General features: G+C 40.0%; 1 protein-coding gene across 1 annotated transcript; it reads right to left on the bottom strand.

Moving 5' to 3' along the window:
• Positions 1 to 19,171: 19,171 nt before the first annotated feature.
• Positions 19,172 to 21,372, bottom strand: LOC147627164 (shikimate O-hydroxycinnamoyltransferase-like). The gene is made up of 2 exons (XM_086815250.1): positions 20,929 to 21,372; positions 19,172 to 20,438 (listed from the first exon to the last, which is right to left on the bottom strand). The coding sequence occupies exons 1-2, from the start codon at positions 21,370 to 21,372 to the stop codon at positions 19,527 to 19,529; spliced, it is 1,356 nt and encodes a 451-aa protein (XP_086671376.1). The 3' UTR covers positions 19,172 to 19,526.
• Between the last annotated feature and the right edge of the window lie 50,717 nt (positions 21,373 to 72,089).

The raw sequence follows: 72,089 nt of genomic DNA on the forward strand, positions 1-72,089 counted from the left end.
CTGTTTTATGTCAAGAATGCTGGGAAAGCATTTTGACCGTCTTGTGATTAAGGTCGTGGAGACCTAACTGATAAAGTTGCAACTGCTGACGGAGAGTCAATGGAGGACGTCTCGCGTAGCAAGGTCAGCCGAGGTCTTGACCAGCCTCGGTTCGATTAAAATGGTGAGCTTTCGGTACGGTGGATGAGGGACCAAGGAAGCGGCCTATGAGTGAAGCGCTAGGTCACCTGCGAAGGATCCTAGAGGGTGCTGACCATACGGTGCTCGGGCTCTGGGTCGCCTAGGATACCCACGCGTGCGTCGAGGAAGATATTGGAACAAGGAGTAAGAGTTGTTTTGTGAAACCGGGCATGGATCTGGTTGATTGACCTTGCTGGTCTTCAATGGATGAGTCCATGGCTCTTTATATGGATCTGTTGGTTGATCTTGCTGATCTTCAACGAGAGTCCATCTTGATTTTTATAAGTGATTATATTGCCGAGTATTATGGGCTAGGAACTATTGAAAAGGCCCCTGTGTGGACAGGTGGTGAGCGTTCTAGTTGCCAATGATGCCATAGATACTCTGATGAAGGAATGATGGGAAATTATGAATCAACTGGATAAATTGGAAGATTGTGATCAGTGGTACTATGGTTTCATTAAAGGATTGTTTTAAAGTTAGCTGATGCTAAGAAAAAGGCAATTTTCATATTGGGTGTGTGAGTGGTGTGGCTAGTTTTATGTTTACATGAACTTTCGGCTAGGGGGCCTTGGAACTCTTTCCCTTGGTACCCGGGACAAAACCTAACCAAATTCCAAATTGGATCCCATCACTACAGTGGTTGGGCGGTTGGCTAACCCATGGGATCGGATGGGGTTAGGCTGGACTGATGGATCCGTAAATCGAGATTTAATTTCTATTATTACGATAGATGAAGTAAATCTCGGATAGAAATTGTTCTATGGATAGGAATCAACGGCTGTGCCTCTTGATGGGGAAAAAAGCGTTGATCCCAATGATCCAAGTGCAAGTTTCTTCCTTGATTTGACCAAGTACCATTAAAGGTGCAGTCAGATCAGTTGATCTGTAATGATCTTGACTGCGTTAGAGTAAAGAGTTATCCTGGTGGAATCGCCCATGCTTTCCGGGTAAGGGAAGTTTTTTCGGGTTCGGTTTTGGAAAAACCGACGGATTAGTCTCTTGTCCGGATATCCGTGGATGAGGCCCCGAGTGTGGGTCCCTGCCCCGCGCATGAAGTGCTACTTCTGCTGCTAGTACCCCGAATCTGTTGCACGGTGGGAACAGGGATCTCACAGTTGGTATCAGAGCATTTGGTTAATAAAGATCAACTGAGAAGACAAATAGGTCAGAAATTTATCAAGAAACACAAAAAAGTTGTAATTGTGTGATATAATTCATACAATTTGATATTCAAACTGAAATTCGTAATTTGGTAATTGGGTCTTCAGATGGAAGTCTCGCAATTATATAGAATCCCTGACTTGCTTGAGGCCTAGACATGATGGTATTTACCTTATAATTCCAAGGGCCGTGACTATCCGTATATACCGAGAGTATAACTGCAGCTCTTTACTGACAGTATATACGAGTAAATCTAAGACTTGAAATTATAAGCGTTAATGCTATCCAGATGATGAATTTGAATGTGGTTGATATGATTTTTAATTCTGTTTGGGAACTGATGAATTGATTGGGATTCTTATTGAAAAATGATGATTTTTGAAATTTAGTTGAAATATAATAACCTGAGCAAAATCGCAATGAGGATGAATGGGACGAGTCCCTGTAATGATAAATGATGATAATGATTTCAGCAAATCACTATGAGATTAGTGGATTGTGCGTCAAAGTGCTACTGTTAACACTTGACTCGGTATATCAAGTTAAGGGATGACAAATTGAAAACTTGCTTGACTGAAATTCCCGTGGAGGAATGTTCAGAAAGAAAAATTTTCGATCTGATGGACCATTATCGTGTTAAAGATATGATCTGAAATGAATTTATTTAATGATGAGTTCTATATAAGGGATATTTATCCCTGTATTCTATTGGGTTGACCAGAATATAAGGAACCCTAGAATAAATTGGATCTTAAGAAAAAGAGTTGTCCTCTACTTGGCGAGATGAGGACATCTCGCACTTTTTTAAGTGGGGTAGAATGTAAGATTCCTCCCCTGCCTTCGAGGTATACAGGAGTAAGAATCTCCCTTTTTGATCTTATAATTAGTCCCTCTCTAAAATAAAAGAAAGATTCTGTTTAAAAAAAAGGAAGACCCTTTCCCTAGAATACTTCTCAGGAGTCATGCTGTTTTAAGGATTCAGAACAATGAGTTCAGAAGTGAAAATCGGTGTTTTGGATACCAAGGTTTTGGTTTTCATTCGAGTATGGCCCAAAAGAAGTTCTTTATCTCTTGGGGAGTATAAGAACTTATCCCCCAGATATTGTGAGCCTTATATCTGAATTCAATGAAAGTAGGTGACTTAGCCTACAAGCTTCTTTTACCTCCTCATCTCAAAGTTCTTAATGTACTTCATAGAAATATGTGCCAAACCCAAATCAAGGAAAGACAATAAAACTTCAGTGACAAGATACCGTTGGCTTCTAGGTTACGCTAACTCCTTCCTTTATATAAGTCGTAACTTTTTACCTGTCGCTCACAGCAGTAATCTTACTTCCATCGATCTCCTCTCTTTCTTAATCTCCTTCATGGCTTGGCAACAAGAACTAGTTTTATCCATAATGATTCCTCACCTTCAAGATGCAAGTGAGTCTGTGAAGAAGGATTTTATAGAACAGTATGAGCGCTCACTTTTCCCTCACTTGGGAACTTCTGTAGCGCAGACCAAATGGCGGACCTATCAAGACATAACTAGGGTAACACCCTGGGGTCAGCAACATTTTCGTAATAATGTCCGCTTGGCCATGGTTATTGAAGCTTTGGGTTTGGGTCCCCGATACTACTGCGTCATGAGATCAAGGCATCTTGGGTTTTCTGAGCGAGTCTTCTTACTGGCGTGTTTTCTTTCTCATGAGAAGATATGCCTTTACCCCGTTTTTGGCTTGCCTCTCAGAGGTCCTTTTGTTAGAACACCTCATACCACTGAGATAGGTGCGGCAATAACCAACAGAATTATTCCCATAGATGAGTTACCTTATACATGCGCAGCTTGTGAGTGCTGCTTTTGTGATCATATGATGGACGGGCTTATGGAAGTGTAAAGAGTTCTTCTATCTTTACTGTATAAGTTCTGAGAATGAATAAAGTTTAAATCTTGTTCTTATCTTGAATCTTACTCTCTTTGAGACTTTTTCTCGGGGGGTCCACCACTAAGAAATCATATGTATCACGTGCGTTCAAGGGGTAATAAAAAACCCCCTCTACCTACATGCTATCAACTAATAAAATTACCCCTCTTTCTTAAGGAACCTACGGGTTTTTTTCAAAAGTGTAATAAAAAACCCCCTCTTGTAGATGTAATCCTGTAGGTTTTGTCAATTAAAAAAACCCTCCTGATGAACTCACGTGCTACACTTACATTTTTTTAGGTGCACCCCCCGGGGACTTTTTCTTGGTGGTTAATCCTGATTTAAATTTTTCTCTAAGTCTCATAATTCGTGCATCTTGCGAAATTATCCCAGTTTGCGAGATGAGGACATCTCGCATTTTTTAAGTGGGGTAGAATGTAAGATTCCTCCCCCAAACCCCCTTTTGATGTCTAGTATCTTCTTCTATAATCAATCCCTCTTCAGAAATATAAAAGACTTGTTTCTAACTGTTTTAACCTAGAGAGAGAAAATATTCTAGAGAGAGAATATTCAGATTTTTAATATTTTTGGATAGAAAATTATCTCATCTTATTAAAATAAGTTCCCCTGAAACAGAAATTCAAAAAGAACTTTCCAATGTGCAATTGGAATTAATTGGAAATGTGTATAAAGGACCTTAGTCTAAGGGTCTAGATTTTCAGAAATTTTTGGATTATGGTCCAATTAAGGTTCCTATGGGCCAATAGCATCAATCCATGTGTAGGGAGGAGATAAATCCAATTTTTAAAAGAAGATACCCAAAAATGAGTAAATGCTCACATAAGATGAAGAGTTGAAAATGTACAAGGTTTATTAGTAAAAAAATTATGAGCAATATTAAAAGTATGACATATGTAAGGAAGGGGAGTTCTTTAAAGGAGGTGCATATTTCACATAAGATGAAGAGTTGAAAATGTACAAGGTTTATTAGTAAAAAATTATGAGCAATATTAAAAGTATGACATATGTAAGGAAGGGGAGTTCTTTAAAGGAGGTGCATATTTCACATAAGATGAAGAGTTGAAAATGTACAAGGTTTATTAGTAAAAAATTATGAGCAATATTAAAAGTATGACATATGTAAGGAAGGGGAGTTCTTTAAAGGAGGTGCATATTTCACATAAGATGAAGAGTTGAAAATGTACAAGGTTTATTAGTAAAAAACTATGAGCAATATTAAAAATATGACATATGTAAGGAAGGGGAGTTCTTTAAAGGAGGTGCATATTTCACATGCTTGAATGAGTTTTAAACTCATAAAAATTGAGATATTTCATCTCTCCTCTCTCCTCATTCAAGTCTAGTTCCAAAAAATTAGCTTAACTGACCTAAACATGGTCAAAATTTGACCAAACTGATTTGGAAAATTCTAGAATCAGTTTGTTTGGTTAGGAGCTCAATTTTTCCTATAAATAGAAGCCTCCCCCTTGTTGAAAAATATATAGTGTTTATGCATCGTTACTCTACTCCACCTAAGCCAAGAACTGTGAATTCATTTAATAATTCACTAGTTTTTGGAGCTTCCCTCTTTCTTCAATCCCCATTAGTGGCTCCATCAATATACTTAACCAATTGATTGGTTGGGGGCCTCTACCGTGAACAAAGAATCAAGCAATTTGTAAGGTAATTAGTGAATATTGCTCTTTTCTATAATTTCTCAATGTTTCTCTCTTCTCAACCCCTCTCAAGCTTGAGAAGCTTAATTGGTATGATTTTTAAATGCTATTGAAGTTAATTGGTGAATAGTAGTGAAGAGATACATAATTTAATAAATGCTATTGAAGTTAATTTCTATTTATGTTTAAATTCTAATGGTTTTTATGTAATTTCTCTCTCTCACTCAAGAAATGGTCATACTCATGACCCATTCTCAATCCAAAAGAAGCTTTTCATAAAGCTTTTCCTTAATCCAAGATTAAGCTATGCTTGAGGGCAAATTAATGGTTTTTTTTCTATGCTTTTAGTTTATGCATATTGATGATTCAATCCATGATCCAATTAGAGATCATTTTAATTATTTCCTTAATGATAAGCTTTATCCCTTAGAAAAATTGAGATTTATCAGTCATAGCAGCGGAGCTATGGCAAAATTTTTATAAAAATTATGCATAAAATAATTTTATTCAAAGCATAAAAAGAGGACTTCCTACCATATTCTAGGAATTATCATCCTAGACTAATTGAAAGAATTTCATTATAATCATGGAGAAATTGAATTTTTATATTACGCATAAAGAATAAGTTTTTATATCAAAAGTGTTACTTTTATCATTTTTATTTGCATGCATAGAAGTATGCATAATGGATAAATTTTTATATCAAAAGTGTTACTTTTATCATTTTTATTTACATGCATAGAAGTATGCATAATGGATAGATTTTTATATCAAAAGTGTTACTTTTATCATTTTTATTTACATGCATAGAAGTATGCATAATGGATAAAATTTTATATCAAAAGTGTTACTTTTATCATTTTTATTTACATGCATAGAAGTATGCATAATGGATAAATTTTTATATCAAAAGTGTTACTTTTATCATTTTTATTTTCATGCATAGAAGTATGCATAATGGATAAATTTTTATATCAAAAGTGTTACTTTTAGCATAATTGAATTTCATGCATAGAGGTATGCATAAGAGATGAATATTTTATTATAAAAGTGTTACTTCTAGCATAATTGAATTTCATGCATAGAAGTATGCACAAAAGATATGGGAAGTGATAAGATATGATAAGATGCATATAAGATGAGTTAAGATGTGATAAGATGTGTATGGGATGAGATAAGAAGTGTATGAGATGAGATAAGATGTATATGGGTTGTGATAGGGTGAGAATGGATGTGATATAAAAGATTAGATATGAACGCATATGGGGTTATATGAATGGGAATGTGAAAATGGATGTATGTATGTGGATGTGTGGATGTGGAGATGGGAGTGTGGATGTATGCATGTGAAAATGGATGTATGCATGAAGATGTATATGCATAGATGTGAATGTGGATGTAGACGTGGTTGTATAGAAGTGAATGTGGAATGTGGATATGGATGTATGTATGTATGTGGATGTAGATGTGGATGTATAGATGTGAATGGGAATATAGATGTGGATATAGATGTGAATGTGAATGTAGATGTGGATGTAGATGTGGTTATATAGATGTGAATATGGAACGTGGATGTGGATGTATGTATGTATGTGGATGTAGATGTGTATGTATAGATGTGAATGGGAATGTGGATGTGGATATATGTGAATATGGATGTAGACGTGGATGTATAGATGTGAATGTGGAATGTGGATGTGGATGTATGTATGTATATGGATGTAGATGTGGATGTATAGATGTGAATGTGGAATGTGGATGTGGATGTATGTATGTATGTGGATGTAGATGTGGATGTATAGATGTGAATGGGAATGTGGATATGGATGTATGTATGTATGTGGATATGGATGTATGAATGAGGACGTGATAGTGGATGTATGCATGAGGATGTGGATGTATGAATGAGGACGTGATAGTGGATGTATGCATGTGGATGTAGATGTGGATGTATAGATGTGGATGTATAGATGTGAATGGGAATGTGGATGTGGATGTATGTATGTATGTGGATGTGGATGTATGAATGAGGACGTGATAGTGGATGTATGCATATGGATGTGGATGTATGAATGAGGACGTGATAGTGGATGTATGCATGTGGATGTGGATGTATGGATGTGGATATGGATGTGTATGTATGAATGTGGATATGGGATGTGGATGTATAAATGAGGATGTGAAAATGGAGGTAAGCATGTAGATGTGGATGTGGATGTGGATGTATGGATGTGAATATATGATATGTGATGTGAAGGAATATGAAGTGAAGAGATGGAAGATGATGTGATTGGATGAGTAGACATATAAATGGAATGAGGAATAAGTAATGTGGATTATATGAGGGATATTGTGGAAAAATTAGAGTTAATATAGAAATTGTATTTGTAAACTGTTTGTAAATGCTGTTTGTAAATGGCTGTTTTATGTCAAGAATGCTGGGAAAGCATTTTGACCGTCTTGTGATTAAGGTCGTGGAGACCTAACTGATAAAGTTGCAACTGCTGACGGAGAGTCAATGGAGGACGTCTCGCGTAGCAAGGTCGGCCGAGGTCTTGACCAGCCTCGGTTCGATTAAAATGGTGAGCTTCCGGTACGGTGGATGAGGGACCAAGGAAGCGGCCTATGAGTGAAGCGCTAGGTCACCTGCGAAGGATCCTAGAGGGTGCTGACCATACGGTGCTCGGGCTCTGGGTCGCCTAGGATACCCACGCGTGCGTCGAGGAAGATATTGGAACAAGGAGTAAGAGTTGTTTTGTGAAACCGGGCATGGATCTGGTTGATTGACCTTGCTGGTCTTCAATGGATGAGTCCATGGCTCTTTATATGGATCTGTTGGTTGATCTTGCTGATCTTCAACGAGAGTCCATCTTGATTTTTATAAGTGATTATATTGCCGAGTATTATGGGCTAGGAACTATTGAAAAGGCCCCTGTGTGGACAGGTGGTGAGCGTTCTAGTTGCCAATGATGCCATAGATACTCTGATGAAGGAATGATGGGAAATTATGAATCAACTGGATAAATTGGAAGATTGTGATCAGTGGTACTATGGTTTCATTAAAGGATTGTTTTAAAGTTAGCTGATGCTAAGAAAAAGGCAATTTTCATATTGGGTGTGTGAGTGGTGTGGCTAGTTTTATGTTTGCATGAACTTCCGGCTAGGGGGCCTTGGAACTCTTTCCCTTGGTACCCGGGACAAAACCTAACCAAATTCCAAATTGGATCCCATCACTACAGTGGTTGGGCGGTTGGCTAACCCATGGGATCGGATGGGGTTAGGCTGGACTGATGGATCCGTAAATCGAGATTTAATTTCTATTATTACGATAGATGAAGTAAATCTCGGATAGAAATTGTTCTATGGATAGGAATCAACGGCTGTGCCTCTTGATGGGGAAAAAAGCGTTGATCCCAATGATCCAAGTGCAAGTTTCTTCCTTGATTTGACCAAGTACCATTAAAGGTGCAGTCAGATCAGTTGATCTGTAATGATCTTGACTGCGTTAGAGTAAAGAGTTATCCTGGTGGAATCGCCCATGCTTTCCGGGTAAGGGAAGTTTTTTCGGGTTCGGTTTTGGAAAAACCGACGGATTAGTCTCTTGTCCGGATATCCGTGGATGAGGCCCCGAGTGTGGGTCCCTGCCCCGCGCATGAAGTGCTACTTCTGCTGCTAGTACCCCGAATCTGTTGCACGGTGGGAACAGGGATCTCACAATTCAAAAGGAATATAGTGCAAAGTAACCAAAAGGAACATCTAAGTTTTTTAAACGTGAAGAAGAGAAGTTATATTAATAAAAGTCAAAGATTTACGATTGGTAAGTCAAAATCAACATAAATCTATGTATTTCTTGATCATATTAATAGAAAAAATATTCAAAATCTTACTCTCTCTCCTTTCTTCAACTCTAAGTAAGCAATCATGATCTTGGGCATGGGGTTGAATGGGAAAATGAAATGCCCTCCAAGATCCTCAACCACAAAACTTACAAGGAAATGCTTTGCAAAATCCTGTTGTGCACCTTGGGGGGACACGATACATAGATGTGTTTTACATGTATCATTGGAAATTCTATCATCACAACTACATCATCATGCATTATAGTAATTGGTGCATCCTTTAAAAGGACATAACTGCTTGTGTGTGAAAGGAGTTTTTCATAATAGACACCATATAGCACTTCATTACCGATGTTGAACACATCACCCTAGCCATATTTCACCTCCTTTGATAGCACTGTTTTTGGTTTCTTGTAGAGTACCACATAATAGTCGTTATATACATTTGTGGGTGCAGTGATAATAGTAAAGTGGTCCCCCATCTCAACCATGTCTCAGGACAAGCTACTCCTTATCCTCCTAGTACATTAGGGCATCTTTCTCAATGGCTATGCCATCTTGGCCACTCATCGGTTCTAGCTTGGTCAAGGACCACGAACCCGAATGAGAAAGAAAACTACACTTGTCCCATGCTTCTTCATCCATGTAGAATGAATAGAAACATGACAAGCTTCTCAACAATTCTAGTGTAGGATCTTTCTTACTCCTCCTTCCCAATTTCACAGATTTGGTGTCTATGTTGATTATAGAAGAGAAGAGCTTGGGTGAAGACCAACAGTCTTCACAAAACAAAAACAGTTCAGAGCAACAGGCCTTCTACACAAGTTCAGGAAGAGGACGAGGTAGAGGAGGCCATGGACGCGGCCAAGGAGGTGGCTGAATAGGTAATCAGAATTATGGCCAGCAGTAGCAGCCACAACAACAGTCTGAGAATTCACAACAACAACAACACGCAGGTGGAAGAGGCCAATTCAAAGGCACGGGGAGTCAAAGAGGTCGTTGAAATTGGCAAAGGCAGTATAATGATACACATGGATGCTTTTATTGTGGGGTAAGACTGGACATGTGTAGGCAGATTGTTATAAGAAGCAGGCTGACATGCAAAATGGAAAATTGCAGCAAAACATCTATGCATCCTCGAGCAGAAACAATGAGGATAATGAAAGGTTGTTTGTTATGCAGCATGTCGTTAATGCCATATCTGAAAATATTGAAGCAGCACATAAAGATGATGTATGGGTGGTATGTTGATTCAGGTGCTTCGCACCACATGACAAGTCATGGGGAGTGGTTCAAGGAGATGAAAAACCTTGAAAGACTAGGTTTTGTGGAAACAGGAGATGATACTGCTCATCCAATTGCCCATGTTGGAGATGTACCATTGTCTATGCAGGATGGCAAAGTGAAGTACCTTTGCAGATGTACTTCATGTTCCGAACATAACAAAGAATCTGGTTTCAGTAGGCCAGATCTGAGGTGTTCACTCATTTTCAGAATTTCAGAGTTATGGTTGAAAAGCAAATAGAGAAATATGTAAGTGTCTAAGGTCAGATGGAGGGGGAGAGTACTTCTTCAATGAGTTCTCTAAATTTTTGAAGAAGAATGGTATTCAGAGACAATTTACATGTAGATACACTCCGCAGCAAAAATGGAGTTGTTGAGCAGAAAAATAGGCACATTGCTGAGATTGTGCGAGCATTGATGGGAGAGAAGAATATGCCGCATAGCTATTGGGCTGAGGCTGTTTGGACAGTAGTTTACATTATGAACAGGACTCCAACTGTAGCCATACATGATGTAACTCCAGAGGAGAGGTTTACTGGTAGAAAACCTGATTTGTCTCATCTAAAAGTCTTTAGATGCATTGCATATGTGCATGTGCTAGATGAGCTGAGAACTAAGCTAGATCCAAAAGCTAAAAAATGTGTGTTTATTGGATATTCCCTTGAGCAAAAGGGATACAGGTGTTATAACCCTGCTACACATGAGTTGAGGGTAAGTAGGGATGTTGTTTTTGATGAGATGAGCAGCTGGTATGCTACTGAAAAAGAAGTTGTTGGGGTTGATGTGACTGGAAATGTGGTTGCATAGAATGCAAGTCAGCAATCACAGTCTTTGAGTGGACCAGGAGAGTCCTCATCTAGTGGTTCAGTTGCATAAGGCATCATGCATAGTTTTATGCTTAAGGCCTCATGCTTAAGGCCTTCTGCATAGTGCAAAGATGCATAAGCCTTATGCATAATTCTTTATGCATAAGGCCTCATGCATAAAGCATTATGCTTAAACCTTTTAGTATACATAAGGCCTCATGCATAAAGCATTATGCTTAAAGCTTTATGCATAAGCTTTAACATAGCTTGCATAAGGCTTGCATAGCGGCGCAGTTTGCATAAGGCTTACATAGCAACATAGCTTGCATAAGGCTTACATAGCAGCATAGCTTGCATAAGCTTTTGTATCTATGCATAGAGCTTAATGCATGCATAGAGTTTAATCTTTTCAATTTTGTATGTATGCATTAGGTTCTTAGGGCTTTTGTATGTATGCATTACTAATCTTTTCCTCACCCTTTTGTTGGTTTTGTAGGTCTTCTAATCTTCTCTTTCAACATCACCAAAAAGAGGTAAGTGCTTTCCTATCTTTTTATCCTCTCTTTCCTCTATTTTTATCTACCAAAAGAGGGGTTTTGTTTTATAGGTCCTCTATACATAGAGCTTAATCTATGAATAGAGCTCTAATCATAGAGCTTAATATATGCATTAAGCTGTATTCGTAGAGCTTAATGCATAGATTAAGCTCTATGCATGCATTCATAATGCATAGAGATCTATGCACAGATTAAGCTCTATGCATAGACCTCTATGTATGAATTAAGCTCTATGCATAGAGCTTTATGCATGCATTGAGATTTGTATTAAGCTCTATGCATACATGCTTAATGCATAGTGCCGGGGTACGGTTTAGTTTAGGCATATCTTTGCTCTATTATTATTGCACCCTTGGGTGCTGGGGATTTGTTTTGTAGGTTTGCGCATAAGCTTTCTACATAAGCTTTATGCATAATCTTTATGCATAAGCTTTATGCATGATTTATGCATAAGGCCTCATGCATAGCTTTATGCATAAGCCTTATGCTTTAAGCTTTATGCTCTATGCATAATCTTTATGCTTAAGGCCTTATGCATAAGCTTTATGCTTAAGGCATAGTACTTTAAACTTATGCATAGAACTTGAAACATAATGCCACATGGATCGCTTTATGCATAAGCTTTACTAATCTTTTGCTGACCCTTTTGTTGGTTTTGTAGGTCCTCTAATCCTCTCTTTCAACATCACGAAAAAGTGCCTCATGGATCGCTTTATGCATAAGCTTTACTAATCTTTTGCTGACCCTTTTGTTGGTTTTGTAGGTCCTCTAATCCTCTCTTTCAACATCACGAAAAAGAGGTAAGTGCTTTCATATCTTTTCTCTCTTTCCTCTATTATTATTACACCCTTGGGTGCTAGGGATTTGTTTTGTAAGTTTGCGCATAAGCTTTATGCATAATGGTCATGCATACTTAAGGTCTTATGCATAGTGCTTTATGCATAAGCCTCATGCATAAGCTTTATGCATAAGGCCTCATGCATAGTTTTATGCATAGCTTAAGCCTCATGCTTAAGGCCTCATGCAAAGCTTTATGCATAAGGTTTCATGCATAGTTTTATGCTTAAGGCCTCATGCATAGTGCTTTATGCATAAGCCTTATGCATAAGCTTTATGCATAAGGCCTCATGCATAGTTTTATGCATAAGCCTCATACATAGCTTTAAGGCCTCATGCGTAGCTTTATGCATAAGGCCTCATGCATAGCTTTATGCTTAAGGCCTCATGCTTAAGGCCTTATGCATAGTGCTTTATGCATAAGGCCTTATGCATAAGCTTTATGCATAAGGCCTAATGCATAATGCTTTATGCAAGGCTTACCTAAACGGCTTACATAAGGCTTGCATAATGCATAGTTCTAGGAATGAGATGATTCTTGGCTTGGATAACGCATAGTTCTAGGAATGAGATGATTCTTGGCTTGGATAAGGGCTTACATGCTTTCTTAATATTTGTTTTTTTTTTGTTTTGAAGAATGAGATGATTCCTGGGGTCAATTGACTTAAAGAGCAGGGAAGTCTTCATTTCATAATATTTTCTTTGTTTGTGTAGATGTGGCCTGGGTCCTCCTTTTCTTGTCCCATAGACCCACAGGTTGAGGCTCTCATTGAGTCTCAACGCAGTTTGCTAGGGAGGTAGAGGGCATCTTTGGCTATACTCCCATCCCCTAGTAGTTGGCAGCTTATGCACAACAGGCACCCCTTTACCACATCAGGTCCCACCCACAACCCAAGAGAGTCCCTTACCAGGCACTTTACCCTTGCTAGGCACTTCACCTACCTTTACATTCACCCCTTTTCTGTTAGCCCCAGTTAGTGCTACAACATCTCCTACACCTGCACCTTCAGGAGATGTGACACCTCACAGTCATCATGGCTCTCATGAGAGTGGTAGTCGTCTCGTCGTAGGGGAGGGTAGTCGTGAGATAGTGGCAGTCGTACCTCACGCCGCACTAGCACTGAGAGTGGAGGTAGAGGAGATAGAGGATGCCTAGGGCAGTGCTTTGGGGGTGGGGATAGTTCTTCAGAGTCACCACCACATCATGGTGATATATCATATTATGATATCACAGATGTGGGCAGCATAGTTGATGACTCTCGTGGGAAGGAGGTGGTAAACTACTTGCGCCAAGTAGTTTTTGCACACTATAAAGACTGCTTTATACATTTTAAGCAGTAAAGGAAGAGCCTAGTGGATGATTGCATTAAAGCTATCCACAAGAAGTATCCTAATCTTTCATAACCAAAGGTTTCATAGTAGATGGGAACAACACAAAATCAAAGACATACTTAAGAATAGGAGGTCTATAGTAAGGAGACATGCAAAGGAGGAGAACCAAATAGATGCCGGTCAAAATGGACACGGCAAGCCATCTACTACTCATAGGGGCAAGTGGAAGAAAGCCAAGAAGGAGCTCCTAGAAGGAGTAGTGAACCAGCAACAAAGAGAAGTGCGGTGAATACAAACGGAGTGACATGGATCGTTGCACTTCGGATCTAGAGATCGTGCATCATGGGAGGCCAAGTTTGTATGTATAGTGCAACTTCATGTCTTTTCTTTGTATTCTCTCCATTTGAGTTGTGTTATAATGTTTGTCTTGTGATGTAGCGTGACATTGTGGGTAGAGATCCTACCCTAGCAGAGACAGTCTACCATCGTCACACCACAGTAGAGGAGATACATGGGACTACCTTCACGATGAAGGGATCATCTCCGAAGAACAATACAATCGAGCAAGGAGAACACCATTGCAGGTAATACTTTTTATTTTTATTTACAAAACATGTTTTGACTTTCATAATACTTTCTATTTTTATTTATATATATCTTCACTTTGTGTAGGCACAAGAAGGTGGACAAGAAGGAGGACAAGATGACTCGGAGAGTGATGACTCCTCCAAGTAGTTTTCCTTGTAGTTTTTCTTCATGTATAGTTTTGGTTTATGCAACTATGTTTCTTTTTCAAGCATCATGTGGCTACCATCATGTATGGATAATTTCTTGGATATAAAATGAAATTTTTCATCTTCTTTATGTGTCTATGTTTTTATTCAATCTTTATGTGGCTACAATCATGTATGGAGAAATTTTTGGATATAAAATGTAATTTCTCATCTTCTTTAATCAACATTCGAAGTGTGTTCACAAATATTTTTGTGCATATCTATCTTTAATTTAAGTTTTTATGTTGATATCTTTGCTGATCTTGATTTGTTTATATACAAGTAAGCAAAAACTTCAATCAGAGAGCTGCTTGTGTAGAAAATGCAGCTGTACATCTGCACATGCAACTCTCTGGAAATATTTATTAATTCCAGAGCGTGTCTATAAGCGCGTCTATAACAAAGGCTATAAAGGTGTCTATTTACATGTATATATGCGCATCTATATGAGCATCTATTTATGCATCTATATGTGTGTCTATAAGTGCATCTATATTAGTATAGACGCATTTATAGACGTGCATATAGACCCATGTCTATAGATGCAATTTTAGACGCGTCCTTAAAATTTTAAAGCACGTTGTCAAAACGCGTCTATAAACACGCCTATGGTCGCTTTTCCTTGTAGTGCTTCCTATACATGCCAGTAGCAACCTTCGCATTGCCGGTACCTTCCTATGCATGCCAGGTGCTACCGATGCATGCCGGGTACTTCCTACACATGTCAATAGCTTCCTATACATGCCGAGTTCTTCCTATAAATACCGGTAGCTTCCTATACATGCAGGTAGCTTCCTAGGCATGCCAATAGCAACCAACACATGTCGGTAGCTTCCTATGCATGCTGATAACAACCAATGCATGCTTGTAGCTTCCTACGCATGCCACATGCTGCTAGCTTCTTATGCATGCCGGTAGCAACCAACACATACCAATAGGTTCCTATCCATGCTGGTAATTTCTTATGCATAAGAGTTTTAAGTATTTATGTTTTTTCTTGGATAGATGGCAAATCAGGCGTGATGTTACACATGAAGGAGGAGTCGATATATCAACAATATTTATAAGTATATATTAGCCTCACATTGTATCTTATCTTTTAATTAAAGAAGGTTATCTTAAATAACAACTTTCTAAAATGTTCACTTGTTTGTACAACTGCAGCTTGAAGTAGTGGACCGCCCCCCTACACAAGAGGAATATGATTTTGCATTATGTACAACGGGGTTTGCAAGCTCTATTTGATAGGGTGTAAGATGAAGGATAGATTGTTCTTATCGGAGGAGATGCTTAGCAAGCATGGCAAGTAAGTACATTTGTAAACCCTAAACCTCTTTGTTTTTGCAAAACTGATTCTCACTTGTGTTAGTTTTATTGTGTTTTAGGATCATATAACTCGAAACGCTGGTGCAAATTTCCATGCCGATAGCAATGGAAATGTGAGAAGCGAAGGGGATGAGATCTAGATAGCCTCTAGCTCTATTTTTATTACGCTTTATCTTGTATATGAGTTTTTTGGAAACATACACTTGTGTAATCTGCTAAGTATTATAATTGAATTTTGACATTCTTAAAACCATGATCGGCAAATGTCTTTTCTTTTTGGTATTTGTAAGTTTTACATTACACTTATCCATGATGATGTGAAGTTATGTTACTTTTATTGTGTCTACATTAGAAAAAAAAGAGCTAGGGCAGAGACTGGGGAGTCCTGTGCAGACTCCCCAGTCTGCCCCAACTTTTTTTTATTATGTAGTACATTCTCTACTGAGCAATGAAAAAGCACTGCTAGTTTCATTGCTGAGCAGTGCTTTTTCGTTGATCAGCAGCGCAATATTGCCGCTAGTTTTGTTGCTTAGTAGCGCAATATTGCTGCTAGTTTTGTTGCTATGAGCAACGAAAAAGCACTGCTAGTTTCGTTTACTAAGCAGCAAACCCATTGTAGTGAAAATAGCACCGTGTTTAATACCGATATAGGCTTGACATCTCCGCACCCTTCTAGTTATAAAAGCACAGCTATTTTTGCTGCTAAACCCTCATTCTATTGTAATGAACTATGTCCATATCTAGTAGTGTTGTAGATGGTGTGGTAGGCACATATACAATGTGGAAAATTATGCGAAATAAACATGGTCATCACCATCCTTAAAACAAGCCCAATCAACCATAGCCCACTAATAATGAGCCCATACCATTGGGCCAGGGGCTCCCATCCTCGGCTAGAGGGGCTAGCAACTAACGCTCAAACCCCTAACCATATCCTAACCAATAATGGTTATTTACAATGATGACCACATCAACGTTTAAGCCAGGGTTACCAACAAAGACATGTGCACCAAAACGGATTCTTCTCATAATGGGGGCCTTTACAAATGTGCACCAAAATGATTCATATGAGATACATGCTGAGAGGCAGTCATTAAGTATATACTAACACCCCCCTTAATGTCTGCCCAAAGGTAAATTATGCTCTTGGGCCAACACCAAGTTGATAAAGAGGCCAAGTGAGTTGGTCCTTCCCAAGAGTCTTGGTGAAGATTTTGGCATAGTTTTGGTCCATAGAACAATATAATTCTAGTTCCACTATCTCATCCTCAATTAACTCTTATACATAATGATATTAAATCTCAATGTGCTTCATTTGAGCATGAAACATAGGGTTCTTGGCAGTGACCATGCAAATTTGGTTGTCACATTGCAAGGTTGTGGCCCCACTAATCTAAACACCCACTCCACTAAAATCCTCCTTAGCCATAATACTTAAAAGCATCAAAACAAGATGCCTTGTACTCAACTTATGTAGGCTACTTCTTACTAGTCAAAGAGAAAGCATAGGAAGCCAAGCAAAAATTAATATCCAAAAATCCATTTCCTAGAATCACAATCTCCTTCCTAATTTGAGTCATAATAACCCATAAGAGTATCACCTGTATTGTAGTGATGTTGTTAATCAAGAGTATCTATGATGTACCTAAGTACTTGCATCCCTTGCTTCCAATGACTCTCATGTGGCTTGTTGGAAAACCTTCTCAAAACACTAAGTGGGAAGCTAATATTAAGTCTAATGTTAGTGAGAAAAATTAAACTCCCCCACTAGCTTCTTGTACTTCTTAATGTCTCCTAAATGGTGACGAATCTTGTACAAAAAGCTTCACGTTCATAGGTTTGTAGTCGGTCATCCTAAATGTTATGAGTAACTCCCAAGCATACTTTTATTGTGATATAAATTAAACTCCCCACTAGCTTCTTGTACTTCTTAATGTCTCCTAAATGGTGAAGAATCTTGTACAAAAAGCTTCACGTTCATAGGTTTGTAGTCGGTCATCCTAAATGTTATGAGTAACTCCCAAGCATACTTTTACTGTGATATAAAGATCTTGAGTAGCTCCTACCAGACCTCAATCCCCAAACAAAAATGTATAAAACCCAAGTCTATCATCTCAAACTCACGGCTCAACATATCCATTGTCTACTAGATCATTTCTTCATTGTCACCTATGATATTTAATTTACCTACCTACATGACAACAAAAGAAATCTTACTATGCATTTTTAAAACATACAAGTTAGCATTAGAAAAACTTCTACTAAACTTAATCTTTTTGAAAATTTTGTCTATCCTATGATACTATGTCCTTATGGCATGTTTCAACCCATATAATGCCTTCTTCAACCTGCAAACTTTGTTTTTAAATCTAGGCATATCAAAACTTGGTGACTCAGCTATATTTACCTCTGCCTTGACATGTCCGTTCATTTGACATCCATGTGAGCAACCAAGGTAAGTACCACCCTGATAGTGTCATGCAAGCTGTGGGAATATTAGCAAAGTCAAAGCCTTCCACTATTCATAAATGCTCATTTGACATCCATGTGAAAAACTAGCCAGCATCCAAGGCAAGTACCACTCTGATAGTGTCATGCAAGTTGTGAAGTATCAGCAAAGTCAAAACCCTCCACTTATGAAAATCCCTGTGTAACCAACCTAGCTTTTTATTTTTCAATTGAGCCATCAACTTATACTTAGCTTTCCATACCCGTTTGGTACCAATTACCTTTCTATTTATTGGTGGTCGATTAGCTAGCTCCCACGATTTATTCATATATAGTGCTATAGATGTTGTAGTATGTTGTATACAATGTGGGAAGCTATGTGGCATAAACACGATCACCATCCCCAAAACATGCCCAAGTCGACCATCGTGAACCCATACCATTGGGCCGGGGGTGAGGAGGTAAAATAAGGTCCTAATCATCAATGGTCATAATAATGACCCTATCAGCATCTAAGCCGATGTTCCCACCAAAGGCACATGCACCAATGGCTTCTCCTCATAATGGGGCCATTTATAACTATGTGCCAATCATCAATGTGAGATACACGCTAAGAGGCGGGCATTGAGTGTATACTAGCACCTCATAGCAATTTAAATTAGTGGAGATACCTATTTTGGTGGGATGTTATCTAGATCTATCTCCATATTGTACACATAATGGCAAGTATCAAGTTCAAGAGAACAAGAAGTGACGTTTCATGGGAACTTTGTGCATAGTGTTTTATCTTTTAGTATAGAAAGGAAGTACACATTTTAGCATTGTATATGGCGCAGCTGATAATATAGTTAATTAACAAGAATGAAAAGATAACATCTTTAACAACCCATTTGAGCTTATTAGGATTGAGCACTACATGATAGTATCTAGAAGGTAAACAAGCATGATACATTTGTTTGGAGCAAATTGTTTATAGGCTACCAAATTTGCTCGAGCACAAATACAAGCAATGGGGTTATTGTAATGACATCATCACAAATACAAGAAATGGCTTTATTATAAAATGAGATCAGTAGCTAAAAAGCTAAGTTGTTTAGGTTAGTAGCTTGGAGGCTTTACTTTTACATAGCCACATGGCTTAGTCTTCATAAAATTTCAATTTGGGGAAAGATTAGTTTCTTTTTGGGGTGGTGAGGAAGGAAGCTAGGATGGGGGGGGAGGAGAGAGTAGCTCATGTCTCTAATATGACGTGCAAATATCATTGAATATGATCTTGGCCTTTGTAAAGTTTCAAGGTGTAAGCTTAGAATCAATTTCATCCACTCAATTCTTCCAATTTGATGTTCTACTTGTACATAGTAAAATGCCTCTTATTAAACATTTTGATGTGTTTTGACTCAAAGGTCAATGGCCGGAGTAGATTGTTGAAGGAAAGCATTGAGGGCATGATTGTTGGGGAGGCAAATGCACACATCAATGCCTCCAGGGTCCTTGCTAGGGTAAACAAGCACAAAATTGTGAAAGATAAGAGCAGGGCGAGCTACTATAGGAGTCCCAAAACCCAAATCAATATCATATATTGGGAACTTGGAACCTTGGGCAACTACTGTGAACTTGATGCCATGGGAGGATGCTTCATGCAACAGGAGGCTCAACTTATTTATTGCTAAGAGTTTCTTGATGTGAGCATCCTTGGTGGCCTCTCTAATGGATTCATGGATATGGGCAACTATGGAGTGGAAGGTATGTGTGGCAAGAAGCTCACGAGGACTCAAGTGCACAAGGGCAGGTTTCAATGCATTGCCAAAGTAAGCAGGGGTTAGTCTCGGTCGAAGCCTGCTTCTAATGTCAACGGGTAAAAGAAGCCACACGTGTTGGTCAAGTGGTAGCGAGTCAGCCTCCGCATGTATCAATCGCTTCCACACGCATGCTATCACCACTTGGAAGCTACTAATGTGTACATTTCCAGATTCTTTAATTGCAGCTTGCTTGAGATGCTCTACGAGAGCTTTTGAGAAGTGCATCACTCTTTGCAACTCCTGTGGGGGCCTTGGTGGTGGGAGTGGAGGAGGAGAAACACTAGTTGTTGCCTCACTCACCATTTTGATGTTTTCATCACCTTCTGTAGGTTCCCTCCAACACTCTGGCCTCAACACTGCTCGCACATGAAAGGGTGCTAGCGACACACACTCACCTCTGCAACATTGACCCCATGACTTGAGAAAATGCCAATATGATTGTCCATCCATGACCACATGACCTACGGCACAACCAACTGCAATGCCGCCACCTCCTTGAAATCTAGTAACCTGCCAACAAGTAGCTAACATAGAGTTATGTAATTACTAACAATTGTATTCAAACAAAAAAACTTTATGTTGAAACAAGTAACAAACTCGCTCATGGAGATGGGCATGCATGAATGGGTTATATTCCTTTGGCTCACCACTAAGAAAACCATGGATATTTGTGATTCTATCCACGCAAAGTGATAAAGTGGACGTTATGCATTCAATGTAAAAAAGTCTAGAAAATAAGTCTCAAAAACAATTAGTACTCCCTTTCCCCCTTTTCTCTCCATCGCCCGCCCCTCACTCTCCCTGCGTGGGGAGTGGCTGTTATATCTCAATTCGTAGATTCTGGAAAGCTTTAATAAGGACGAAAGGTTCAGAGAAAACCTTAATGATGAGGACGCCGCCGTCTGCATTAATAATATAAGAGATCTTTATGCGTTTACTGTAATTAACGTGTGTGTGTGTGTGTGTGTGTGTTTTCTCTTTGCAGAAGGTCAGAGAAAACCTGAATGGAGAGGGCGACGTCGTCTGCATGGAGGCCGTAGAGTGATCGGGCCATGGGAACCAGGTCATCGAAGAAGCTTCGGATGGGGAAGTGTTGAGCCTCCAGCTCATCGAAGGGGGCATCGATGATGGCTTCTACGAACTGGACTCCGGCGTCGTTACAGTCGAGGCTGAGGCGTCCGTCCGGCTCCTGCACAAGGCGCCCGGCCACAGGATAGAACTCCACAAGGACCTTCGACAGCCCGCGCTTTAAGCTCTCGACCATCATCGTGGCCGCGGCCACAGCATCATGCGCTGCATCGACATGAGTGGTCTTGTAGAATAGCACCTCCCTTATGTAGGGAAAGCCGCGGAAGAATGTATCCTCCGCTGCCGCCACAATCCTATGCCTTTCCGTTTCATGCAGAGGCTTGATAGTACACACATCTAGGATTTGCACCGCCATTGTAAGAGTAGCAGAGTAATTAGACGTGCAGGTGCAACCAGCCTAGAAATTGGAATTCGGAAGTCGTCGGTTCATCGTACGCGAATCTAGCATACATTCTGTATATATTGTCGTCACTCTATGAGAGTGTCGTCAACAGATCCTACCCGTCTCTTGTCCTTGTCCTTGGTGAATGAAAAGATCCGATGCCACCCCCCGTGCAGTATGGCCAGCAGACGAGGGGCCTGTATGGTCAATGCGCAACCATTCCGCATTTTTTTAAAAAAACCGGTCAATATAAGGACATGCTTTTAAACTAACCCGTTTTCTAAGCATATTTTGCCGGTATTTTACCCATAAACAATCGGTATTCCTTACTCACCATAAACCATAAACAAATACACGAACCATGAACCATAAACCTAAAGCTTATTGCAAAAAAATGAGAGAGAAGGTTATCACCAGATGTGAAAATATTTTGGTCCAACACCCTAGTGTATAGCTCGGTCCAACATCCTAGCTCTAATATGCATGCATAGAGTATGCTATGTATGCATATTAGAGCTATGCATGCATATCGAGGCTACTATGCCTATGCATTGCCTCTAGTACATAGCTCTGATATACATGCGTAGAGATTACATACGTTCTATGTATACACATTACAACTATGCATGCATAGAGAATAAATATGCATTCTCTATGCATGCATATATTCTATGTATTTCCTATGCATGCATAGAGAATACATATGTTCTATGTATGTATATTAGAGCTATGCATGCATAAGGAGGCTTCTATGCTTATGCATTGCCTCTACTCTTTGGTGAACTTTTCAAAGTTACCCTCATTGCCATAAGGGGAGAAGTTGGATATAACAAGTCATAATTACTTACATGTACCTTGATTAATCATTTAACCAACAAAAATGAGGTTTTCGGTTATGTATGTGGCAAATGAAGCATGTCAACAAGGATACTTCATTTTTTCTATGACCTGTTGCTTAATCAACTTTATGGAACGAAAACGATTTTTTTCCAAGTATGGACTCTAAATTTTTAGTAGATTGTACTTAATCTAGCCTCTTAATCATGTCTTGCAATGTCAATGGCTAATTTCATATTGTGTTGCTACAGTGGTGCTGTCTCGCAGCAAGAGGATTGTGAGATGTTATTACTGAACTTCAAGTGTGTGCCTGGTGCTCCTCAAAACTTTTGGCAGAAGCCAGTGTTTTTGAAGAACGTATCGATCGACTGTTTGGCATAAGCTGCCATAATACGACAACAACAAAACCCTGTTGGTGGATGACAGTAGATACAAGAGTCTATGGAATCTGGACAGCACCTACATTTGTCTAGAGGAGTTTTCTCCTGAAGATGATGCACAAGATCTAAAGTACTTGACCAAAACCTTGTTGCCTTGGTTAAGTAGATGGGCGCAATCGTTGTTCCCAAAGATGTGGTTCTTTTTCAACCCCATACAGAACCATCGAGATCACATCAGTCAACTTGTAATTGACTACAGTAAAATCGGTAGATCTTAGTTACCGATAAATCCCCTTCTGTCCAAAAGTTTTGAGAATCCCCTTTTGTCCAAATTTTTTGTAAAAAAAGTATTATGTAAAAATAATCGATATTGTGACTCTCATGGGCAAGGATGTGCAAAATTTTTGATAATACAAAGGATATCTATATTTACATGTGAAAAATCTTTTTTTAATATTGATGTCTTTATATTGACCATGATGCTTTTAAGCACCTATTTGGTGCACCAAAGCACAGCAGGGTGGGTTTTTTTGAAGGGCTACAGCCTATGTAGTGGCAGCATATGGTGATTTAGACACATAACTACATAGTCACACACATGCATAGTTACACACAGTTATTGCATCCACACGATGGTCCATGGTGTCCATACGAGAATGTACAAATGCAATTGGCTACTCCTTGAGATATATCATCTGCATATACTTGATGCAACAACAAGTGTTTCTGTCTTTTAGATTGTACACAAAGAATGGCTTGAGATTTTCAAAACTACGCTGATAACCAACTGTGGGTTTGCAGCTTTGAATTTCAAAATCAAATATGTCTGCATACATAAGAAGTAACAAATTTATTACTTTTATGAATGCATCATTTAAAAAAAAGCATGAAATATGTATGCACATTCAGAATGAATCAACCACACATGCAAAGCTTCAAAGCACCATTCAGAATGAATCAAGCACATGTGCAGTCCTTCAAAGCACCATTCAGAATGAATGAAGCATATGTGTAGTCCTTTAAAGCATATATGCAGTGCTTCAAAGCACCATCCAAAATGAATCAACCGTGCACATTGAATTAAGCATTTTTGCAGCGCTTCAAAGCACCATCCAGATTGAGTCAAGCTTATCATTGAGCTTTTAAAATATTCAACTTCTTTCATGAGCACATATGTAGTGAGTAAAAGCATTATGCAAAAAGAACCAAGCATATGTGCACTGCTTTAAAGCACCTGTAGATTGAGTCAAGCACAACATTGAGCTCATGTGCAATAATTCAAAGCACCATGCATTTGTGTAGTGATTCAAATCACCATGCATATTGAGTCTAGCACATATTCTTGCATGTGCAAAGCTTCAAAGCACCACACATTGAATCAACCATATATGCAGTACTGCAAAGCACCATGCAGATTGAGTCAAGCTCATGCACAATGCTTCAAAGCACCTGTGTAGTGGTTTAACACCACCATTCAAATTTAATGTGAAGTGCTTTACATAAGCATACTTCTATTCTTTCAAGAGCAACATAAGCACAAATGCATGCTGAATTTTCAGGTCTAGAGAAGTATAACTCATGCAAACGCTGAAAATATTCACATAAGAAAAATTCGATACTAAAAAACAAACATTTTTGCATCTATATAGTTTGCATAGGCAACTTACCTATGTCTCATCTAGAAAGTGGATTGGGTGTTTTTCATAGGTGCATCTTCCGATCCGTTTAGATATCCTTCTTGTTTGGAGAAACACGTGTGTTCTCGGTCCAAAAGGCACGAACCAAATCTTTAATCTCATCAAACTTGCTTAAAGGGGTTGGCGCTTACACAAATCTTTCACCTTCATTGGAACAAAGCCTCTTTTGGGCTTCAAATAAATTTCTAGGATGTATATGTAGCTTTGCAGCACGTGTAAGGGTAATATCTTCATAACAATTTATTGCACTTGTCAAACAAGTCAACGCACTCGCTTTATGAAAAGTTCATCACTTGATTTTGGAGCCTTAATCAAGTACATAGACTCTTTGAATGCACAAATCATATCTGAGTTGGCATGCCATCCCTCAACGTATTTTGCAATATGTGCATCTCCTGTAAGACCTCATCCATAACTTCAGAGCCCATCTTCTTCCCAAAAGATGACAATTGATTAACCAAGTAAACACAGATTCTCTCGACGAGGAAAGATACGATGAGATGGAAATTGATGTGATTGGATGAGAATGGGAATACATATGAAATGGATGTGGATTAAGTAATAAGGAACAATGTAGAAAGATGAGAGTTCGTTATAGAAACTGTATTTATGACCTATTTTTAAATGACTGTTTTATGTCAAGAATGCTAGGGAAGCATTTTGACCATCTTGTGATTAAGGTCGTGGAGACCTAACTGATAAAGTTGTAACAACTGACAGAGAGCCAACAGAGGACGTCTCACATAGTAAGGTCAACCGAGGTCTTGACCAGCCTCGGTTTGATTTAAATGGTGAGCTTCCGGTACGATGGATGAGGGACCAAGGAAGCGGCCTATGCGTGAGGCGCTAGGTCACCTGCAAAGGATCCTAGAGGGTACGATGCTCGGGCTCTGGGTCGCCGAAGATACCCACACGTGCGTCGTGGAAGATATTGGAACAAGAAGTAAGAGTTATTTTCTGAAACCGAGCATGGATGTGGTTGATTGGCCTTTGCTGGTCCTTAATGGATGAGTCCATGGCTCTTTTATATGGATCTATTGGTTGATCTTGCTGATCTTCAACGGAGATTCCATCTTGATTTTTATAAGTGAATATATTGTCGGGTACTATGAGAGCTAGGAACTATCGAAAAGGCCCCTGAGGGACAGGTGGTGAGCGTTCTGGTTGCCAATGATGCCATAGATACACTGATGAAGGAATGATTGGAGATAAGGATTCAACCAGAGATTTGAGGATTATGATCAGTGACACTATGGTTTCATTAAATGATTGTTTTAAAGATAGCTACATCTATGAAAAAGGAAATTTCATATTGGGTGTGTAAGTGGTGTGACTGGCATTAAATTTGCATGAATATCTGGCTAGGGGACCTGATAACTCTTTTCCCTAGTACTCGGGACAAAACCTAACCAAATTCCTATTGGATCCCATCACTACAGTGGTTGGGTGGTTGGCTAACCCATGGGACTGGCTGGACTGATGGATCCATAGAATGAGACTCAATTCTGTTATAGTACGATAGATGAAGTAAATCCCGGATATTAATTATTCTATGGAAAAAGAATCAACGGTTGTGCCTCTCGATGGGGAAAAAAGCGTTGGTTTCTATGATCCAAGTGCAAGTTTCTTTCTTGATCTGACTAAGAGACTCACAGGTTCAGTCGGATCAGCTTGGTGAGTAATGACCCTGAATACATTAGAGTAAAAATATCCTAGAGGAATCACCTGTGCTTTCTGGGCAAGGGAAGTTTTTTCGGGTTCGGTTTTTAAAGAACAGAGGGATTAGTCTCGTCCGGATATCCATGGGCAAGGCCCCGAGTGAGGGATCCTGTCCTGTGCAAGGAGTGCTACTTCCGCTGCCAGCCTGCACCCCTGAATCCGTTGTGGGCAAAGGGGGCAGGGATCTTTCAGCTGGTATCAAAGCGAATTGACTAAAGTGAATCAACTAAGAAGCCAAAAATGTCAAAAATTTATGTAGTATCAGTAAAAGATTGGAATTGTGTGATTAAATTCATACAATTGATATTTAGACGAAAATTTATAAATTGGTAATTGGGTCTTTAGATGTAAATTCTGCAATTGTATGGAATCCCTGACTTACTTGAGGCCTAATCATGATGGTATTTACCTTAAAATTCCAAGTACCGTGAGACTACCCATATATACCGAGGGTATAACTGCAACTCTTTACTTGCAGTATATACGAGTAAATCCAAGACTTGAAATTATAAGCAAAAATGCTATCCAGATTCTGGTTGAGAACTGATGAGTTGATTTGGATTCTGATTAAAAAATGATGATTCCTGAATTTTCATTGAAATGTAATAAGATGAGCAAAACCACAATGAGGATGAATGGGACGAGTCCCTGTGATGATGTTCATAATTGGAATGACGTTAATGACTTCAGTAAATCACTATGAGATTAGTGGATTATGCTGACAGATTGCTGCTGTTAACACTTGACCCGGTGGATCAAGTTAATGGATGACAAATTGAGAACTTGCTTGACTAAAATTCCCGTGGAGGAATGTTCAAAAAGAAATTTTTTTAGGTCTAATGTGTTAAGGATATGAATGATATGATCTGAATGAATTGTTATTTGATGATGAGTTCTATATAAGGGATATTTATCCCAAGATTTTGTTGGGTTGCCCATAGCATAAGGAACCCCAGAATCAGTTGGATCTTAAGGGAAAGAGTTGTCCTCTAGTTTGCGAGATGAGGACATCTTGCGTTTTTTAAGTGGGGTAGGATGTAAGATTGCTCCCTCCAGCTTTTGAGGTGTACAGGTGTAAGAACCTCCCCTTCTGATCTTATAACTATTCCTCTCTGTGAAATAAAAGAAAGATTCTATTTTACTCTGTTTTGACCTAGAGAGATAAAATGTCTAGAGGGAGGTAGTCCAAAATTGAGATATTTTTGGATATAAAAATCCTCCTAGTGTCAAAAACGGTTTCCCTTGAAATGGAAATTCAAAAAGAACTTTGCAATTGGAATTAATTGAAAATAGGTAAAAAGGACCTTAACCTAAGGATCCAGATTTTCAAAATTTTTTGAATTTTGCTCCAATTAAGGTTCCTATGGACCAATAAGATTAATCCAAATGTAGGGAGGAGATAAATTGAAGAATGAAATAAAAACCCCCAAAAATGAGTAAATGCTCACATAAGATGAAGAGTTGACTAAGGAAAAGGTTTATTTAGTAAAAAACTATGAGTATTACTAAAACAAATGAGATATTTTGGGTATAATGATTCAATTTTGACACCTTGGTAAGGAGAAGGGGGCTCTTCAAGGAGGTGCCTATTTCACATGTGTGGTGGAGTTTTAAACTCAAAAATATTGTGATATTTTTATCTCTCCTCTCTCCTAGATGAAACCAAATCAAAAGGGAGCCAAACTAGGTCCAAATCTTGTCCAAATTCAGCCAAACTGAGTTACCTGAAAAATTCTAGAAACTAGTTGGACTTGGTTAGAGGCCTCCCTCACCTATAAAAAGATCCTTAGTCCTTTGTAAAAAATATGAGAACTATACCATGCCAGTATTATACTGAAATAATGATATTTTCTATTATCCTCTAAAAATCCTCTACAAATTGAAGAGATTGGACCTTTTCTCTCTCTTCAATCTTCTTTGGAGACTCCATCAACATACCAAACCAATTAATTGGTTGGGGGCCTCTACTCTGATTAAAGAATCAAGTAATTTAGGAGGTAAAGTGTCGATTATTGTCTTCTTTTTCTTAAATCTCCAAATGTTTCTCTTCTCAACCCCTCTCAAGCTTGAGAAGCATTAATTTGAATGGATTTTGAATACTATTGAAGTTCTTTAATGTATTGTAATGAAGAAATACATAAATTTCCATTTATGCTTAATTTATAATGGTTTTTAAGCATTTCTCTCTCTCCCCCAAAGAATGGTCATTCCTATGACCTATTCTCAATTCAAATGAAGCTTCTAATGAAGCATTTCTCTAATCTAAAAGTAATTTCTATGCTTATCTAATTGGAGGCCAAAATAATGGTTTTTTAGTACTTTTATGCTATTAAATTTATGGTAAAATTAAGAATCAATCCATAATTGGATAATGATCTAAGAAGTGGTGAATATAATCATAGGGATATTACTAAACTTTATGCTTTCAAATTATTTGAGAATTATCAGTAATAAAGCAGCGGATCTATGGAAAATTTTTGAAACAATTAACACATAAATCATTTTCATTCATAATATGAAAAGAGGACTTCCTACCATATTCTAAGATGAATCATCCTAGATTAATTGAATGATTCTCATTATAATCATGAAAATTTTAATTTTTATCTTTATGCATAAATAGTAATTAGCAAAAGCAGAATTTCTAGTGATTAATTTTTAATGTTAAAAGAGGAATTCCTATGACATTTGGAATTCCATCATTGAGAAGTGAAAAGAGAAATTCCTAGCATATTGGAATTAATGATGAGTATTTTAATTAAATCCAAAGATAAATTTTAGATAAATTTATTTTATCTATGAGAAATATTCAAATGTTAAAAGAGAAATTCCTATGACATTTGGAATTCCATCATTTAGAAGGGAAAAGAGAAATTCCTAGCATATTGGAATTATTGGATAATTCATTTAAATTCAAAGATAAATTTTAGATAAATTTATTTTATCTATGAGAAATATTTAAATGTTAAAAGAGGAATTCCTATGACATTTGGAATTTCATCATTTAGTTGGGAAAAGAGAAATTCTTGGCATACTGGATTTATCGGATAATTTATTTATATTCAAAGATATAATTTAGAAAAATTTATTTATCTATGATAAATATTTAAATGTTAAAAGAGAAATTCCTATGACATTTGAAATTCCATCATTTAGATAGGAAAAGAGAAATTCCTAGCATATTGAAATAATGGATATTTTATTTTAGATGAATTTATTTTATGAGAAATAATTGACAAAAGAAGAGAAATTCCCATGACATTGGAATGTAAATAATCAAATGTAAAAAGAGGAATTCCCATGGTAATTGAGATCCAAGAAATTAAATGGGAAGAAGAGAAAATTTTTGTATAATTCAATTTATGATTATTTACCAAAAGTGGAAATATGGGTAGAATTGATTTCTACAAATCCCATGAATTCTTTTATTCAAAAGAGGAATATTGAATATCATTCAATTGAGGAATTGAGAAGGAATATGAAAATAGTCGTCGAGAAAAAGAACCTTTGATTAGTCCAAACAATTGGTAGAAATTTAGAAAAAGTCCCATTATCGGTATCAAACTACAAAAAGCTATTAAATGGGAATAGCATGTGAATGGATGTAATAAGATGTGTATGGGATGTGATAGGATGTGAATAGATGTGTATGGGATATGATAGGATGTGAATGAATGTGATAAGATGAAATTAGGATGTCATGAAGATGTGATGTAATGAAATGGATGTGGATGTGAATAATGAGATGAGGGGATATGTGAAAGGGTGAGATGGGAAGTACATGGTTGTGGGTGTGGATGAGCATGTGGAAGAATGGATGTCGATGTGTATGTGGAAGAATGAATGTGGATGTGTATGTGGATGTGTATGTGGATGTATGGATGTGGATGTGTATGTGGAAGAATGAATGTGGATGTGTATGTGAAAGAATGGATGTGGATGTATGGATGTGGATGTGTATGTGGAAGAATGAATGTGGATGTGTATGTGAAAGAATGGATGTGGATGTATGGATGTGGATGTGTGGATGTGTATATGGAAGAACGAATGTGGATGTATATGTTGATGTATGAATGTGGATGTGTATGTGGAAGAATGGATGTGGATGTGTATGTTAAAGAATGAATGTGGATGTGGATGTGTATGTGGAAGAATGGATGTAGATGTGTATGTGGATGTGGATGTGCATGTGGAAGAATGGATGTGGATGTATGGATGTGGATGTGTATGTGAAAGGATGTGATGTCGATGTGAGTAAATGGATGAGATGTAATGTGATGTGAATGGATGAGATGTGATGTCATGGGAATCGGGATGTGAATGAATAAGATGTGATGTGAAATGGATGTGATGAGATGTGATGTAAAGTGGGATAGATGTGAATGGATGATATGTGATGTGAATGAATGTGATGTGATAGGATGTGAATCGGGATAGATGTATATGAATGGATAAGATGTGAATGAATGTGATGTGATAGGATGTGAATCGGGATAGATGTATATGAATGGATAAGATGTGAATGAATGTGATGTGATGAGATGTGATGTGAAATGGATGTGATGAGATGTGATGTAAAGTGGGATAGATGTGAATGGATGATATGTGATGTGAATGAATGTGATGTGATAGGATGTGAATCGGGATAGATGTATATGAATGGATAAGATGTGAATGAATGTGATGTGATGAGATGTGAATATGTGTAGATGCGAGTGGATGAGATCTGATGAGGATAAATGAGGAAATATGCGATGAGATGGAAAATGATGTGATTGGATGAGAATGGGAATACATATGAAATGGATGTGGATTAAGTAATGTGGATTGATGTGGAACAATGTAAAAAGATGCTCAGAGTTCGTTATAGAAACTGTATTTATGACCTATTTTTAAATGAGTGTTTTATGATGGGAATTCCGCAATTGTATGGAATCCCTGACTTGCTTAAGGCCTAGTCATGATAGTATTTACCTTATAATTTCAAGTACCGTGACTACTCATATATATCGAGGGTATAACTGTAGCTCTTTACTTGCAGTATATACGCGTAAATCTAAGACTTGAAATTATAAGCAAAAATGCTATCCAGATAATGAATTCGAATGTGGTTGATATGATTTAAAATTCTGGTCGAGAACTGATGAGTTGATTTGGATTTAGATTGAAAAATGATGATTCTTGAATTTTGGTTGAAATGTAATAAGTTGAGCAAAACCACAACGAGGATGAATGTGGCGAGTCCCTGTGATGATGTTCGTAACTGGAATGACGTTAATGACTTCAACAAATCACTATGAGATTAGTGGATTGTGCTGACAGATCCTCTACAAATTGAAGAGATTGGAGCTTCTCTCTCTCTCTTGAATCTTCCTTGGAGACTTCATCAACATACCAAATAATTGATTGGTTGGGGGCCTCTACTGTGATCAAAGAATCAAGTAATTTAGGAGGTGAAGTGTGGATTATTGTCTTCTTTTTCCTAAATCTCCAAATGTTTCTCTTCTCAACCCCTCTCAAGCTTAAGAAGCATTAATTTGAATGGCTTTTGAATACTATTGAAGTTCTTTTAATGAAGAAATACATAAATTTATGGTTTTTAAGCATTTCTCTCTCTCCTCCAAAGAATGGTCATTCCTATGACCTATTCTCAATTCGAATGAAGCTTCTCATTAAAGCATTTCTCTAATCTAAAAGTACTTTCTATGCTTGTCTAATTGGAGGCCAAAATAATAATTTTTTAATACTTTTATGCTATTAAATTTATGGTAAAATCAAGAATCAATCCATAATTGAATAATGATCCAATTAGTGGTTATTATAATCATAGGGATATTACTAAAATTTATGCTTTCAAATTATTTGAGAATTATCAGTAATAGAGCAACGAAGCTATGAGAAAATTTCTAAAAAAATTAACACATAAATCATTTTCATTCATAATATGAAAAGAGGACTTCCTACTAGGATTAATCATCCTAGATTAATTGAATGCATTATTCTCATTATAATCATGGAAAATTTGATTTTTATGTTTATGCATAAATAATAATTAGCAAAAGAGAAATTTCTAGTAATTCATTTTTAATGTTAAAAGAGGAATTCGTATGACATTTGGAATTCCATCATTGAGATGGAAAAAGGGAAATTCCTTGCATATTGGAATTAATGAGTATTTTAATTAAATCCAAATATGAATTTTAGATCAATTTATTTTATCTATGAGAAATATTTAAATGTTAAAAGAGGAATTCCTATGACATTTGGAATTCCATCATTTAGAAGGGAAAAGAGAAATTCCTAGCATATTGGAATTATTGGATAATTCATTTAAATTCAAAGATGAATTTTAGATAAATTTAATTTATCTATGAGAAACATTTAAATGTTAAAAGAGGAATTCCTATGACATTTGGAATTTCGTCATGTAGATGGGAAAAGAGAAATTCGTAGCATATTGGATTTATTGGATAATTCATTTAAATTCAAAGATGAATTTGAGATAAATTTATTTATCTACGATAAATATTTAAATGTTAAAAGAGGAATTCCTATGACATTTGGAATTCCATCATTTAGATGGGAAAAGAGAAATTCCCAGCATATTGAAATAATGGATATTTTGTTTTAGATGAATTTATTTTATAAGAAATAATTGATGATAAAAGAGGAATTTCCATGACATTGGAATGTAAATAATCAAATGCAAAAACAGGAATTCCCATGGTAATTAAGATCCAAGAAATTAAACGCGAAGAAGAGGGAATTTTAGTATAACTCAATTTATGATTATTTACCAAAAGTGAAAATATGGGTAGAATTGATTTCTACAAATCCCATGAATTCTTTTATTCAAAAGAGGAATATTGAATATAATTCAGTTGAGAAATTGAGAAGGAATATGGAAATAGTCGTCGAGAAAAAGAACCTTTGATTAGGCCAAACAATTGGTAGAAATTTTAAAAAAGTCCCAGTATCGGTATCAAACTAAAAAAAGCTATTAAATGGGAATAGCATGTGAATGGATGTAATAAGATGTATATGGGATGTGATAGGATTGAATGGATGTGTATGGGATGTGAAAGGATGTGATAAGATGTGTATGGGATACGATAGGATGTGAATAAATGTGATAAGATTAAAATAGGATGTGAATGAATGTGATAAGATGAAAATAGGATGTGATGAAGATGTGATGTAATCAAATGGATGTGGATGTGAATAATGAGATGAGGGAATATGTGAAAGGGTGAGATGGGAAGTACATGGATGTGGGTGTGGATGAGCATGTGGAAGAATGGATGTGGATGTGTATGTGGAAGAATGGATGTGGATGTATGGATGTGGATGTGTATGTGGAAGAATGAATGTGGATGTGTCTGTGAAAGAATGGATGTGGATGTGTATGTGGAAGAATAGATGTGGATGTGTATGTGGAAGAATGAATGTGGATGTGGATGTGCATGTGGAAAAATGGATGTGGATGTATGGATGTGGATGTGCATGTGAGAGAATGTGATGCCGATGTGAGTAGATGGATGAGATGTAGTGTGATGTGAATCGGGATTTGAATGGATGAGACATGATGTCATGTGAATCGGGATGTAAATGAATGAGATGTGATGTGAAATGGATGTGATGTAAATTGGGATAGATGTGAATGGATGATATGTGATGTAAATTGGGATAGATGTGAATGGATGATATGTGATGTGAATGAATGTGATGTGATAGGATGTGAATCGGGATAGATGTATATGAATGGATAAGATGTGATGAGATGTGAATATGGGTAGATGCGAGTGGATGAGATCTGATGAGGATAAATGAGGAAATATGCGATGAGATGGAAAATAATGTGATTGGATGAGGATGGGAATACATATGAGATTGAAAATAATGTGATTGGATGAGAATGGGAATACATATGAAATGGAAAATGATGTGATTGGATGAGAATGGGAATACATATGAAATGGATGTGGATTAAGTAATGTGGATTGATGTGGAACAATGTAGAAAGACAAGAGTTCATTATAGAAACTGTATTTATGACCTATTTTTAAATGATTGTTTTATGTCAAGAATGCTAGGGAAGCATTTTGACTCTCTTGTGATTAAGGTTGTGGAGACTTAACTGATAAAGTTGCAACAGCTGACGGAGAGTCAACGGAGGATGTTTTGCATAGCAAGGTCGTCCGAGGTCTTGACCAGCCTCGGTTCGTCGATTTAAATGGTGAGCTTCCGATACGATGGATGAGGTACCAAGGAAGCGGCCTATGAGTGAAGCACTAGGTCACCTGTGAAGGATCCTAGAGAGTGCTGACCATACGATGCTCGGGCTCTAGGTCACCGAAGATACCCACATGTGCGTCGTGGAAGATATTGGAACAAGGAGGAGTAAGAGTTGTTTTCTGAAATCGGGCATGGATCTGGTTGATTGACCTTGCTGGTCCTCAAACGGATGAGTCCATGGCTCTTTTATATGGATGTGTTGGTTGATCTTGCCGATTTTCAACGGAGATTCCATCTTGATTTTTATAAGTGAATATATTGTCGGGTACTATGAGCTAGGAACTATCAAAAAGGCCCCTGAGGGACAGGTGGTGAGCGTTCTGGTCGCCAATGATGCCATAGATACACCGATGAAGGAATGATTGGAGATAAGGATTCGATTCAATCGGAGATGAAGGAATGATTGGAGATAAGGATTCAACCGGAGATTTTGAGGATTATGATCAGTGACGCTATGGTTTCATTAAATGATTGTTTTAAAGATAGCCGAATCTGTGAAAAAGTCAATTTCATATTGGGTGTGTAAGTGGTGTGACTGGCGTTAAATTTGCACAAATATCCGGCTAGGGGGCCTGGGAAGTCTTTTCCCTAGTACCTGGGACAAAACCTAACCAAATTCTTAATTGGATCCCATCACTACAGTGGTTGGGTGGTTGGCTAACCCATGGGACTGGATGGGGTTTAGGCTGGACAAAACCTAACCAAATTCTTAATTGGATCCCATCACTACAGTGGTTGGGTGGTTGGCTAACCCATGGGACTGGATGGGGTTTAGGCTGGACTGATGGATCCGTAAAATGAGACTCAATTCTGTTACAGTACAATAGACCAGAATATAAGGAACCCCAGAATCAGTTGGATCTTAAGGGAAAGAGTTGTCCTCTAGTTTGCGAGATAAGGACATCTCGCGTTTTTTAAGTGGGCTAGGATGTAAGATTGCTCCCTCCAGTTGTTGAGGTGTACAAGTATAAGAACCTCCCCTTCTAATCTTACAATTATTTCCCTCTCTGAAATAAAAGAAAGATTTTGTTTTACCCTATTTTGACCTAGTGAGAGAAAATGTCTAGAGAGAGGTAGTCCAAAATTGAGATATTTTTGGACATAAAAATCCTCCTACTGTCAAAAATGGTTTCTCTTGAAATAGAAATTCAAAAGAACTTTCCAATGTGCAATTGAATTAATTGAAAATAGGTAAAAAGGACCTTAGCCTAAGGATCCAGATTTTTAAAAAATTTTGAATTATGCTCCAATTAAGGTTCCTATGGACCAATAAGATTAATCCAAAAAAAGGAAGGAGATAAATTGAAGAATTAAAAAAAACCCCAAAAAATGAGTAAATGCTCACATAAGATGAAGAGCTGACTAAGGACAAGGTTTATTAGTAAAAAACTATGAGTATTACTAAAACAAATGAGATATTTTGGGTATAATGATTCAATTTTGACACCTTGGTAAGGAGGAGGGGGCTCTTCAAGGAGGCACCTATTTCACATGTGTGGTGGAGTTTTAAACTCAAAAATATTGTGATATTTTTATCTCTCCTCTCTCCTAGATCAAACCAAATTAAAAGCGAGCCAAATCAAAAGGGAGCCAAACTAGGTCCATATCCTATCCAAATTCAGCCAAATTGAACCTTGAAAATTCTAGAAACTAGTTGGACTTGGTTAGAGGCCTCCCTCACCTATAAATAGATCCTTAGCCCTTTGTAAAAAATATGAGAACTATACCATGCCAGTATTATATTGAAATAATGATATTTTCTATTATCCTCTACTAAAAATCCTCTCTACAAATTGAAGAGATTGGAGCTTCTCTCTCTTCAATCTTTCTTGGAGACTTCATCAACATACCAAACCAATTGATTGGTTGGGGGCCTCTACTGTGATCAAAGAATCAAGTAATTTAGGAGATAAAGTGTGGAATATTGTCTTCTTTTTCTTAAATCTCCAAATGTTTCTCTTCTAAACCCCTCTCAAGCTTAAGAAGCATTAATTTGAATGGCTTTTGAATACTATTGAAGTTCTTTAATATATTGTAATGAAGAAATACATAAGTTTCCATTTATGCTTAATTTATAATGGTTTTTAAGCATTTCTCTCTCTCCCCCAAAGAATGGTCCTTCCTATGACCTATTCTCAATTCGAATGAAGCTTCTCATGAAGCATTTCTCTAATCTAAAAGTAATTTCTATGCTTGTCTAATTGGAGGCCAAAATAATGGTTTTTTAATACTTTTATGCTATTAAATTTATGGTAAAATTAAGAATCAATCCATAATTGGATAATGATCCAATTAGTAGTTATTATAATCATAGGGATATTACTAAAATTTATGCTTTTAAATTATTTGATAATTATCACTAATAGCAGCGAAGCTATGGCAAAATTTTTGAAAAAATTAACACATAAATCATTTTCATTCATAATATGAAAAGAGGACTTCCTACCATATTCTAGGATTAATCATCCTAGATTAATTGAATGATTCTCATTATAATGAAAAATTTGATTTTTATGTTTATGCATAAATAGTAATTAGCAAAAGAGAAATTTCTAGTAATTTATTTCTAATGTTAAAAGAGGAATTCGTATGACATTTAAAATTCAATCATTGAGATGGGAAAAGAGAAATTCCTAGCATATTGGAATTAATGAGTATTTTAATTAAATCCAAAGATGAATTTTAGATAAATTTATTTTATCTATGAGAAATATTTAAATGTTAAAAGAGGAATTCCTATGACATTTGGAATTCCATCATTTAGATGGGAAAAGGGAAATTCCTAGCATATTGGAATTATTGGATAATTCATTTAAATTCAAAGATGAATTTTAGATAAATTTATTTTATCTATGAGAAATATTTAAATATTAAAAGAGGAATTCCTATGACATTTGGAATTCACTATAAGAGTAGAAGCCTGTAGATAGCGACCCTTACGGGGGTCGCTACAGAAGTCGTTCCAAAGGTCGCTTTTGAACATCGTTTAAACGACCTCTATAGCGACGTTTTTGCGATGCATAAACGACGCTTTTTGGGTGGCATAAACCACGTTTTTAGGGTGGCATATGCATCGCATTTGGGTGGCATAAACGACGTTTCGAGGGTGGCATAAACCACGTTGTTAGGTGGCATAAACGACGCAAATTGAGTGGCATAAACACCTAAGTTTGGGTGGCATAAGCGACCTTTTTTGAGTGGCATAAACGACCCTACGAAGGTGGCATAAACGACCCTATTTTGGGTGGCATAAACGACCCTGTTTGGGTGGCATAAATGACCTTACGAAGGTGGCATAAGCGACCCTATTTGTATTATTTTTTTTAGCCGTTGGGGTCGCTTAAAAGACCTTTGTTCTGAACGTTTTTTTTTAGCCGATGCGCATTCTCTCTCTCTCTCTCTCATACACATTATCTCCACTTGTGTCTCTTGCACACACATTCTCTCTCTCTTTCTCCCTCTCTCTCTCTCTCACACACACACACTTCACATAAACATTAGTCTCTCTCTCTCTCTCTCTCTTTCTCCCTCTCTCTCTCTCTCTCACACACACACACTTCACATAAACATTGGTCTCTCTCTCTCTCTCTCTCTCTCTCTCTCTCTCTCTCTCATACACACTTGCCTCTTTATCACACACACATCGTACGTATACAAACATCATAAAAAATCTCTCTTTCCCTCTCTCTCTCTCTCTCTCTCTCTCACACACACATACGCACGCGCATTCGTGTACGACAAAAGACCCAAGAATCGACATTCATCGACTTTTGAAAAGGCAATGGTCGACATCGATTACGGTAAGTATAAATTAAATTTTGCAATCAATTAACATTTAAATCTGTAGATTTGGGAGGTAGACACTTCAAGAAACTCTTGATAGATGTAACACATGTGCATCATGGCCAAAAACACACATACATAAAGAAAATGTTAATGAAAGAGCGCCATCATTCTGAATGAGCGACTATATGTATCAAAAAATTATGTCTACAAACTTAGCACTAAATGGCTCTATCATTAATCGGAGTCATCGGAGGAAGAGTCCTCCTCTTGTACATTCTTGGGTGGTTGCGATGATAACCCTGCTGAGCAACCTCGTCCATGTCATTCTCACCATGTTGCTCCTGCAATTAAAAATGTCTATTAGCTATTTGAGTATAAAAAAAACCACATAACATATAACACATGCAGATCTTGATTGGCATAAAATAATATTTGATAGAATTACTTACAAAAGCATCGGGTGTCAGCATCTCCTTCTGTAGCGCTCTGTAGCCGTAAATTGTGGCTCTCCGTATCTCGTCTGCAGATGGTGCTCGACCATAATCCTTTCTCTGTCATTTAAACATTGCATATATATAAGTAAGAAGTGAATTGAATGCATATGAGATCATAGATACATGGATACATACATATATATATATATATATATATATATATATATATATATATATATATGTATATACAAATAGCTATAGATAGTCGAACAAAAAATTTGTGCACTTACAAAGAGTGCTCGAAAGCCACTAGAGCCCATCCGGCCAAGCCAAGAGGTGTGCCCTGACTGGACACGAGCCTGTGCTGCCTCCTGCAAATTAAATGCGCTTTTATATGAATATATAATTAATGCTATTCGAGAAGTACCTATCATATGCATTGAGTGAATTAACTTTGTGTACCTTCTGTTGAGGCCATGTCTGTTGAGGCCATGTCACTCTCAAGCGAATCTCTTTCCTGAAGTGCCGCCAAGAATCTTTGCACATCGCAGGTGGGCGTGTATGCTCAGGGACGACCGCAAATTTCCTAAGCATTTAACAACAGTGTGTTATTACAAGGTTTCACAATTTATGATCAATAAACATATAGATGGATATATAAACACATATACATAGGTAGGTGGATAGATAAATAGATAAATGTAGCGGTCAGTATGCGCTATGGATGCTCAATTGGGTGCATTTGGAGAGCGTACTAGCTCTCCGAATGGACCAATTGCACATCCATAGTGCATACGGACCGGCTGACGGTCTGTATATGCTATGCTAACGCATTTGGGTGCATGTCAATTACACCTTGAAGAACTATTTTGTGCAAGGTTACTGTAAGCCTCTAATATGGACATAAGTACAGTAAGAAGGTATGATTACAAATTAACTAGTTTCTGCTGAGGGAAGAACATTATTCCTAACCTGGGGATAAGCAAATATGCATTGTGCGCTACCATAGCATTTACAAACACTTCTAGGATGATTTTGTATGTGTATTATTTTTGTTCAAGTTTTCTTTGATTTTTAATGATATTAATATGACATTAATATTTTATGAATGCAGATTCCGGATCATCCTCTGGGACACCGCCTCCTCCCACTCTTCCTGTGCGTCCATCTGTAGTTGCGAGAGGAGATGGTTCCTCTTCTTCCACATCATCTACGACACTAGGCGACTCACAAACATATTACGTTGAAAGAATCCCATGTTGGTGTGCAGAATGCCATGGCACTCATCGACGAATGCGACGCATATGTTTTGCCCATATGGAGCAGTATGGTCCATGTCCTGATATGCCACCACAAGAGGAACGGGAGCATCCCATGGTAAGTGATGTCATTTTAGAACTATGTATAAATTCATCTCCAAGTTTACTCCGCACTATTAATCGTGTTCCATGTGTGTCTCACCCTTCATATAGTCAACAATGATGCATTATTCAGCACGTACCAGTTCTACATCCTCGATTTCATGAGGATTGTGAAGACCATGGAATTGATCCTTCATTCCTTCCACGCACACGATATGGTCAAGCCGTTTTTCAGTTGCAAATGGAGGCATCATCAACTTCTTTGCCCCTCGTCAGAGACATTGGTGGGTGATCATCCATTGCCTGATTGTCTTCTATCTCTCATTCAAACGTACGATCGTAGACGCTATGGAGGATGGTTGGGAGCATCCCTTCCAGCAAACGGAGAGGTTTTCAGCTTTTGGGGTGCTCGATATGTGATTGCACCATCTACCATTCCCAATGGTGGACGAGGTCTCTTTATTGCACAGGATTTACGCGTGCCCGCAAACTCAGAGGTGACTCTTATGTCATTTTGTGGGCCCATTTATGGTTGGGGCGCATGGCATGCACTTGTTCGCTTTATCAGAAGTATGACAACATATGGGCTTTGTGCTAATGCGGCCTCACTCACCGAAAGAAACATTAGATATAATTGTGGATCGCGGCTTTATATTGATGGAAGACCCTATGCTCAAGGAAATATAGCAGGGCTAATCAATAGTAGTAGAGGGAGAAATGAGAGAACAAATTGTAACTTTATGGAGTGTGAGAATAGTCACGAGCCATGTTATATGATTAGAGATGTACCCATATATATAGTAGTGTGTGCTACAAGATCATTACAAGCTGGCGAGGAATTATTTGTAAATTATGGATGGCATCGGCCATCACCAGCCCCTCTTTGAGAATGAAATTTGAGATAAAGTGTCGGCCTCTTAAATTATGTATGTTTCAAATAATGTATCCAGCTTTGTAGCCCAATCAGCATTTAATTTTGACAAATATTTGATGATATATTTCATTGTCTCGTCAGTAATACAACTAAGGGTATTTTAGTGTCTTGTCTAAGGTTATCTTGAGTATAGATTTTTGCTGCTAATATGCTTGAATTGTGTTGTAAAAAGGGTTTTAATGTTATGATTATATCACTTAATAATTCGATTGTTGTTACTTTAAATCATTTCTTCATGTAGACTATGTTTATACATGCAGTGTCCAGATGTTGAGGGTGTATCTAGCTCTCACCGAAGTCACCATATCTTGCCAGAGGAGTACATGAGGCTTTTACGTACACAAGATCCAAGTACATATCAACGACTTAGAGATGAGTACAATGCAAAATGCAGAGAAAAAGCGACCAATGAGGGACATGTTGATGATGACATCAATGAGTTTATCGACGATTGGTTCCAAGCAAGTAGTGAAGAAGAAACTTGTCCGCATGAAAAATTTCTACGAGAAGAAGCTTCAAGGCCCATCTACGATGGTGCATCCATATCAAGATTGAGTGTGACCTTACTCATCTTGAATCTCCAAACACGCTACCAATGGAGTAATGCATCGGTTTCTGCATTACTATCGTAAGTTATATTTGTATTTTGTTTGCATAAAAATAATGGCTCTCAATCACTTTTGTGCTCATTAAATATTTACAATTGAGTGGTAGGCTTCTTTCGAACAAGATTCTACCATCAAACAATGTGATCCCAAAGTCGAGGGACGAGGCAAAGAAAATGATTGCATCCCTTGGACTCGAATACAACACAATTCATGCATGTGTCAATGATTGCATTTTGTATCGTGGAGAGTATGAAAATGCAACCACTTGTCCCAAATGCGGTATTGCTCGTTTCAAGGCAGGAACCTTGAATGTCCCTATGAAAGTTCTGCGACACTTTCCCTTGGCACCACGAGTTGAACACATCTTCCGCAGCCCCGAAATAGCCAAGCTTATGGATTGGAGTTCGAGAAATGCAAGTATAGACGGAGTCATGAGGATTCCAAGCGATAGCAAAGCATTTAAGCATATCGATGCTACATGGCCAGAGTTTCATTGGTGGGAGCCTCGCCATATAAAATTTGGAGTTGGCTTGGATGGAATCAATCCCTTTTCCATGCGATCGAGCAAGTGGTCAACTTGGCCCGTAGTTCTTATCAACTACAACATCCCACCATTCATGTCAATTAAGAAAGAGCATTTAATATTGTCTTTGTTGATTCCTGGTATGTGACAAATATTCTCATTTCTAAATAGCACACTCATTTCTATTTGAAAAATGTCAAATTTAAACGATGCATCAATGTAGGGAAGCGGCAAGTTAAAGACATCAACGTATATCTTGCACCGCTCATTGATGACTTGCAACAAATATGGAAAGGAGTAAATGTTATTGATATGTCAAAACCTGTGGGTAATAGAAGTTTCAAGGTTCGTGGCATTTTAGCATGGACAATACATGACTATCCTGCCTATGGCTTTGCATCAGGTATAGCAGGGCTCTTTAGTTGTTTGTTTGTTTATACAATCAAAAAATTTGGATGTTGAAAACATAAAAACAGTTTTTGTTTCTCTCAGGCCTATCAACAAAGGGTTACAAAGCATGTCCACCATGCGGTGATTGGCTACGCTCCAAATATAGTCGAAGTTTGAGTAAAAATATATACCTTCGATGACATCGACAATTTCTACCTCCAGATCATGTGCTACGTTCCAAAGCGAATGCGAGACATTTTAATGGAAAAGTGGAGAATGGACGTTGTCCAACGCGAATGACTCCAAGAGATTGGTACGTCAAGTGGACAAACGGACCTCTAATAGATCCGGAGGCAGAACTTGCAAGCGATAATGATGACGAATATGATTTGCGGCAGTCGTCGAGAGGCAAGAAATCAATGACACAAAATTCCTCCATATGGTATACGTTGGAGTATTGGAAAGATCTAAAAATAACTCATTTGCTTGATACCATGCACATATTTAAAAATGTTGCACACTCGCTTTGGAATCATCTTATGGGCTTCAAGGATACAGAGGCTGCAAGGGCAGACCTAAAGATTTGCAACTGCAAACGATCACTATGGCGTATAATCAATGAGGAGACAGGAAATATTACTTATTCACAGGCACCATGGGTACTCACAAAGCAAGAGATAAGCGTCATCAATGAGCGGATACGATGCATACGTACTCCTACGGGCTATGGTGCTTCATTGCAAAACATGTTTATCATGGATGATAACTCTCTTTTGGGTCCAAAGACACACGACTGGTATAACTTCATTAAGGTATGGTGCCTCTCTAACATGTATCGTCAATTTCTAATGAAGGTGCCATTACATTATCATTTGTTAACACTAGAGCTAATCTGTGTGCAGCACGTCTTGCCACTTGTTATCGACGGTTGTTTGACTGAGGGTATTAGGGATGTTATATATCGATTGGGATCATTGACAAGGTATTGACAGTGGAACATCATATTGTTCTTACTTCTTTGTCACAAAAATCTTATGCTAATCACATTGTTTCTCTTTATAGATGGATTACATTCAAAGAGATCGACTCATGTGATATCCCGCAACGAAAGCTAGAGTGTATTGAGCTCCTTTGTCTGATGGAGAAGGAGTTACCTACCTCCTTTTTTGACATTCAAGTCCATGTTATGATCCATCTCGTTGAAGAGATAGAGATTGCTGGGACCGTGAGTACACGATGGATGTTCTGGGTTGAAAGGTACATGGGGGTATTGAAAGGATTTGTGCGCCAGCGAGCAAGACCCGAGGGATCCATGGCAGAGGGATGGTTGCTTCACGAGTGCATGTATTATCTATCTGAGTACTTGCAACATGTGGATAACGAAGCTCCTTCTCGTTGGAGAGAAGAACAATCAGACAACGAAACCACAGAGATGTTATGTGGGCAAGGGGTCCCACTAAAGATAAGTGCTGAGGAGAGGGAAGCGCTTAGTACTTTTGTGGTGTATAACTTAGATTGCATTCAAAAATGGATTGACAAGCATGACAAAGAATGCAAAGAGAGAAACAGGAGAAGTAGGGCATCCAAAAAGGGTCGGAGTGCACCTCCAATGATGAGCCTAGAATGGTTGAATACACATATCAGAGAGATGCAAGGGCAGGGGTTTGAAATCTCACGAGAAGAGTTTGAGCTTAGCCTAGGATGCGACACCATGGTAAGTTACTCCAATGTTATATCATACATGTTCATGTGGTTCCCATGTGGTTTTAGGTCCGAGCTCACAGTAACATGTGGGTGTGTGGTCAGCATCTCCGCGTCAAGAGGATTGATGATCTTCATGTTACTAAGGACTCTTGCATCGTTGCGTCCTTTCATCAACTCTCTCGTGCAAGTGCTTGTGACACAAATTTGATTGAGGATGAGCTCGGCTACGTAGGGGATCTGGAGGGCATATACGAAATTAACTATCGTGTTATGAAACAGGTACGCATGATTCGTTTCAAAATATTATGCAAACCAAATGATTGAAATATTCAGCATCTTTGAGTAACAAGTTTATATACATTATAATATTGCAGGTAATTTTGAAGGTGCGTTGGTTTCGAGCAGAGTACAAAGGAAAAAGGGCCACCTTGAGGCACGAACAAAGCGGCTTCTGGTCCGTTGACTCATCGAAGCTCCTACGAGCAACCAAAGAGCCCTATCTCTTCCCGATGCATGTGCAACAAGCTTTCTTTTACAAAAATCCAAATGGCAATCCATGGTGGCAAATTGTTCATGTGAACCCTAGAAGCCGAAGATTGTTTGATACCACCTTTTCTACTGAGCGTGAAAATACACCACACACAACAATGACCTCTACAGAGCCCGACAATACACCAGACACAACAATGACCTCTATATCACATGGGCAAGGAGATACAATTCTTCGCATTAGAGAAGCAAATTTGATTTCACAAACAAATGTCACACCACCCTCAACGGATGATGAAGGGGATGATCTGGGTAAAGATTTATCGGATGATCTAGGAGAAGATCTACTAGAGGCTGACATTGAGCAAATCTCATAATCCACCTCGAACAATGCTCCACTCCCTGATGGACTCGGCATATGCCTAACAGAGATGGAACTTCAAGAGGCTATGGCTGACAATGACGAGGTGTTCTTAGAGATTGATATCTTTGGCAAGGCATAATTTCCAATTGTTCATAAACAGCTTGGCTCATCAATTCAAAAGAAAATGGTAATGTGTTTCTACCTCGATATCCTTTTTTTTCATCGCTTGTTTTGATTGTACATGATACTAACTATAGGGTGGGGTGGTAGGGGGAGCCTCTTGGTCTTAGAGTGGCCTTATGCTGCTACTTAAGGGTTCGATTCCCCTTAGGCTCGTGTTCTATAGTCATGAGTCCATGTACTATGCGTGTGTGTGTAAGTGCGAGAGTATGTGAACTTTCTAGAGAACGTTTCAGGTGTTTGACGTTCCAAACTTTCTTTATTTAATTTAACAATAATTCAACCATATTACTCAAAGAAAGAAGTAGACTTGAATAACATAGCAAAGCAAATAATTGTACCGTGCATTGTTCCGTCCTCGATGCTTTAGAAGCGTTTGCATCTCATGCAATACAGCGGTCTCGTCCCAACCAACGCCGAACTCCTGCGCGAGGATTGCCAACACATATTTCTTGTCATTATCATCTTGATCCCTACAATTTGAAAAAAAAAAGTCACTTTAGTTAGATTTATCATTTGATATCAATGTATACAGAGATTTTAAAAAATACATGAAAGAATTGGACTTACCGCCAGTGGATGTGTATCTTGGGCATGTATGTGTGCACGAGCTCTCTCAAGCGGCGACGGAAAAGTGCCCCACCGTCTACATACTGCACTCGCCCACTCTGATCCACCTGAATGCTAATGGGCATCGTGCCCGATAGCATGCGAAGCTCCGAGGTGGCAGGTGGAGGTGCAGAAGGAGGCACACATGGTGAAGAGACTGGTGATGGTGATGGCTGACTACTACTACTGCACAAAAAACACATATAATTTTTAAGATTCATTTTGGATGGTTTCATGAAAATTACACCTAGACATGGAGTAGATTAATGCATACCTCGAACGGCGGCGCCTCTGTGCCAAGGGAGTGCCCTCGGCCTGTGTCAAAACACTGGGGCCCGACGTTTGCTGCACCTGCGTCTGCACCAAAAGCGTATGCACGGGTTGGGGTGTGCCGCTACCTCCGGGAATAGGATCCCTCGAAGAGCCCTCCCCAAAGGCTACTGGCCGTACTAGTGTCGAGAGGTGAGTGATGATTAACTCAAGCTGGGGTACAGTCATGGCAGCGTACTCAATCATATCCTCCTGGATGGACTCTCTGTCTACCGCCATTTGTCTCAAGATCCTCTTGATGACCATCAAGAGGGGAGCCTTTTCTTGCTCAGCCATAGCTATTTCAAGGGAAAAAAATTGTAGTCAACTCATGAGAAAGAGAGAGCCAATAGAGATCATGCGTAAAGGACAACACAGTTATGTGCTTGGGCAAGAACTAAGGAAGTGCTAAAAAAGCAAGCAAGTACACGTCAACTTTTTCTTGGAGGAAAAGTCGTGAAACCAAGGTGCACATAGGCCAGCCAAAAGCTACTCTGCCCCCCCCAGGTTATGCTCAAGTGATGCGTGGACTGCCCCTTTTATGTTCCCCTGCTACTCTCGCTTTTATTTACAATATGCTCTAAAAATAACAAGCATGTATTCTAAAGAAAACGCAACTCTTTAGATCCCCAGCTGCCATGGTTCAGCCTGATGCTCATCATGTACATGATGTACATAGACTTCATGTTTACCATGTCCAAGAAGTACACGGTCTTCTTCCTCGTGCTCCAGCACTATAGCTGCTCTAGGTTCCAATTGTGCAAGATGCACCATGTGTACATGCTCTCTCTCAGTTCCATGTGTGCTGGCCCTTCATCCTGTATAAAAGATGTCACCAACCTGTATTAATCAAATTTAATACATACATTAAGGACAATTACCAGAAGAACCATGGATGGACACCAGAAGCTCCTAATGTGACATGTAAAGGTCTTCGACCGTAGTAATCACAACCTTAGTCTAACTAAACTACACTTAATGATGTTTAAGAGATAGACAAATATGTGTCAATGCAATGCAGCTATATTATATGATGAATGCGGTTACAATGAGATCCAAATGGATCTATACTGCTGAATATGCTGCCTATATGCTGAATATTCTGATAATATGAACTATTGTCCACTATCTTTCCCTTGTCTCTCCTGGGAAGGAAATGCTGAAGGGATGCTTTGGAATAGATGCTATGCTGACCTGATGATGAAACACAGATGTGCTCCTGTTACCTGGGAAGGAAACACTGAGGAGAATAGATGCGTTTGCTGAAGAAGAAGTACTGAATGCTGATGATGATGCGTTGCTGAATGTGCTGATGCGTTGGTTGGATATGCTGCTCCCAAAGCTTCCTGGAGGAGATGCGTTGGAGAACACCCTGCTGAATGCTGCTATCTGAGATGCGTTGAGATGCGCTGATGACAGATGATGATGATGTGCTGAACTGAATGCTGAGGTCTCTATATATATGGGTGAGGGGGGCTGGTCGGCCAGCCTGGCTGCAGTCGGCCAGATGCAAAAGCCCACGACTGAATATATTATGCCAAAAATAGCATAAATGCTGGTCGGCTGAAGTAGCATCCTATCGGCTGATGTAAACAAGCTGTCGGCTGCCTCCACAAGCCCTAAATGCTGGTCTATATGGCTAATGTGATGCTACCATGCTGAATCCAACTCATACCATGTGGTACATGCTGAAAACATTCATTTAAATGCCTGAATAATGCCTGATAAATCCTGATGATACTTATGATGCTAAAATGATGCCATGTCACTGTACACCTCAATGGTGTGCATGTGACATTCCCCGCTGCTAAACTGTTGCTGGGTGATATACCTGGCAACCTTCGACTCCTCTGTGATCCTTCTCCTCCGAACCACTGCCCCCTTCTGTCTTCTGCTACCCGGACTGAGGTCGTCTACAAGAGTGAAATCCTTCGAGCCAAGACTCTATGTACTGCGGGAACTGAATGGCAAATGCTGCTAAACTACCTGGAAATACCTGAGTCACCGTTGACCTGTCTCTGGAAACCTTTCATCTACCATCTCTGTCGTTCCTGAAGCTCTGAACCTCCTAAGGCAATGTTGGAGCAAACTTCCGTCTTCTGTGGAAGAGAAACCCCCTGCATCAAGTTGAAGCCCAAAACTTATGTCCTCCTTTGATGATGGATGTCATTCTTCCCCAGAGAGTTCATGGGCAACATGTATGCCTTGCAAATGCAAGATGGACTGCTAAGATGACTGCTAAGATATCTGATATCTGATAAATCCTGATGATACTTATGATGCTAAAATGATGCCATGTCACTGTACACCTGAATGGTGTGCACGTGACACCTAAGCTATTTAGTGAGAGGTAGTCCTAAAGATATTGTAAGGCTCTGATATGAGCACAAGTACAGCAAGATGGTATGGCTACAAGTAGCTAGTGAAGGATAGATAAGTTTAATACCAGCCAGCTGTGGATTGCTATGGATTAACTCTTCTACAATTTCCTAAGTATGGAAACCTAAAGGCCACTAGGGCAGCCCATGTCCCTAAGGCATATGATAGAGAGAGAGAGAGAGAGAGAGAGAGAGAGAGCATAAGGGCTGGGGGTGCGTGTTAGAGCTAGATCTAGCCTACAAAGGAAATCGCACACCAAAACTGGCTAAGGTCATTTATATCAGCAGAAAGGCATATGCCAAAAGTGAATTGCAGCTCTAAAAGTGAGGAGAAAGGCTCCTTTTGCTCAGCGCAAAAGGAAGGAGGCCAGCTAAGCTGAGAATCACCTTTAGACACCCCCCCGGCCGAGAGTCGTGCCCTCACGCCCCCCCCGGCCGGCCCCCCGAGGAGCCGTGCCCGAACACCCCCCGGCCGGCCCCCCGAGGAGCCGTGCCCGAACACCCCCCGGTCGGAGCCGTGCCCAAACACCCTCCCCGGCCGTTCCCCCGAAGCCGTGCTCGAACACCGCCTGGTCGGCCCCCCGGAGCTGTGCCCTGACGCCCCCCGGCCCCTGTGGTGCCGTGACCGAACACCCTCCCTCGGCCCCCGTGGTGCCGTGCCCTGAACACCCTCCCCCGGCCCCCACGGAGCCGTGCCGTGCCGTCACCCCGGTGAGCCCAAACACCCTCCCCGGCCCCCGCGGTGCCGTGCCCTCACACCCCCCGGAGCCGTGCCCTCATGCCCCCCCCTCGGCCGGCCCCCCCGGAGCCGTGCCCTCACACCCCGGTGCCGTGCCCTCACGCCCCCCTGACCGGCCCCCCCCGAGCCGTGCCCTCACGCCCCCGGCCCCCGCGGTGCCGTGCCCGAACACCCTCCCCGGCCCCCCACCCCCCATGCGGTGCCGTGCTGTCGCGCCCCCCCTCGTGCCGCACGGTGCCGTCATGCCCCACAGCCCCCCCGCGGGTGCCGTGCCGTCATGCACCGCAGCCCCCCCCTCGTGCCGCGCGGTGCCGTCACGCCCCGTAGCCCCCCGGGCCATGTCGTGGCGCCCCCGCAGCCCGCCCCCCCGACGGTGCCGTGCCCTCATGCCCCGCAGCCCGGACCCCCCCCCGGCGGTGCCGTGCCATCGCGCCCCCGCAGCCCCCCCCCGGGCCGTGCCGTCACACCCCCGCAGCCCCCTCCTCGTGCCGCGCGGTGCCATCATGACTGCCCCGCAGCCCGCAGTAATCATGAGAACTGGGTTTAACTGCGGAAGCAATTAACATGATGTCTGACTAAATGACTAATGGAATGAACATGATCTAAGGCTGGTTACCATGTAACACTCTGATACCAATGTGACATGTGAGGCTTCGACCGTAGTAATCACAACCTTAGTCTAACTAAACTACTCTTAATGATGTTTAAGAGATAGACAAATATGTGTCAATGCAATGCAGCTATATTAGATGATGAATGCGGTTACAATGAGATCCAAAGGGATCTATGCTGTCCTAGATGATGTCTACCCCTGGAAGAGAGGGAAACATGCTGAATAATGATGAAGGATGGCTGAAAGATGGCTGTCCTGACTCCAATGCTGAGTTCCACCACTTGTATGCTGGTATCCCTCTATGTAGGAGTTGGGAAGATGGCTGAATATGCTGGTGCGTGGATGCGCTGCTGCTCCCAGCCCTCTTGGTGTAGAAACGGTGAAGGAACACACTGTTGGATGCTGAACTGTATCCCCCTTTGCTCCTAGGAAGGAAAACGCTGAAGAGATCCAGATTTCTATGCTAAAATGATGCGTTTCTTTATATATGGGGAATTGGTGCTGGTCGGCCAGCTTGGCTGCAGTCGGCCAGCTCTGAATATGCTCACAACTGCCATTTAAATGCCATAAATGCTTTAAAGGCTGGTCGGCTGACTTGAATGCTGTCGGCTTGCCTCCACAATCTATGGTACAAAAAGGTACATGTCTGCAGCCCTTGGCTGCCTTCTTGAAAAGGTGATAACACCCCAAAATTCAGTCCCAAACTAGGACTCTTACTTACTCAAACCCCTAGTGGGCTGAATGATTAAAAACAAGGAGCACTTGGGCTATTTATAGCCCCTTTAAATGCATGGGAAACTGGCCGACTGCTCTGCTGGTCGGCCAGTTCATAAATTTATTAATGCTCTTTTAAACACAGTCGACTGGATCACTCCTGCACATGCTGCTGCCCGACTGCTTTCCAATCCACACACACCCTAGCGCCTGCCTGCTGCCTCTATGTACTGGTTCAGCCGACCATGGCTATGGGCAGCCGACACCTTCTGCAACAAGCCTACTCAGCTCTTGTCCTGCTGATGTCAGCCAACAGTCCTTTCTGGAACCAGCCGACTGCTTCTTGCTCCAAGTCCTGCTCCATGTCCACCTCAGATGTTACACCTGAAGCTCCTACACTCTGGTTCTACCTATCTTCTACTGGTTCATACTCTTTATCTGGTTGCCTTTTCTGGATCTAGCCCTGAGAATGTCCATGGCATCTATGATGCACATGACATCCCCCTCTGCTAAACTTGATGACGGGAATCCAACCTGCTCTTGGATGACTGTCATCATCCCAATCCTGTCCCGAAGTCCATCTGTCATCATCCATTCCTCGCAAACCTTTTTCTTTGAAAACCGGGCCTATTCTCCAAACCACTCTATCTCTGATGAAGATCTATGCATCTGGTCTTCCTCTAGTCCACAATCCATTCCTGCCCTGACTCTGAACACGGTCTTGGTCTTCTCATTCCTGGAACTGAGTCTGGCACTCTCACATCACTCTTGGAGGATCAACCTCCCTTGGGACCGTTACCTGAGAACCTATCTGGCTCACGGAACTGCCATCCCCCATCTGGCACTGTGGAACACCACCAACAAACCTCCTGGGAGTTCTTCCCGATCTGTGTTCTTGCCTTGGGCTTCGAATCCGTGTACTTTCTTGTACCTTGGACCTGTACACCATCATCTGGGACTGATTTAGTTTTTAGCTTTGCTGAGCCTGATGCTCTGATACCAATGTAACACGCGGAAGCTCTGGGTAGTCTTCTTTCAGCCCTAAACACTCTTGGAAACCATCTGATGCAAAAACGCACCATCTGATGCAAAAACGCAGATATAGAGAGAGAGTAGAGAGCGAGAGAAGTGCTGGAAATTCAGTATAATCTATGGTACAAAAAGGTACATGTCTGCAGCCCTTGGTTGCCTTCTTGAAAAGGTGATAACACCCCAAAATTCAGTCCCAAACTAGGACTCCTACTGACTCAAACCCCTAGTGGGCTGAATGATTAAAAACAAGGAGCACTTGGGCTATTTATAGCCCCTTTAAATGCATGGGGAACTGGCCGACTGCTGGGGTCGGCCAGTTCATAATTTTATTAATGCTCTTTTAAACACAGTCAACTGGATCACTCCTGCGCATGCTGCTGCCCGACTGCTTTCCAGTCCACACACACCCTAGCACCTGCTGCTGCTGCTGCCTCTATGTACTGGTTTAGCCGACCATGGCTATGGGCAGCCGACACCTTGTGCAATCAGCCTACTCATCTCTTGTCCTACTGATGTCAGTCGACAGTCCTTTCTGGAACCAGCCGACTGCTTCTTGCTCCAAGTCCTGCTCCATGTCCACCTCAGATGTTACACCTGAAGCTCCTACACTCTGGTTCTACCTATCTTCTACTGGTTCATACTCTTTATCTGGTTGCCTTTTCAGGATCTAGCCCTGAGAATGTCCATGGCATCTATGATGCACATGACAAGTGGTAGCAGGGGGTGCAAACAGTTTATGAGAATAAGAAAAGCATTCATGTTGGAGCTCTGAGAAAGACCGAGTCCATTCACCATCCAGTTTACGGACTCTGAGGCAAGAGATCTTCCTCCTGGAAGCATGTAACCCTTGAAAGAAAGATTTTGAAGAGCAGCCTTTATCCATGAATTGAGTCATCCTTGCCCGAACCTGCCACTTGGCCAATTTCCGTCGGTCAATAGCTTGCAAGAGAGCTGTTGACTGAGAGAGAGTGTCCATTTGTGTTGAGAGGAGAGGGACTGCAATTGGGAATGTGCAGTCAAGGACTGAACTACTACTTTGGCATGCTAAACTTTAGCTCTCTAGTCAGGCATGAAATTACTTCCATATTCCTGAATAGCATGCTGAAGCCTGTCCACAAGGCGTTGCCATGCAAAATTACAGTCATAATGGACATGGGCTGTAAGAGGAATTATGGCATATCGGATCAATTGTTGAAATTGTGCATGCTGCAGGTATCCTTTATTGATATGTTTCATCCGAATGGAATGTAAAGGCATGTCATCCCAGGGCTGCCAAACTGAATATTCAGCCATAAAGGAGCATGGTCAGAGAGACCAAGAGAGTGATCAACCTCAATATGAAGACTGAAATCTGTATATTGTTGAGCATGCAGTAAATACCATCTATCCAAGCGAGCCCAGTAGTTAGTAAAGGCATTATGATGATAGGTGTAGCCCACTATTCCAGTGTGCATGGCTGTCCATAAATCTTGTGCATGTGTCGTGGTAAGTAACTCCTCCCATGATCGCTTTTCAGAAGGGATCATATGAGATGTATGAGTAGTGTTGTCTGATGGCATGAAATCCTTTGAGCCAAGACTCTATATACTGCGGGAGCTGAACGGCAAATGCTGCTAAAACTGCTTGGAAATACTTGAGTCACCCCTGACCTGCCTGTGGAAACCTTTCACCTACCATCTCCGTCGTTCCTGAAGCTCTGAACCTCCTGAGGTGATGTTGGAGCAAACTTCCGTCTTCTGTGGAAGAGAAACCCCCTGCTGCTGCCAAAACTTATGTCCTCCTGAAGCTCTGAACCTCCTGAGGCGATGGAGCAAACTTCCATCTTCTGTGGAAGAGAAACCCCCTGCTGCCAGTTGAAGCCCAAAACTTATGTCCTCCTTTGATGATGGATGTCATTCTTTCCCAGAGAGTTCATGGGCAAACATGTATGCCTTGCAGATGCAAGATGGACTGCTAAGATGACTGCTAAGATATCTGCTATGCAAACCATGTGCAACCCTATATGCTGTGCAAGAATGCAGATGGATGGGTTACTAATGCATACCTACTAAGGGAAAATCCCTAAGGGTGGCCTGCAAGATTTTGAGAACTGGGTTTAACTGTGCGGAAGCGATTAACATGATGTCTGACTGAATGACTGATGGAATGAACATGATCTAAGGCTGGTTACCCTGTAACGCTCTGATACCAATGTGGCATGTGAGGCTTCGACCGTAGTAATCACAACCTTAGTCTAACTAAACTACACTTAATGATGTTTAAGAGATAGACAAATATGTGTCAATGCAATGCAGCTATATTAGATGATGAATGAGGTTACAATGAGATCCAAAGGGATCTATGCTGTCCTAGATGATGTCTACCCCTGGAAGAGAGGGAAACATGCTGAATAATGATGAAGGATGGCTGAAAGATGGCTGTCCTGACTCCAATGCTGAGTTCCACCACTTGTATGCTGGTATCCCTCTATGTAGGAGTTGGGAAGATGGCTGAATATGCTGGTGCGTGGATGCGCTGCTGCTCCCAGCCCTCTTGGTGTAGAAACGGTGAAGGAACACACTGTTGGATGCTGAACTGTATCCCCCTTTGCTCCTAGGAAGGAAAACGCTGAAGAGATCCAGATGTCTATGCTGAAATGATGCGTTTCTTTATATATGGGGAATTGGTGCTGGTCGGCCAGCTTGGCTGCAGTCGGCCAGCTCTGAATATGCTCACGACTGCCATTTAAATGCCATAAATGCTTTAAAGGCTGGTCGGCTGACTTGAATGCTGTCGGCTGGCTCTACAAGCCCCAATGCTTTTGTCTAGATGGTTAATATGATGCTACAATGCTGAATCCAACCCATACCATGTGGTACATGCTGAAAACATTCATTTAAATGTCCATAAAATGCCTGATAAATCCTGATTAAATGCCTGATGATGCCATGCCATAAAATAATGCCATGTCACTGTACACCTTAATGGTGTGCACGTGACATTCCCCGCTGCTAGGTGGTATACCTGGCAACCTTCGACTCCTCTATGATCCTTCGCCTCTGAACCGCTGCCCCCTTCTGTCTTCTGCTGCGTTTGCAGGAGTGAAATCCTTTGAGCCAAGACTCTATATACTGTGGGAACTGAATGGCAAATGCTGCTAAAACTGCTTGGAAATACCTGAGTCACCCCTGACCTGCCTGTGGAAACCTTTCACCTACCATCTCTGTCGTTCCTGAAGCTCTGAACCTCTTGAGGCGATGTTGGAGCAAACTTCCGTCTTCTGTGGAAGAGAAACCCCCTGATAAGCCCAAAACTTATGTCCTCCTTTGATGATGGATGTCATTCTTTCCCAGAGAGTTCATGGGCAAACATGTACGCCTTGATGGACTGCTAAGATGACTGCTAAGATATCTACTATGCAAACCATGTGCAACCCTATATGCTGTGCAAGAATGCAGATGGATGGGTTACTAATGCATCCCTAAGGGAAAATCCCTAAGGGTGGCCTGCAAGATTTTGAGAACTAGGTTTAACTATGCGGAAGCAATTAACATGATGTCTGACTGAATGACTGATGGAATGAACATGATCTAAGGCTGGTTACCCTGTAACGCTCTAATACCAATGTGGCATGTGAGGCTTCGACCGTAGTAATCACAACCTTAGTCTAACTAAACTACACTTAATGATGTTTAAGAGATAGACAAATATGTGTCAATGCAATGCAGCTATATTAGATGATGAATGCGGTTACAATGAGATCCAAAGGGATGTATGCTGTCCTACAAGGTATCTTTATTACCAACAGAAGTATTTATATGTACAAGATGCGGGTGCCCGGAGAGTACACTCATCCAGCTGACACCAGATTTATCCAACTGTGGAAACATAGGTAAACACATTACCTGCAACTCCTCGGTCACCAACCACTCTTGTTGCAACACCCTCGGTCGCCCACCAAGGTTGAGCGATCACCACCCGCTCCTGCAAGATCTGAAAATGAAACATAGAGAGGAAATTGGCCATCCTCATATGCTTCTCTGACAATTTAGTTTGAGATGGTGTGGGAGGCCTCCAACCAATCCGAACTAGGATCTAGAGGCTTCCAGCTTTAGGTTGGGCCAAAATGGACAAGATTTAGACTAGTTAAACCCACTTTTTGATCTAGTTTGGATGAGGTGAGAGGAGAGATGAAATATTTAGCCACCTCATATACTTTTTGAATAAAAAATAGCCCCTTTGATGTGATTTCTAGGTCCCCTCTTGAAGTGTGATTCTCTCTCCTTGAAGTGATTTGTAGGTGCCCGTCTACCCCTGGAAGAGAGGGAAACATGCTAAATAATGATGAAGGATGGCTGAAAGATGGCTGTCCTGACTCCAATGCTGAGTTCCACCACTTGTATGCTGGTATCCCTCTATGTAGGAGTTGGGAAGATGGCTGAATATGCTGATGCGTGGATGCGCTATTGTTCCCAGCCCTCTTGGTGTAGAAACGCTGAAGGAACACACTGATGGATGCTGAACTGTATCCCTCTTTGCTCCTAGGAAGGAAAACGCTGAAGAGATCCAGATGTCTATGCTGAAATGATGCGTTTCTTTATATATGGGGAATTGGTGCTGGTCGGCCAGCTTGGCTGCGGCCAGCTCTGAATATGCTCACGACTGCCATTTAAATGCCATAAATGCTTTAAAGGCTGGTCGGCTGACTTGAATGCTGTCGGCTGCCTCCACAAGCCCCAATGCTTTTGTCTAGATGGTTAATATGATGCTACAATGCTGAATCTCAACCCATACCATGTGGTACATGCTGAAAACATTCATTTAAATGTCCATAAAATGCCTGATAAATCCTGATTAAATGCCTGATGATGCCATGCCATAAAATAATGCCATGTCACTGTACACCTGAATGGTGTGCACGTGACAGCAATGGCATGCCACATGGAAGCTCTGGAAGTAGAAGTTTGCGAGGCATAAACAGAGGCAAACTCCCAAATATCACCATTGACATCACATTGAATCACCATCCATCTACCATCACAATCATTGAAGGCAAGCTGGGGCTGCAGTTCATGTATGACCAATATGCAAAGACCCAAGAAATGCTTAGTACCTGCATAGTGGATATCATAGCCCCCAAAATAGCCAAAGAGAATTAGCATGTGAATGAATCCATGGTGATGGCTGGAGGAAAGAGTATGTCATCCTAACCGTTAGGTCAGAAAGAATAACAGGACGAGAATTTGAGCCCACCGGGTGTAACTGCCAATCCTGTAATCTGTCCCTGTTAGATAAAGGAGGGATGGGAAGAAAAGGCTGCAACAAGTCAGCAATTTTCCTCCAAATGAACCTGTGATGCATGGCTAGTGGATAGGAAGCCATAGCCCAAGGGAAGGAAAGCATTTGACCAGTAGCATCAACAACATCATTTATGCACCTAATCCCCAATTTGCTGAGATTGTATGTCCGAATCGGCTCTTGCAGGGCCAATGGAGAATCAAAAACAGCACTCCAGTAAATGCTTTCCTGCCGAAGGGAATTGGCATGAGACAAAAGGAAGGGTGCCCAATGAGCATGCGAAAGGACCTGTTTCCAATCGCAAAATAAGTGAAGTGGCAAAAGGGCAGCCCGGGATAGAACCTACAAATCTGCCCAAAATGACCTCCCAGTGATCAGTGATCCATGCACCATGTCCAGAAGTGCGTAAGGCCGTGCACATGGTTGCAAGCATATGAGTCCATGGCTGCGTCTGACGAAAAAAGGTGAGTAGGAGAGGAATTTTCCTTGCCAAGACATGATGCGCAATATTCAGCATATTCAATCCACCATGCATCCTCGGGGAACAAACTTTTGCCATCCGCATAAGTCTTAAAGCTTTAGCACAGAAGACTTTGTTTTCCATAACAGCTCCATAGCCTGAGACATGAAAGCAGAAGTATCCTGAGAGGTCCAATGTATCAAAGGCAAATAGTACTGAACATAGGCCATGATAATCGACTGGACAATCCGGAGCCTAACATGGAGTGGCCAGGTGGAGAGCTTCCAGTAGTGGAGCTTGGCATGAAGTTTCTCAAAAATCCACTTTAACTGTTGTTTCCTAGTGATGTGCCAGCCAATAGGGTAACCAAGATGGCGGACCACATCATAGGGTTGCATAATGTGTCCGGGCCATAAAAGAACATGCCAATCATATAAATGCAGAGGTATGAGGCTAGATTTGTCAAAATTGACATGCAGGCCAGCAGCCATGCCATATATAGAGAGAGTGTCCATAAGAGTCTTCAACTGCTGTGGAGAATTATGCTGCATAAAGAAGGAGTCATCTGCATATGCCTGAGCCATAAAGGGAGGGGCTCCAGGAATCTGAAGACCAATGAGAAGGTCTTGCGCGGTAAGATGATCCAAGTATCTGAGAAGTGGGTGAGTGGCAATGGCATATAAGAGGGCACTGAGTGGACACCCTTGTCTGACCGAACAACCCAAGGACCAAGATTGAGAAAGATGATTGCCAAGGATGCATTGGGCTGTAGAGTCAGCATACAAGCAGTAGATGACATTAGCCATTTTTGGCCCGAATCCCATCTGAGCCATTGTCTGTGAGATAAAATCCCAGTTGACCGTGTCAAAAGCTTTAGCAAAGTCCACTTGCATAATAAAAACATCTTGGTCAGAATATTTTGCATATTCAATAGCCATGAGAGCATTGCCAATATTATCATGGATCTGCCACCTAGGAACAAAGCCATATTGCAAGGGATGCAGACCCTCATAAAGCACTTGCAACAGCATCAATGTGATGGGCCTCCAATCCATGAGATGCTCACACAAATTCCGCTTGGGGATGAGTTTACCTATGCCATGCTTCCATGATTGGGGGAGTACTCCTATATGCCAAGCCTCATTAATCATTTGCAGGATAACACCTTTAAGGTCTTCCCAAAAGTGTAAGAAAAATTCCACCATGAGGCCATCATGTACTGGTGCCTTACCAGTGCTGAGATGGGACAAGGCATCATCAAGCTCCACATCAGTGAAAGGCTTATCAAGTTTGAGAGCTTCCTGTGGGTTGAGAATGGGAAGAACATGCTGTAAAAGAGTTCTCGAGCTTGTAATTCGTGCAAAGAAGTGGTAACAGGGGGTGCAAATAGTTTCTAAAAATAAGAAAAGCATTCATGTTGGAGCTCTGAAAAAGACCGAGTCCATTCACCATCCAGTTTACGGACTCTGAGGCAAGAGGTCTTCCTCTTGGAAGCATGTAACCCTTGAAAGAAAGATTTTGAAGAGCAGCCTTTATCCATGAATTGAGTCATCCTTGCCCGAACCTGCCACTTGACCAATTTCCATCGGTCATTAGCTTGCAAGAGAGCTATGGGAGAGTGTCCATTTGTTGAGAGGAGAGGGGCTGCAATTGGGAATGTGCAGTCAAGGACTGAACTACTGCTTTGGCATGCTAAACTTTAGCTCTCCAGTCAGGCATTAATTTCTCCCATATTCATGAATAGCATGCTGAAGCCTGTCCACAAGGCGTTGCCATGCAAAATTACAGTCATAATGGACATGGGCTATAAGAGGAATTATGGCATATCGGATCAATTGTTGAAATTGTGCATGCTGCAGGTATTCTTTATTGTTATGTTTCATCCGAATGGAATGTAAAGGCATGTCATCCCAGGGCTGCCAAACTGAATATTCAGCCATAAAGGAGCATGGTCAGAGAGACCAAGAGAGTGATCAACCTCAATATGAAGACTGAAATCTGTATATTGTTGAGCATACAGTAAATACCATCTATCCAAGCGAGCCCAGTAGTTAGTAAAGGCATTATGATGATAGGTGTAGCCCACTATTCCAGTGTGCATGGTTGTCCATAAATCTTGTGCATGTGTCGTGGTAAGTAACTCCTCCCATGATCGCTTTTCAGAAGGGATCATATGAGATCTATGAGTAGTGTTGTCTGATGGCATGGGAGAGTTATTAAAGTCTCTGCCAAGAAGAGCACAAGATCGCCATGGGTAAGAAGCAATGGCATGCCACATGGAAGCTCTGGAAGCAGAAGTTTGCAAGGCATAAATAGAGGCAAATTCCCAAATATCACCATTGACATCACATTGAATCACCATCCATCTTCCATCACAATCATTGAAGGCAAGCTAGGGCTGCAGTTCATGTCTGACCAATATGCAAAGACCCGAGAAATGCTTAGTACCTGCATAGTGGATATCATAGCCCCCAAAATAGCCAGCCTGGCCAGCCATAGAATGTTGGTTATGTTCTTGCAAACAGAGAATGTCCGGCTGCCTAGTTAAAACATAATTCCACACTAGCCTCCACTTTAGAAGGATTGCAGAGGCCCTGTACATTAAGAGTGACACAATGGAGTTTGTCAAGCATGAGGATATATACAAAGGAGGAGACCAAGAATATACAACCAAAGAGTGCTTAAGCATCAGCCATCATGGGCTACAGCCCTTCCTTCCCTGGGTCAAAGGATAGCCCTTCCTCAGACTCACAAACAGGAATGTGTTTTTTGAGAACTCCAACCCAATTGAGAAGAACCGGGAGTAGATGCATCCTAGTGGCAAGATTGAAGGGGTCTTTGCCTCAACACCCTCTTGGGCTGTAAAAAACCATCATTATCAGGGGCCTTCTCTTTCTCTTTACCTTTGACCTTGCCTTTAGCTATGACTAGCATTTGCGAAGCCACTTTCCCAACTTTGGAGGCATTTTTATCCAAATTCTTGGACCCAGTAGTCTCTTGCTTATGAGTGGGCTGAACCAGGGGAGAAGGTATAGCAGTGGCTGGAGGGGGATGCAAGACAGTAGGGCATTCAGAGGCCAGATGCCCGTACTTATGGCATGAAAAACAAGCACTTGCAAAAATTTCCCATTTCAATTCAAAGTACTTTTGGCCCATTGGCAAACCTTCAACCTCGACTGCAATGGAGGGGAGGGTAGGGGTATCTGTGTCCCACAAAACAAAATCTATTACGATTCCTAGCAGGGCGAGGGGGGCAGATAACTTGGCCCAGTGCAGCGGCCAATCCTGGCAATTCTTCTCGCATATAGTCTGGGAAATTAACCACCTCCACCCAGACAGGACAATGATGTCGTATGAGACTTTGATAGTCCTTATTGGGGAACCATGGCATAGCATGTACCATTTTCGTGCCATAAAATAAAGGAGAAAATTCAAGCACACGCTGCTTCTGCAAGGCATCGGTGAGGTGAACTTCATAAAACCCACGGGAGGCAAAGTACACCCCCTCCACAAAAGAGCCACCAAGGATAGACTGGTTGTACCAAAGATGGTAGCTGCAATTTATAAGTAACCTGAGGAATAGGCTTGCTCCAATCCTGGCGATATTGATGGAAGTCCTCTTTCAGAGTATCAAAAACATATTGACCCTCTTATGGTGCGACATTGTATAACCTATGAGAGAGGGTTGAATCCATCTTGAGCCAATGGAATCTCCCTTGAATCAAATAATAGGGTGGGCATCTGAACATATAATGCTTCTCAATCTGCACCTCCCTAACTGTGTACCTTGCATAACTATGCCTCTCAAGTAATGCCCTTTGCTCTACCAAATTCAATCTGATTCAATCTACACATAGTGGGATGATACTCTTTATTGGCCGATGATAATATGGCATGTGATCTTCCGATGAGGGTATCTAGGGCTGACAATGAATCCATCCTCAAAAACTTGCAGGAAGTGCTCTTTATAAAATTAGAGTTTTATAGGGAGATATAGTGGTAAAAGGAATCAAAAGATATTGATATCTAGATTACCTATCATCTTCTTGGAGATTTCAATTGTGTGCCTCAAGGCCACATGATCTACTTGCAAGGCTGCCACAATGTGAGGAAGGGAGCTGGTCGGCCAGTCCAGAAGGCTGTTGGCTGGAGAACACCCTGAGATATTTAAAGAAGATGAATAACTCCTTAAGCTTAGGGTTCCCAATACAATAGAGGATGAAATGATGGGCTCTTAAAGCGAATGTTGAAATATAGTGTTGCATGGATGATGACCTATAGGAAGCCTAATCAATGCATAACCAGCTAGATTCATCTCATTCATAGATGTACAAGCCATTGGAAATCCTAAAGCTTCATTCCATTGTCAGTGGTCACCTACTTTATCTAGCTCAGAATCCTAATTCTAATGGTCACTTCATAGAGAGGGACATGTTAGCTACCCACAAATAATAGTGGAAGAGGAACTCATTGGAGGACCTATCTAATTAGAAAGTCACATCATGTGTGGCCTAAAGAATGGGATATGATAGATGCACAAATTGTGTTGACCACACTGACTGTCCCACCATAAACTTTGCATTCATTATTTTACTTGCAAATAAATAAGGATGTTGAGGATCTTCAAAGGTAGTTGCTGCTAGAGAATATAGATTACATTAACATATTTCACAGATGCAAGGCAGTGGTGGTACATCATCTTGAAGATAATATCTTTGACAGCCTAGAATCTTGGGAATATGACTTCATCACATGAGGCAAGATCCATCAAAGGCCAGATCTTTTGTATAGGGTTGTAAGGCAGGTATTCCCTAACATATCTGCAATTTGATTCAGCCAACAGAGGAGGGACAAAATTGTGAGTCAAGACACCTTACCTGGCCGCCGTGAGCGTGGATTGAGAGACGAACTGCGCGCAGCGTGGAAAAGTTTGAAGATGCTACAGTTCGCGCGAAACGGGGAAGAAAATGAACACATTTTAGTTTTTTTAAAAATTTGCGATGCATAAACGACTCCAAAAAAAAAGGTGGCTTATGCATCGCAAGTCCGATGCATAAACCACTCATTTCGTCATTTAGAAGGAAGCTGCTACTAACGGTTCGAGAGGTATGCCGCAGAGTCCCATGCATTCGCAGCAGTGGACCAGCTTCTGGTCCTCATACCCAGAGGGGAAGGAGTCGAGGCGCGCAGAGTACCCAGAGGGGAAGGAGTCGAGTATTCACATTTTATTTTTTTTTTAAATTCGCGATGCATAAACGACCCAAAAACAAAAGGTGGATTATGCATCGCAAGTCCGATGCATAAACCACTCAATTCCAGTTTGCAAGGGTCGCTACAATGGTGGCATAAACAACTGCAATTTAAACGTCGCATAAGCATCCACAAAAGCGACCCCCGCTATTTTCTTCATATTTATATGAGGGTCCCTATGTATAGACCATTCTTGTAGTGATTCCATCATTTAGAAGGAAAAAAGGAAAATTCCTAGCATATTGGATTTATTGGATAATTCATTTAAATTCAAAGATGAATTTTAGATAAATTTATTTATCTATGAGAAAATTTTAAATGTTAAAAGAGGAATTCCTATGACATTTGGAAATCCATCATTTAGATGGGAAAGGAGAAATTCCCAGCATATTGAAATAATGGATATTTGATTTTAGATGAATTTATTTTATGAGAAATAATTGATGAAAAAAGAGGAATTCCCATGACATTGGAATGTAAATAATCAAATGCAAAAAGAGGAATTCCCATGGTAATTGAGATCCAAGAAATTAAATGGGAAGAAGAGAAAATTTTAGTATAATTCAATTTATGATTATTTACCAAAAGTGGAAATATGGGTAGAATTGATTTCTACAAATCCCATGAATTCTTTTATTCAAAAGAGGAATATTGAATATAATTCAATTGAGGATTTGAGAAGGAATATGGAAATAGTCGTCGAGAAAAAGAACCTCTGATTAGGCCAAACAATTGGTAGAAATTTAGAAAAAGTCCCATTATCGGTATCAAACTAGAAAAAGCTATTAAATGGGAATAGCATGTGAATGCATGTAATAAGATGTGTATGTGATAGGATGTGAATGGATGTGTATGGGATGTGAATGGATGTGTATGGGATACGACAAGATGTGAATGAATGTGATAAGATGAAAATAGGATGTGATGATGTTGTGTAATGAAATGGATGTGGATGTGAATGTATGGATGTGGATGTGTATGTGGAAGAATGAATGTGGATGTGTATGTGGAAGAATGGATGTGGATGTATGGATGTGGATGTGTATGTGGAGGAATGAATGTGGATGTATGAATGTGGATGTGTATGTGGATGTATAAATGTGGATGTGTATGTGGAAGAATGGATGTGGATGTGTATGTGGAAGAATGAATGTGGATGTGTATGTGGATGTATGGATGTGGATGTGGATGTGCATGTGAGAGGATGTGATGTCGATGTGAGTAAATGAATGAGATGTAATGTGATGTGAATCCGGATGTGAATGGATGAGATGTGATGTCATGTGAATCGGGATGTGAATGAATGAGGTGTGATGTGAAATGGATGTGATGAGATGTGATGTAAATTGGGATAGATGTGAATGGATGATATGTGAGTGAATGAATGTGATGTGATAGGTTGTGAATCGGGATAGATGTATATGAATGGATAAGATGTGAATGAATGTGATGTGATGAGATGTGAATATGGGTAGATGCGAGTGGATGAGATCTGCTTGAGGCCTAGTCATGATGGTATTTAACTTATAATTCCAAGTACCGTGATTACTTGTATATACCGAGGGTATAATTGCAGGTCTTTACTTGCAGCATATACAAGTAAATCTAAGACTTGAAATTATAAGTAAAAATGCTATCTAGATGATGAATTCGAATGTGGTTGATATGATTTAAAATTCGAATGTGGTTGATATGATTTAAAAATTCTGGTCGAGAACTGATGAGTTTATTTGGATTTTGATTGAAAAATGATAATTCTTGAATTTGGGTTGAAGTGTAATAGGCTGAGCAAAACCACAATGAGGATGAATGGGGCGAGTCCCTATGATGATGTTCGTAAACTGAAATGATGTTAATGACTTCAGCAAATCACTATGAGATTAGTTGATTGTGCTGAGATAGATTGTTACTGTTAACACTTGACCCGGTGGATCAAGTTAATGAATGACAAATTGAGAACTTGCTTGGCTGAAATTCCCGTGGAGAAATGTTTAGAAAGAAATTTTTTTCGGTCTAATGGACCATTATTGTGTTAAGGATATGAATGATATGATCTAAATGAATTGTTATTTGATGATGAGTTCTATATGAGGGATATTTATCCCAGGATTCTGTTGGGTTGACGAGAATCTAAGGAATCCCAGAATCAGTTGGATCTTAAGGGAAAGAGTTGTCCTCTAGTTTGCGAGATGAGAACATCTGGCGTTTTTTAAGTGGGGTAGGATGTAAGATTGCTCCCTCTATCTTTTGAGGTGTACAGGTGTAAGAACCTCCCCTTTTGATCTTATAATTATTCCCCTCTCTGAAATAAAAGAAAGATTCTGTTTTACGCTGTTTTGACCTAGAGAGAGAAAATGTCTAGAGAGAGATAGTCTAAAATTGAGATATTTTTGGATATAAAAATCCTCCGAGTGTCAAAAATGGTTTCCCTTGAAACAAAAATTCAAAAATAACTTTCCAATGTGCAATTGGAATTAATTGAAAATAGGTAAAAAGGACCTTAACCTAAGGATCCAGATTTTCAAAATTTTTTGAATTTTGCTCCAATTAAGGTTCCTATGGACCAATAAGATTAATCCAAATGTAGGGAGGAGATAAATTGAAGAATGAAATAAAAACCCCCAAAAATGAGTAAATGCTCACATAAGATGAAGAGTTGACTAAGGAAAAGGTTTATTTAGTAAAAAACTATGAGTATTACTAAAACAAATGAGATATTTTGGGTATAATGATTCAATTTTGACACCTTGGTAAGGAGAAGGGAGCTCTTCAAGGAGGTGCCTATTTCACATGTGTGGTGGAGTTTTAAACTCAAAAATATTGTGATATTTTTATCTCTCCTCTATCCTAGATCAAACCAAATCAAAAGGGAGCCAAACTAGGTCCAAATCTTGTTCAAATTTAGCCAAACTGAACCTGGAAAATTCTAGACACTAGTTGGACTTGGTTAGAGGCCTCCCTCACCTATAAATAGATCCCTAGCCCTTTGTAAAAAATATGAGAACTATACCATGCCACTATTATACTGAAATAATGATATTTTCTATTATCCTCTAAAAATCCTCTACAAATTGAAGAGATTGGAGCTTCTCTCTCTCTTCAATCTTCCTTGGAGACTTCATCAACATACCAAACCAATTGATTGGTTGGGGGCCTCTACTGTGATCAAAGAATCAAGTAATTTAGGAGGTAAAGTGTGGATTATTGTCTTCGTTTTCTTAAATCTCTAAATTTTTCTCTTCTCAACCCCTCTCAAGCTTGAGAAGCATTAATTTGAATGGCTTTTGAGTACTATTGAAGTTCTTTAATGTATTGTAATGAAGAAATACATAAATTTCTATTTATGCTTAATTTATAATGGTTTTTAAGCATTTCTCTATCTCCCTCAAAGAATGGTCATTCCTATGACCTAATCTCAATTCAAATGAAGCCTCTCATGAAGCATTTCTCTAATCTAAAAGTAATTTCTATGCTTGTCTAATTGGAGGCCAAAATAATGGTTTTTTAATACTTTTATGCTATTAAGTTTATGGTAAAATTGAGAATCAATCCATAATTGGATAATGATCCAATTAGTGGTTATTATAATCATAGGGATATTACTAAAATTTATGCTTTCAAATTATTTGAGAATTATCAGTAATAGCAGCGGAGCTATGGTAAAATTTTTGTAAAAATTAACACATAAATCATTTTCATTCATAATATAAAAAGAGGACTTCCTACCATATTCTAGGATTAATCATCCAAGATTAATTGAATGATTCTCATTATAATCATGAAAATTTTGATTTTTATGTTTATGCATAAATAGTAATTAGCAAAAGAGGAATTTCTAGTAATTCATTTTAAATGTTAAGAGAGGAATTCGTATAGCACTTGGAATTCCATCATTAAGATGGGAAAAGAGAAATTCCTTGCATATTGGAATTAATGAGTATTTTAATAAAATCCAAAGATGAATTTTAGATAAATTTATTTTATCCATGAGAAATATTTAAAAGTTAAAAGAGGAATTCCATCATTTAGATGGGAAAAGAGAACATCCTAGCATATTGGAATTATTGGATAATTCATTTAAATTCAAAGATGAATTTTAGATAAATTTATTTTATCTCTGAGAAATATTTAAATGATAAAGAGGAATTTCTATGACATTTGGAATTCCATCATTTAGATGGGAAAAGAGAAATTCCTAGCATATTGGATTTATTGGATAATTCATTTCAATTCAAAGATAAATTTTAGATAAATTTATTTATCTATGAGAAATATTTAAATGTTAAAAGAGGAATTACTATGACATTTGGAAATCCATCATTTAAATGTTAAAAGAGGAATTACTATGACATTTGGAAATCCATCATTTAGATGGAAAAAGAGAAATTCCTAGCATATTGAAATAATGGATATTTTATTTTAGGTGAATTTATTTTATGAGAAATAATTGACGAAAAAAGAGGAATTCCCATGACATTGGAATGTAAATAATCAAATGCAAAAAGAGCAATTCCCATGGTAATTGAGATTAAAGAAATTAAATGGGAAGAAGAGAAAATTTATGATTATTTACCAAAAGTGAAAATATGGATAGAATTGATTTCTACATTCCCATGAATTCTATTATTCAAAAGAGCAATATTGAATATAATTCAATTGAGAAATTAAGAAGGAATATGGAAATAGTCGTCGAGAAAAAGAACCTTTGATTAGGCCAAACAATTGGTAGAAATTTAGAAAAAGTCCCATTATCGGTATCAAACTAGAAAAAGCTATTAAATGGGAATAGCATGTGAATGCATGTAATAAGATGTGTATGGGATGTGATAGGATGTGTATGGGATGTGATAGGATGTGAATGGATGTGTATGGGATGCGATAGGATGTGAAAGAATGTGATAAGATGAAAATAACATGTATGGGATGCGATAGGATGTGAATGAATGTGATAAGATAAAAATAACATGTGATGTGAATGAATGTGATAAGATGAAAATAACATGTGATGTAATGAAATGGACGTGGATGTGAATAATGAGATGAGGGGATATGTGAAAGGGTGAGATGGGAAGTACATGGATGTGGATGTGGATGAGCATGTGGAAGAGAGGCCACTAACCAAGTTCAACTGGGTTCTAGAATTTTCCAAGTTCAGTTTGACTCAATTTGCACAAGATTTGGATCAGTTTGGCTCCCTTTTTTATTTGGTTTGATCCAGGAGAGAGGAGAGATAAAAATATCACAATTTTTTTGAATTAAAAACTCATCCACATGTGTGAATTAGGATCCTACCTCAAGAGTCTCCCTCTCCTTACCAAGGTGTCAAAAATGCATCATTATTCTAAAATATCTCATTTTTTTAGTAATATCTCATAGTTTTTAACTAATAAACCTTGTACTCAGTCAACTCTTCATCTTATGTGAGCATTTACTCATTTTTTGGTATTTTCTTTTATTCTTTGGATTTATCTCATCCCAACACTTGGATTAATCCAATTGGTCCATTGGAACCTTAACTGGACCATAAGCTAAATTTTTTTGAAAATGTAGACCCTTAGGCTAAGGTCCTTTATACACATTCTCTCTCTAAACTTTATATCTCAACACCCCCTCGAGCTCAACTCCATCTCATGTACACTAAGCGAAGCCCTGAATCTGCGGAGCTTCTCTGTACCCAATGCTTTGGTGGAGATGTCAGTGACCTGATCATGTGTGCTGACATAAACAAGGTCAACGGCTCCTGCCAAAACCTTCTCTCTGACAAAATAATAGTGGACCTCTATATGCTTCGTGCGAGCAGGAAAAACTAGGTTCTTGGCTAGCTGTATACTGCTAATGTTGTCACAAAAAAAGACAACTTGTTTATCCACTGATAGACCCAAATCTGCAAGTAGCTTTCTCAACCAAGCTACCTCACATGCTGCCATAGCAGCATCTCTGTACTCGGCCTCTATGTACTGGATAGAGCAGCCATAGGCTGCTTCTTGCTGCTCCAAGTCATAGTAGCACTCCCCAAAGAAAACATGAAGCCACTAGTAGATCTTCTATCTGAGATACTACCAGCCCAATCAGCATCTGTGTACCCATGTACACATATCTCTGTCCCAGTTTCATAAAATAGTCCACAATGCAAAGTAGACCTCACATACCTCAGTATGCGTCTCAATGCATCCAAATGTGGCTTCCGAGGAACCTACATAAACTTACTCGCCAACCCAACAACATAGCTCAAATTTGGCCTAGTGATCGTCATGTAGATCAAGCTTCCTACTATGCGCCTATACATAGTAGGATCCCCCAAAATCTCTCCTGAATCTGCACTCAACTTGCCATTCTGATCCAATGGCACTAAGATAGGCTTATAGCCTGTCATACCATACTTGGACAACATGTCCAAGCCATACTGTCTCTGCAGTAATCCAATACCATGTGGGCAACCTAATCACCTCAATGCCCAAGAAATATCTGAGCTCCCCCAGATCCTTCATCTCAAACTTCTGTCTAAGCAAGATCTTTACATCAAAGATCTCTACATCATGGTCCCCCGTAATGATCAGGTCATCTATATAGATGACAACAAGCACAACCCCTCTATCACTGTGTCTCACATACAACGAGAAATCTGCATTGGCTACATGAAAGCCAATAGTGAGAAGATATTCAAAAATCTTGTCAGACGATGCTCTTGGTGCTTGTTTTAAGTCATACAAGGCTTTCTTCAACCGTGCAAACATGCTCGGGGTGACTCACATCCTCATAACCAGGTGGCTGCAACATATACACCTCTTCCTACAAATCCCCATGCAAGAATGCATTCTTTACATGCATATGATGTAAAGACCATTGCTTTGACGCAGCCACTGCTATCACAACTCTCACTGTCGCCATCTTGGCAATTGGGCTGAAAGTTTCCTCATAATCAATGCCATATGTGTGCGCATTTTCTTTGGCTACCAATCTAGCCTTGCACCTGCTTATGCTTCCATCACTGTTATGTTTTACTTTGTACACCCACTTGCATCCAATGGCTTTCTTACCTTCAGGCAATTACACTAAATCCCAAGTCTCATTTCCATATAGTGCATCCATCTCCTCATCCATAGCTTTCTCCCAACACACATTTCTAACAGCCTCATCAATGCATGTGGGCTCTACAATCTGTACAACTTTTGCCATGTGTATGCATAGTGATGTGCCACATAACCATCATAGGTAAACCTCTGCACAGGATTCTTCAATCTCCTAGATCTTTACAGCTTTGCAATCATGGCTTCCACAGCCTTCTTTACACCAGGTGTTCTCATAGCTGGTATCCCAAGATCCTCATCAAGGCTCATCTCTACGCCACTAGACTCTCCCATCAACATGAGAATGCCCTGCAGAAATGTCAGGCATACTAAGGGGCTCAACTACTTTCTCTTTGCCTTTATGTGATGTACTAATCACATTTGCAGGACTGGTATTATGACGTAGCCTGCCACTCCATGCTCTATCAATTGAACCACTAGATGAGGACTCTCCTGGTCCACTCAATGACTATGATTGCTGACTTGCATTATGTGCAACCACATTTCCACTCACATCAGCCCCAACAGCTTCTTTTTCAGCACCATACTGCTGATCATCTCATTAAAAAAACAACATCCGTGCTTACCCTCAACTCATGTGTAGCAGGGTTATAACACCTGTATCCCTTTTGCTCATGTGTAGCAGGGTTATAACACCTGTATCCCTTTTGCTCAAGGGAATACTGAATAAACACACATTTTTCAGCTTTTGGATCCAGCTTAGTTCTCAGCTCATCTGGCACATGCACATATGCAATCCATGTTACCATATTATAGTAGTGATGTGTGTGAACACACTTAGGACCGCCGGGGCACTTTTTCCCTCACTAGGAGGTTTTTTCCCCCGTGCATTGTATATACGCCCATTATCTTCTAGGGCTTGTTATCTTTCTGTTTTGGCACTCATAATACACTACTGTGTTGTGCTCAAGCTTCCTCATCTTCTTGAAGTTGTGTGTGCATTCCTGCAACCCTAATTCCAACAATTGGTATCAGAGCAGGCTTCCTCCTCCCGGGCAGCATCACCGGCACCTGCCGCTTCATCTCCTCCGATTGCGACGAGGTTTCACGAGCGTCTGCAGGTTAGTATATGCCGTGGGAGACTCCGTAGGGCTCGTTCGTTTCAGAATTTTGATCTGAAGTCATTTCGCCCTCCGTTTTTGCATTCCAAGTACTGCGCAGGCAAAATCGTCCTACTGTGCAGATTTTCTGTCAAGATTAAAATCTGCAGGACAGGTGCCCATTCGTCTGTTTTGGGCTGTGCTACATAGCACAGGTCGATTTTATACAGGTTTACCTCTTACAGACAGCATTTACATCTAGTAGTACAGTCATTGGCCATGGCTGACAACAATGATGTATTCCGCATGTTGGCTGCTGAGGATAAGTTGGATGGCACCAACTATCCATTGTGGGCATATATGATGCGACATGTATTGGTAGCAAAGGGGTTATGGAACATTGTGCAGGGTATTGATGCACGTCCTATTGTGGCTGGGAATGCTGCAAACACATCAGAAACAGGTACTGTTGATGATGGTGCAGGCACAAGTGCTGTAGCAGCTGTTCGAGAACCACCACTTTCAGCAGAGCAGATTCGTTGGGATGGTAGAGATGCGCAGGCTCATGCCTTGATTGCGCTGTCTGTCAAACGTACCATTATCCCACATATTCGCTCCTGCAGGACTTCTAAGGATGCTTGGGATGTACTTGCCACATTGTATCAGGCAAGAAATGAGGCTCGTGTTGCTTACCTCCGAAAACAGTTGGAGAGTGAGCATATGAACGAAGGTGATTCTATGGATAGCTTTTTGACAAAGATCAAGGATTTCAAAGAGCAGCTCATTTCTGCAGATGAAATCCTGTCAGACAGTTCACTTGTGCAGACTGTTTTGAATGGTCTACCAGATTCTTATCAGGGTTTTGCTTCCACTCTTCGCTTGATGATGAAAGGCAATCCCAATGCCTTATCATTTGAGGAGTTAGTTTCTGTTTTGCTGCAAGAAGACCAGTCAAGGCAAAACAGGAATATTATGCGTGTCGCAGATCAAGCTTTCGTTGCTAGTCAGAGAAGCGGGAAAGGTAAAGCTGGCTTTTCTTCTAGTAAGCAGAAATCTGCAAATGCTGCGCAACCAAAGAAGGAAGACAAAGATGAGAAGAAGGGTGACAAACAGAAGACATTTTGCAAGTACTGTAAGGGAAATGATCATGTCATCAAAGCGTGTCCTAAGCTGGCTGCGAAAGAGGCTAAGAAGAAAGAGGCTGGTATGGCTGTTGCAGATGCCTCTCCTTCTAACAATGAATCTGCTAATGTTGTTCAAGATACAGAATGGGCATTCAATGCGCAGTGCAGTTATGACCCATCTTTGCATGACACATGTATGTCTGCAGTAGATTCAGATGTATGGTACTTTGACAGTGGTGCCACTAAGCATATCACCTCGCAGCGCAGTTTATTCACTTTCCTTGAGTCTGCTCCCACAGGGAATACTGTCACTTGTGCCAATAACTCCTCTTATCCCGTTAAAGGAGTTGGACAGA

This window comes from Cibotium barometz, chromosome 21 (genome assembly GCF_041138505.1).
Source record: "Cibotium barometz isolate CiBa-2024 chromosome 21, ASM4113850v1, whole genome shotgun sequence".
In the NCBI taxonomy this organism is placed as follows: Eukaryota; Viridiplantae; Streptophyta; class Polypodiopsida; order Cyatheales; family Cibotiaceae; genus Cibotium; species Cibotium barometz.

Excerpts from the sequence above, each read along its gene's own strand:
- LOC147627164 (XM_086815250.1), bottom strand. The coding sequence starts at position 21,372 with ATGGCGGTGCAAATCCTAGATGTGTGTACTATCAAGCCTCTGCATGAA. Across the intron at positions 20,439-20,928 it reads ACGTCGCCCTCTCCATTCAG|GTTACTAGATTTCAAGGAGG; the intron begins GTTTTCTCTGAC and ends ACTTGTTGGCAG.